This window comes from Notolepis coatsorum (assembly GCF_963971535.1).
Source record: "Notolepis coatsorum genome assembly, chromosome: 1".
NCBI classification, from domain to species: domain Eukaryota; kingdom Metazoa; phylum Chordata; class Actinopteri; order Aulopiformes; family Paralepididae; genus Notolepis; species Notolepis coatsorum.
Genome location: NC_140165.1, coordinates 321268979 through 321341067, shown reverse-complemented (window position 1 = coordinate 321341067; position 72089 = coordinate 321268979). Strand labels below are relative to the sequence as shown.

Here is a 72089-nt window from a genome sequence, read left to right as displayed (position 1 = left end):
GATGATCATGAACGTATGTTTTAGGAAAGGCACTTTGTAAAGCTTGGGGGGGGGGTGTGAGGATTCGGAGTTTCGGAGAGGTGTAGGATTAAATCGCAGGACAATATGGAGTGAGAGAGACGAGGCAACGAGTTGATGTTCCGATAATAATAAGCTTTACTGAGCATAGTCAACAAGGGTTTTCACGAGGGGAACACAAGGTAGGCAGAACAGCACGGGAAGGTACTGACACAGGAGATAACACACAGCACGGAAGGGTACTGACGGGATAACCAAACAACAAACAATGATGCGACACTGGAAGACAGGAGGCGGCATGAATATATACAGAACTAATTATAATAGACAAGGAACAGCTGGGGGCTGACAGGCTAGGACACATGAATATAAGGTAAGGAGACTAGACACTAAACTAACAGGCAGGAATAAACATTGTAACATAACAACACAGGGAAGACTAGGACATCTGAACATACTGGGAAGAACACAGGACCGCTAGCAAATGTACAGGGAATACAATAGACAACAGATTGGACAGAATATGTACATACAGACCCATACAATGGACGGGGGCCTGTAGCACCGCGAACAGACCGCCCGGGGGCGGCAGAGGACTGTCCAGAAAGTTCAGATCATGACAGTACCCCCCCCCCCCCAAAGGGGAGGCTCCCAGACGACCCACAAGATTGACCAGGAACAGGCAGGGCGAAGGGCCGAGACCCCGGAAGAAACTGGGGACGAGGACACGGAAAACAGAAGCCGGGGGGGGGCGGAGAAAAGAACCCAGGAGGGGCACAGTAGTAGGGGGGCCGGGGAACAGGACCAGAGGGGAGCCCGAAGAAGGTAGAGGCTACATATGCAATCTGGAGTAAGCTAGCAGGGGTTAAGCTAAGTGCAGGAGCAGTACTAGCTGCAGAGAGTGCTAGCAGTGGGGGATGTGCTAGCTGTAGAGGGTATACTAGCAGGAAGAGCTAATACGCCAGCTACAGAGGCTACATGGGTGATCTGGAGTAAGCTAGCAGGGGCTAAGCTAGGTGCAGAGGCCTTGCTATCTGCTAAGGGTCTGACAGGGTTAGCAGCTTGGCAGTCGGCTGGGGAGTTGGGGTCCTGGAAGAGCACCCTAAACATGTTCCCGGCCAGTACCTGGAGTTCGCATGCTCTTTCAGGACTCCACTTCATCATGGAGAACACCAGGCGATAAGCGTTCTTTCGCTCCTCCAGACTGCAGGCCGGAGAATAATTGCCCATGAATCCTTGTAGAAGGGAATGTGCCTTATGAAACCTGTCCCAGAGGGGGGCTACGGGACCAGTAGGGGACGCTATACTAGCAGAGAGGGCTATGGTGCTAGCTGTAGATGCTACACTAGCAGGAAGGACTAAGGTGCTAGCTGTAGATGCTACGCTAGCGGGAGGGACTAAGGTGCTAGCAGTAGGAGTTACCCTGACAGGAAGGACTATGCTAGTCTTCTTAGCTTTGCTAGCCTTCTGAGACTTGCTAGCAGTGCGTGCTACGCTAGCAGGTGGGGCTCCAGCGGACTGGACTGAGGCAGTAGCTACCAAGGGCATAGGGCCTGTGCACGCGAGGGCAGCTAGGTAGGTAGCTACTGCAGAGGCTGCTCTATCACCAAAGGTTCTGCCAATTGCAGAAGCCTCGCTAGCAGTAGCAGGAGGGAGTAAGTAGTAGTGGTAGTGAACGAGCCTACACTGAGCCTCCTAACAGAAGGAACCCTTGACTTAGCTGTGGGGGCAGAGAGAGCTAAGGGGATAGCTGCCGAAGCTACAATGGCTACAGGGGCTGTACTAGCTACTGGGCTTGTGCTAGCTGCCTGTGTAGTGAGGGCCGCGGGGCCTATGCTAACTGCCACAGGGGCAGTACTAGCTACTGGGCTTGTGCTAGCTGCCTGGGCAGTGAGGTCCGCGGGGCCTGTGCTAACTGCTACAGGGGCAGTACTAGCTACTGGGCTTGTGCTAGCTGCCTGGGCAGTGAGGGCCGCGGGGCCTATGCTAACTGCTACAGGGGCAGGACTAGCTACTGGGCTTGTGCTAGCTGCCTGGGCAGTGAGGACCGCGGAGCCTATGCTAACTGCTACAGGGGCAATACTAGCTACTGGGCTCGTGCTAGCTGCCTGGGCAGTGAGGGCCGCAGGGCCTACGCTAACTGCTAGAGGGGCAGTGTTAGCTAAGAGAGCTAAGGGGGTAGCTGCCGAAGCTACATTGGCTACAGGAGCTAAGCTACCCACAGGGGCCTTGCCGGCCGACGGAGCGGTCCCAGCATTAGAGGCTCTGGTTGCTATAGGGCCTGAGCTGGCTACCTGGACAGTGAGGCCTGCGGAGCCTATGCTAACCGCTATAGGGGTAATACTAGCGGTGGCGGTTATGCTAGTAGGACTAGCTGAGGTGCTAACCACCGGTAGTCTAGCAGGTGAGGCTAAGCTAGCCTTTCTAGCACTACTAGCTCTCCGAGACCTACGCGCAGTGCGAGCTACGCTGGCAGTACTAGCTGTGGAAGCTACAGGGTTCGTACGGGTGCTGGAATTCCTTGAAAATGCTTGTATTTCAATGTGCTGTTTTCAAGGTTTTAAATGTGCTTGAATTGTGTATAAAGTGCTGGAAAGTTACTGAAATTGTAATTGCACTTTATACTTTAATAATAAATCGCTATCTGACTGAATAGTTTGGTTTGTTTGGACAAAGAAATAAAATAAGTCGGAGCGATTCGAGTGAGCTTATTTTGCAATCGCCTTTCACGCAAAATGAAATGTGGCTCGCCTCGACCCGTAGTGTTTTTAGCTGTGCCATCTGAGAACAGCGCGCGCGTGTGTGTGGTCAAAAATGCCGGGAGGCTGTCGTTTCAATGAGCTCTGGCTCGAAAATATCAAATATAAGTCATGGTTGAAAAGAGGAGAACATGCTCGAGTAGCCGTCTGCAAAATATGCAGAAAGGACTTGAAGATTTTTATGATGGGGGAGAGTGCACTTTCGAGTCACATGCAAGGTGAGCTAATGGATCATAATATTAACGTGTCTCAGCCTGGCTCGACACTACAAGTGCTCCACCGGTCTCCGTAAATGTTAGTTTTAAAAATACCACTTCAATAATCGAAATAGTCAAGTAACAGCCCAGGCAGAATACACTATTGGAATTACAAACTTGTGTTTACCGGACTCTGTTTTCACCACAGTGTTTTGAAATACGCACCATGTAAGTTAGCAAAGCGTTAACGTTAGGCGAATCAACGTTAGCTAATTTCCTTTCACTTGTTGTGTATTGAAATGGTATTTTATTTTTATAACGGAACATTTACGGAGACTGGTGTGGAGCAGTTGTTGGTTGGAACGCAGTAACGTACTGTATATGTGTATGTCATAAATGTTATGATGAATTGAAAATGGGGGACCCTGATGTAAACAAGACTAAAGTATTGCTCTGGTCTGCATCCCCTTAACAATTGTGTGTATTGAGCTGTACTGTACTGTACCCATTCTGCAATCTGTTAATAACGTTTTCAATCAAACGTGACGAGCCAGGCCAATTTTAGCATGTTTATTTATGGAATATGCAATCTAACAGCTAACGTGAACTTTACAGTTAATTACATGGATAATAATGTAGTTAGTTCATTCCAGGCCACCATTAGGCTCTAAAATTCATAGGCAGTAGCCTATAAATGAAAATTAAATATAAATGCATAATATCATAATGATCCATTTAGATTAGATGTCAACATTAAACAATAAACACTCTTAAAATTAAGTGCAACCAGTGAGATTAAATTAAAACACTTTGTTTTATTTATAACATGATGTTGCTCCTTTTTATTTAGGCAAGAAGCATCAAATTCTGATGAAAGCACGACTAAATCCAGGTCCTGCATTAGTGGATTATTTCCAGCAGACAAGCAATGCATCAAGCAGCACAGCTACATCCACACCAACAAGCAGCAGTGTAGTGAGAGCCAGTACAGTAGAAGCAGCCAGTGGAGTAGCTTGCAGTGGAGTTGCCCCTCTACCATCCACAGGCTCATCCAAGAACCAGTCAACTAGCAACACCACAGGCACCATTAAATCATTTGTTACCTCTAACCAACACTTCAAGCTGAAATATGCTGGGCAACAAAAGCTGTAACCAGCCACTATTCCTACCATTCATGTAATGACACGGGGGCCATGTTTCAAACAATGTTTCCTGACAGTGAGATAGCAAAACAATTTACTTGTGGGGAGAATAAAGTGGCATACCTCACCACATTTGGGATAGCTCCTCATTTCTCTTCCCTGATGAAGGCCAAAGCCAAGAAAGAATCTGGATATGTACTTCTGTTTGATGAAAGTCTAAATCGGGAAATGAAGAAATGCCAGCTTGACATGCACATGAGATTCTGGGATGATAATCGAGTAAACTCAAGGTATCTGACATCTTTTTTCATGGGCCATCACACCGCAAAACAAATACATGAGAAGGTTGAGGCAGTGTGTTCGGATATCGGCTTCCAAAACCTGATTCAGCTGTCTATGGATGGCCCAAATGTTAACTGGAAGCTATTCTCCCTGGCCCAGCAAAACATAGAAGAACAAACAGGCAAGACGATGCTAAATGTAGGAAGCTGTGGTTTGCATATACTACACAATTCCTTCAGAGGAGGGTGTGCATCCACAGACTGGGAGCTAGGAAATGCTCTGTCGAGCCTTAAATGGCTATTCAAAGATGTTCCAGCTCGTAGGGAGGACTATACAGCAGTCCCTCTTGACTTCTGTAGTCATCGATGGCTGGAAAATGTGGAGGTGGCTGAGCGTGCACTAGAGATTTTGCCTTCTCTGAAAATGTACATTAATGCAGCCAAAACAAAAATAGTAACGGAACCATCTACTAAGTCTTTCAAGACTGCTCAGATGATTGTTCAAGATGACCTCTTCCCAGCAAAGCTCAACTTCTTTCTAATGGTGGCTAGGGAAATAACACCATTTTTGAAGTTATACCAGACCGACAAACCCATGCTGCCGTTTATGAGTGTGGATCTCACCAATATGCTGAGGAGTCTAATGGAGAAGTTCATCAAGCCCAGTGTCATGAAGGACGCAACTACCACAGTGAAGCTTCTCCAAGTTGATTATGCTGACCCAGTCAACCACATGGATGTCACCAAACTGAGTGTGGGATTTGTCACAGAGCGAGCTCTGCAAGAGCACATGAAGAAGAACTCAAATGCTGAGAGGCTGAATCTGGAGTTCAGGCAGAACTGTAAGGTGTTTTTGCTGAAGATGGTCTCCAAGCTTTTTGAAAAGGCTCCACTCAAGTATCCTCTTGTTAGAAGCATCTCTGTCCTGGATCCTAGGGAGCTCATCAAGAGCAAAGAGAGAAGCACCCGGAAACTCACCACTTGTCTGCGGCTCCTTGTTGAAACTGGCCGCATTGAAGAGAAATCATGTGATGAGATTCTGAGGGAGTTTGGTCACTTCTATGACTACAGCTTGATGTCAGTGTCGGATCCCTTTAGGAACTTCAACCCAGAAAGTGGAAGGTTGGATGAATTCTATCATGAATGTTTATCCAACAAAGCAGAGTGGCGCCATCTATGGGGAGTAATAAAACTCCTCCTGATCCTTTCACATGGTCAAGCCACTGTCGAGAGAGGGTTTTCGGTCAACAAAGAAGTGATGGTGGAGAACCTCAAAGAGCATTCATTGATTGCCCAGCGGGTTATTCATGACCATGTGCAGAGTGTTGGAGGGCTGCTCAACATAGCCTACACAAAGGAGCTACTCCTCTCTGCAGCTGCTGCCAGGCAGAAGTATCACATGTATCTTGATGACCAAAAACGTCTAAAGCAAGATAAGCAGAAGGCACAGAAGAGGAAAGGACTAATGGAGGAGATAACCGAGATAAAGGCCAAAAAAAAGAGAATGGAGGAGGATATAAGGGTCCTCCTGAAGTCTGCTGATGCCAATGCAGAAAAAGCTGAGTCTATAGGGAAATTGAGCTTCATCTCAAAGTCCAATGGCCTTCGAAGAGCTGCAAAAGAAAAAGAAATAAGTCTAGAGACTGTGGAGAAACAGCTAACCGACAAACTCAAGGAACTGAAGGACACTCCCTAATAGGCCCTGCCCTATTTGGTCTAACTAGGCCAATTATATTTTTTGCACTATTTTGTGTTCGATGCAGTGTTTTTCTCAAGGAGATGTTTTTCTTTTGCACAATACAAAGTGTTTGATTTTGTATACATTTAAGGCTCAAGGAGCTGATTGACTGCCTACCTCAAAGACTTATTATTTAGCACTTGTTTTGAGTAAATATTTAATTAATGTTCGCACTATTTTGTGTTGTTCGATGCAGTTTTTTCTCAAGGAGATATGTTTTGCTTTTAAAGTGTTTAATTTTTTAAGGCTCAAGGAGCTAATTGACTGCCTACCTCAAAGACTTCTTATTTTGCACATTTTGAGTAAATATTTAATTTACCACAGCCTGTTTGCACTATTTTGTGTTCGATGCAGTTTTTTCTCAGGGAGATATGTTTTGCTTTTAAAGTAAAAGTGTTTGATTTTGTATACATTTTGTATACATTACATACATACATAAGGCTCCAGGAGCTGATTGACTGCCTACCTCAAAGTCTGTTCTCTTATTTTGCAAATTTTCATTAAATATTTGATTGAAATTGAAGTTTTATCTGGTGATTATTTGAGTGATTGTTTACCTACAGGAATGAACTAACTACCTTAACATTATTATCCATGTAATTTACTGTAAAGTTCACGTTAGCTGTTAGATTGCATATTCCATAAATTAACATGCTAAAATTGGCCTGGCTCGTCACGTTTGATTGATTGATTGAAAACATTATTAACAGATTGCAGAATGGGTACAATACAGTACGGCTCAATACACACAATTGTTAAGGGGATGCAGACCAGAGCAATACTTTCGTCTTGTTTACATCAGGGTCCCCCATTTTCAATTCATCATGACATTTATGACATACACGACATACAGATATACAGTAAGGTTACTGCATAACACATGGGCTCAGCCAGGTTATATATGATGCCAAGTCTACATAATTTTGGTTGTTTATAACTTTATAGCACAATAACATCTGATTTAATGTGATGGAAGAAGTGAAATAATCATTGAGTAAATATTTAATTTACCACAGCCGCATAAGATGCTGGAAAATCTTGAAAATGCACCTTGAAAATGCTTGAAAAGTGCTTGCATTTTGCCTTGGAAAAGGTGTACAGACCCTGAAGCTAGGCTAACGGCTATGCTAGTAGCATGGACTGTGTTAACGGAGCCGGGGTTAGCAGTACTAGCTGGGGAAGCAAGGCTAACGGCTATGCTAGTAGTCTGGACAGTGTTAACAGAGCAGGGACTAGCATTACTGGCTCTGGAAGCTAGGCTAATGGCTGGGCTAACAGCCTGGGCAGTGAAGGCCGCGGGACCAACGCTAACTGCTGCGGTGGCAGTAGAGGCCTTACTTGTGGAGGAGGGCGTGCTGGTAGCCGTGGCTTCGCTGGGAGCAGGGGACCAGAGCGCCCGGATAATCAGTCCCAGCTGCCGTTCATGTTCCGCAAGCAGTGGAGCCTGCTCCGAGCTGCAAGTCCCACTTGCGCAGGTGAGCAGCGCGTGCAGCCGCATCCTTTCGAACGAGGATGAAGCGTGGAAATCTCCCTCGAAGAAACGCTGCATGGTCAGCAGCAAGTCGCTCGCTTGGTCTCTCCCGTTGTCCGCTGAATCCTGGTTTGTTTGCGTCATACTGTGAGGATTCTGAGTTTCGGAGAGGTGTAGGATTCAATCGCAGGACAATGTGGAGTGAGAGAGACGAGGCAACGAATCGACGTTCCGATAATAATAAGCTTTACTGAGCATAGTCAACAAAGGTTTTCACGAGGGGAACACAAGGTAGGCAGAACAGCACGGGAAGGTACTGACACAGGAGATAACACACAGCACGGAAGCGTACTGACGGGATAACCAAACAACAAACAATGACGCAACACTGGAAGACAGGAGGCGGCATGAATATATACAGAACTAATTATAATAGACAAGGAACAGCTGGGGGCTGACAGGCTAGGAATATAAGGGAAGGAGACTAGACACTAAACTAACAGGCAGGAATAAACATTGTAACATAACAACACAGGGAAGACTAGGACATCTGAACATACTGGGAAGAACACAGGACCGCTAGCAAATGTACAGGGAATACATTAGACAACAGATGTACATACAGACCCATACAATGGGCGGCGACCTGTAGCACCGCGAACAGACCGCCCGGGGGCGGCAGAGGACTGTCCAGAAAGTTCAGATCATGACAGGGAGAATGTTTTGTTTGTGTGAAATGGAATTTAATTACATTTTTAATGACACTCTAATAGAAATTGTAATCAATGAATGAATGATTCAATCAACCAATGCATCAATCCAATCAAATAGCAACAGATAACAGAACTAAAGAGTGAGAGATAGATGCATACAAAGACAAATAAATAAAGACAAGTGACATCACAATAGAAACCCAGAATAAGCCTCCCTGTGAACCCACTCGGCAGGACCTCTGGAACAGCTCAAGGAGCAAATCAGAAATAAGTGATTATTTCTATTGTTTCATCCATGTTGATAATAACATGCTGTGACTGATATTTTGTGTCTCTAGTTTCTCCAGTGGCTGTTCTACTTCCACCAGAGCCCGGGATGAGAGACTACTTTTTACAACGTGAGTTCCACCATAACCTCTTTCCATCACTTGTGTTGTCGTGTGTCGGCTGACGGACAGACTGACATAATAGAGGTTGTGTGTTTAATTTGCTCTGATTTGATGTCCTGTATTTTTCTCCCAGACGCCTGTCCCCTCTCACTGGACCCAAACACAATGAACTACTACCTGTCCCTGTCAGTGGAGAACAGGAAGGTGACTGGTTCACGAAACAACCACGGCTACACTGACCATCCTGAGAGATTCACTCAGTGCCCTCAGGTGTTGTGCAGAGAGGGTCAGTCTGCACGCTGTTACTGGGAAGTAAAGTGGAGCGGCGCCTATCTTCTGACAGCAGTCTCTTACAAAGACATCAGAAGAGAAGCTGCTGTTGCTGTGTCACAGTTTACAGGCAATACCAAGTCCTGGAGTTTATTGAGCCACCGTGGAGGCTACATGTTCTATCACAATAATGTTCAGACTAGAGTCTCAGGCCCTTGGTCCTCCAGGATAGGAGTGTACCTGGATCACAAGGCAGGTACTCTGTCCTTCTACAGTGTCTCTGACACCATGACCCTCCTCCATAGAGTTAGGACCACGTTCACACAGGCCCTCTATCCAGGGATATATGTTAGCTATAATGCAACAGCAGAATTAATGAAGATATGGTAGATACAGCGGTTCCCAAACGTTTTTGGCCATGCACCCCTGTCACCTCCCGACCTAGCTGACGCGCACCCCCCAATGCCCAACATAAAAAAGACAACACAGTCTATTCATAGGCGCACTAAAGGCATCAGGTTTAATCCAATAAGAACACATACCAAAGTATGACAAACAAAATAAAATACTTCACCACACGAAAGAACAAAATGAGAATTACATGCATAGACTCAGAAACAGATTCGCCAAAAAACAAAAAAATTGGTTGAATCCACGTCTGAGATGCATCCATAGGTGGTAAATATGTCCGTAGCTGCTCAGCGAGTTGGTTGAGGTGTTCTGTTATTAGGCGTTTTACAGGTTCACCCATGACAACTTAGTTTCCCTCCAAGAACACATGAAGTGTAGGGAAACACATGAGCATAATACGCTGCCACAATAATAGCGCACCAGTCCCAGTCGCGCGCCTATGGCATTTTGGCAGGAAGTAAAGTGCATTTTGGATACATCTTTTTTTTATTATTATTATTAAAACGTACGTTTTTAATTTAAAAGTTTAGTAAATTTCATGATTTACAATGTGAAAATCCCCATTTGAAATAATGTATATTAGTTATATTTATTAGTAAAATAACACCATAGCACAGCCATTAGCCTTTTCATGTCACACACCCCCAAGAGGGCTGTGGTCCGCGCACCACAGTTTGGGAACCACTGTGGTAGAACATGAGACCATCGTATCTATTTTTAAATATAATTCATACCAATTAGAGATGATATTATCGGCTGATATTGGCATTAAAATGTTATATCGGATTTTTTTTTTAACCTTTATTTACCCAGGCAACCAAGTAAGAACAAATTATTATATACAAAAGCAGCCTGACCAAAAAGCAAAAGCCTTGAGGGAAGGGGGGGGGGTTGCAACAAAAACAAGGTTATGTGTGTACATGCATACAAGTAAGTAAAATACAAAATTACAGTAGCAATAGTATACAAGGAAAATTACAATAAATAAGGGAGAGAGAAGGAAAGAGAGAGAGGGAAAAAGAGAAAGTGAGAGTGAGAACCAGAGGGAGAGAGAGAAGAAAAGGGGAGAAGCACAGATAATGTTTACATTTAGAATGCCTTGTTGATGCATCCAGTGAAATTAACACATCAATGCATACTTTATTGTCAAAATTGGGGGGGCATATATCGTTATCGGTTGATATCGGTATCGGGCCAGGCAACCCCCTCTAACACTCTTCTCGCAAATTATTATTATTATTATTATTATTATTATTATTATTATTATTATTATTATTATTATTATTATCATAAAACGGGTGTGAAATATTACTCCATGTTATTTGGCCATATGCTACTTACTACCCTCTAGTGGCGAGCTGTGGTAACTGCAGAGTCTGCTCTGGCTTCAGTGTTGGATATCTACTTACTACCCTCTAGTGGCAAGCTGTGGTAACTGCAGAGTCGCTCCTCTGGCTTCAGTGTTGGATATCTACTTACTACCCTCTAGTGGCGAGCTGTGGTAACTGCAGAATCTCTGTTCTGGCTTCAGTGTTGGATATCTATTAGACACTGCTTTTTTTTGTTCCTTCAGGATGTTCCTATTTCTGTCATATTACTCTTCTCTCTCCCTATGGACAATAAACATGGCGTTTGACAAACAATCTTACCCTTAGCTCCCAGAGTTGTTCCCTTCCTGCTGACTTGTTGTACAGGATTTCTAAGTTGCTTTGGGTAAAAGCGTGAGCTAAATGACTAAATCTAAATGTAAGTGATCACTGCACTGACAGGCAGGTTCACTTGAACTACCGTCAAATTCAACTCGTAAATTATGACAAAGCTTTGTCAGGACAGTCGTGTGAACTTTGAGGGTGCAGAAAGGGTGCACACTAAAGTAACTATAGTTTGCAGGTTGGAAATGCTCATAATATACTGTACCTGTGTGCCATGTGTTTATGATGAGACCATTAAAAGTCTTGATAGCCAGTGGATTGGAATGGAGTCAGACGATACTCGTCTAGTAGCACTCGTCTTGTGACGATGTTTATTGGGGACTGGAGATTGCCACCACGTGATCCTGAAACCACTGTCCACCTATCTAAGTGTTTTCTAAATTGTAAGTTCGACTTGTAGTGGCCAATGTTTGTTTTATTGTATGAGGGGGGAAAGGGGCGAGATGTGATTGGCTGTAATTGTAATAATAATACATCGGATTTATATAGCGCTTTTCCAAATGCTCAAAGACACTTTAACAAAACAATACAATACATTACAGATTTAGTAGAGAAATAAATTGTGTTGTTTATGTTGTTGGGGTCAAAAAGTTCATGTGTTGAAAGCAAGGGTAAAAAGGTGGGTTTTGAGGGCTTGTTTGAACGATGAAAGAGTGTCTGCATGACGGTTATGGTTTGGAAGGGTGTTCCAGAGGGTGGGGGCAGCTGCAGAGAAGGCCCTGTCGCCCCCCAGGTCCGGAGCTTAGTCCTGATGGGTTGGAGGAGGTTAGTGTCTGTGGACCTGAGGCGGCCGGTACGTGTGGTGGAGGAGGAGGTCAGAGAGGTGGGAGGGGGCCAGGTTGTTGAGGGTAGGCGTGTGGTGGAGGAGGAGGTCAGGGAGGTGGGAGGGGGCCAGGTTGTTGAGGGTAGGCGTGTGGGGGAGGAGGAGGTCAGGGAGGTGGGAGGGGGCCAGGTTGTTGAGGGCTTTGAAGGTGATGAGCAATGTTTTTAACTGAATCCTGTACATGATGGGGACCCAGTGGATTGTAAAACTCTTCCCTATGATTTAATAAAGTATATTATAAAACAATCTACCATGATTGCTTTTTATTCTTTATCTCAAAGATATAGATTCGATGGAATGAAACTTTATTCAACAACTTTACAAACCAACAACTAATTCAAAACATATGACGACAGATTTATTTGAAAGCAGTAGAGGCATTGTTTTTTAGTCTGTCCGTTTGACTTGTGTTATATATAAATGGTAAATGGCTGCATTTATAAATATAAGTCTTTTATCCAAAGCGCTTCACAATCTGTTCCTCACATTTTAACCGTTCACTCACACATTCACACACCGGCAGCGGAGGCGACCATGCAAGGTGCCAACCTGCTCATCGGGAGCAGTTAGGGGTTAAGTGTCTTGCTCAAGGACACTTCGACACACTGCCCGGGAGGAGCGGGAATCGAACCACGGGAACCTCTGGATTACCAGACGACTGCTCTACCTACCGAACCACTGTCGCCCCATATAGAGCACCTCTTGTCAAACAGTTAGGTTAGGCCCACCTATCATCCCCACCCACGTGATGTCACATCATCACATCCATGTCCTCGCTTTTGATAACATACAATACATTTTTGTTTGTGGATATACACAACATATAATAATATCTTAAAACTGATGCATTTTCTGAATAAATATCTCAGAAAAAGTGTGATTGTACTGCCTATAATGATGTATTGGTATAAAACTTGTTCTGCTCCAATTATCCAACAATGGGAATTTAACCTATTTTTAAAGAGTCAACTCTTTCAAACAATGGATGTTTGGAATGTATGATTCTTAATGTTACAAAGGGTCAGATTAAACCGAATATATATATTTATTGCCTGAGATCCCATGTATAATATTTGTATATCGTTTGTTCACGCCTTGGGCGCAAACTGTGTTTTTAATATAGATGATTTAATTTCAATGTTTGACTCGACCTGCAAAAATATTTTAGACTCTGTTGCACCTCTCAGGTCCAAACGCAGCAAAACACTCCAAACACCATGGCTAAATGACTCCACGCGTGCTCTCAGACGCACATGTAGGCGTGCAGAGAGAAAGTGGAACAAGGATAAGCTCCACGTCTCCCTCAAAATCCTACGTGACTGCCTATCTGCATATCAAAATGCTGTCAAAACTGCTAAATGCAAATACATCTCCAATTTGATCTCTACAAATTGCCACAAGCCCCAGATTCTTTTTAAAATTCTTAACTCCCTCATTAACCCCCGTGATGTCTCCCCAGTTGTGCCATCATCTGCTCTCTGTGAACGTTTTTTAAAGTTTTTTATTGATAAAATCTCTGCTCTCAGACCAGTTCTCATTACAGCCTTCCCAGCCCCCCCCCCCCTTCTCCCCTACACTCCCTGCCTGCTGTTTTTGAGCAGTTCCAGCCCGTCTCTCCCTCCTCTCTCTCTGACATAATTAAACACTTACGGCCCACAAACTGCCCCTCAGATAGCCTTCCCTCTCGCCTTCTAAAAGAAGTGCTTGATTCAGTCTTGCCCACTATTCTGTTGATGGTAAATTCCTCTCTCAGCTCTGGCTGTGTCCCAACTGCCTTTAAGCACGCTGTGGTTCAACCCCTGATAAAAAAGAAAAACCTTGATCCCTCTATTTTATCTAATTTCAGGCCTATTTCCCAATTACCCTTCCTGTCAAAAGTCCTGGAGCGAGCAGTTTACCTCCAGTTAAAACTGTTTTTAGATGTTCATCAAATCCATGAAAAGTTTCAGTCTGGCTTTAAACCGCGCCATAGCACTGAAACAGCCCTCCTGAGAGTCCAAAACGATCTAATTTTAGCTGCAGATTCTGGAAATCCCGCCATTCTCGTGCTTTTAGACCTTACAGCCGCCTTCGACACTATAGACCACACTGTCCTACTGTCGCGCCTGGAAAAACATGTTGGCATCACAGGCGTCGCCCTAAGCTGGTTCAAGTCCTACCTGACTGACCGGAGCTTCTCAGTCCAGCTTGGAGAATTCTTCTCCTCAGCGGCCCCACTTACCTGTGGGGTGCCCCAGGGGTCGATACTGGGCCCCATCCTCTTTTTATTATATATGTTGCCCTTAGGCTCAATCATTGCAAGGCACAACATGTCCTTCCATTGTTTTGCCGATGATGTGCAGATATATCTACCCTTACAAGCAAAAGGCAAGGTCACATTACAACCACTGCTAGATTGCCTGGCTGATATTAAATTATGGATGAGTTCAAACTTTCTCAACTTAAATGAGCGCAAAACAGAGATAATTTTATTTAGTAATGATTCACCTGACCCTACAGCCATTGCTCTAGGCCCCCTGGGCTCAAATATCCGCTCCTCTGTCAGAAACCTTGGAGTAATCTTCGACAGAAATTTTAAATTTGATAAGCAGGTTAGTTCGGTGGTCCAAACTAGCTTTTTCCACCTCAGACTCCTAGCCAAAACCAAACCATACCTCTCCCAGAAGGATCTGGAGAGGGTGATCCATGCCTTTATCTCGACCCGGCTGGATTACTGCAATGCGTTGTATATCGGCATTGACCAGTTGCTGCTTCGTCGCCTGCAACTGGTACAAAATGCGGCTGCCCGCCTGCTTTCCGGTACCAGGAAACGTGACCACATTACACCAGTTCTGGCTTCTCTCCACTGGCTCCCCGTCCGTTTCCGTATTGATTTTAAACTTTTACTGACTGTTTTTAAAGCACTACACGGGCTGGCTCCACCGTACCTAGCTGAGCTCCTACATCACCCCACCCCATCCAGAGCCTTAAGGTCTGCTGACCAGCTGCTGCTGGAGGTGCCTAGGACCAGGCTAAAAACCAGGGGAGATAGAGCCTTTGCTGCTGCTGCCCCCAGACTCTGGAACAGCCTCCCCCTCCACATAAGATCTGCCCAGAGCCTGGAGGTTTTTAAATCCTTGCTCAAAACACATCTCTTCTCCCTGGCCTTTGACCAGAGCTAGCCCAGCATCTATACATGACGTCAGCTGTCACTCTGCATTTTTATCAAATTTTCTTGTCTCTTTTATTGCACTTTGCACTTTGCACTTTGCACTGTACTGTACTCTACCTCTTTTCTAGTGTATTTTATTGCATTGTATGTGTTCTTTATCATGTTGTGAAGCACTTTGGTTTGGCTGTTAGTCATTTGTAAACGTGCTATACAAATAAAACTGACTTGACTTGACTTGACTTGATATCCCTTGTATATTCTTTGTACATATACACGGAATATCCCTTTACCTGGTACAGGACAGACCATAATATTCGTTCTCCTATTGGACAGCGATCCCCTAGGCGCCACGGCCATACCCCCCAATGTCTAGTTCAAAGTCACCGCTGAGACATGCCTGGACATGCCCGGTTCTGCGCAAGAATACGAGACAGAAATAAGGCTGGTACTAGATTATTCACCTTACGTATAAATACGGTGCAGGTGGATACAGCAGTGTGTTAACCAATAAGTTGAAGCCTCACACCACGATACAACGTGCTGTGAAGTGGGCCCGTTTTGCCCCGAAATAGAGCCTTGAGACCGCGTGCGAATTGATAGCTGAAGTGTCAGAGTTTAACGCTGTATCGTCGAGTTCGACCTATTCTATTATTAAGTAATAGTCTATTATGTATAGTGTATCGTGCGGCTACCGTTCTACAGTGACCAGCATTACCAACGTTTCATCGTACCGAGCTAGTGTGCTTATCCAGGCTGGGCGGCTTAACCTGGTGCCGTCATCCGAGGAGCCCTAGACGAGAACCGTGTGGATATGTACACTGGATAACCTACCCGACGACTACAGAGCCCTTTTCGGCTGGATTATATTTGCTTTGGTCCTGTAGCTGTTGGAGCGGAGAATCGTCTACACCCACTGTTGTGTGGGATCTACCCTGTGAGGAGCACCGTCGAGCCCGCCTCTAGTACTCTGAGGCTGGCTAGCTTTCCTCCATGCGGCACTGCATACCGGAGAATAGCTGTTGTTCGTCTACGGATCAAGGGATTATTGCACTGTCTCCTGTACCTGGAGTCTCCTTATTCCTCGTTGACCCAGACTTTCTGCTACCGACAAATCCTCTCCCCTGCTGGCTTACAACCGGAGGGACCCCTTTAGTATCTCCAGCTGATCTACTAGTGTACCATATATAATTCTTATGATACAGGTGGTATTAATTATCTCCTGCGTAATATGCTCATGGACTTACGCTCTTGACCTATTCATGCACATTCTTCGCCTTACAAGCGCAACTCTCAATCTTGATAAGTAATGTAAGATAATCTTCGTGCTGCTAATAAATATTCTTCTAAACAGTATTTCTTGTGAAGCCGTGTTATTGTGGGTGTGTTCATCTCATATACCGGTGTACTGTATGGCCAGTAGTAATGTACATAACGCAGTAGTGGTTTAATGATACCATACTTATTCAATACAGTCAGGGAATTGTACCCCTCAGTTACACTTAATGTTTTTTTCTTTCCTTTTCTTCATTTTTCTCCTGTATTCAGAAACTGGCCTTTAAACAAATCTTTTGAACCTCCGTCTTTATGTGATGTCACACGAAAAAGCTCGTTGCAATGCGCGTCCTCGACTCGTGTGGAAAATGCCGCCCGTTCCACTCCCGCCTCACAGTCCATCACATCTCCCAGATAGCAGAACTGCTTCACCTCCTCCAGCACCTCCCTCCCACCACCAGACCACCATCTCCAACCACCTCCTCCTCTTCCCTCTCACACGTGGGGCATCTCAAATCCATCACTCCCCTCAGATTTTCCAAACCTGAACATCTTTGGTGACACCATTTGTCACATTCTCTACACGGCACAGAGTTGACTCCCACTCCTCTTCCACAGACTCCACCTGGGTATCTTCCTGACTGAATCCTCTCTCCTTCACTCCCTGTTATCATCACCTTCGTCTTGTCAATATTTATCTTCATTCCCCTCTTCTTCATTACATTAGTTTATCCGAGGAAAGCAACAGTTGTGATGGAGGATCAAGAAGACGGATACAGTATGTCAATTAACCTCTTGATGGAAGGGAAAAGGAAAAAAAACATGGTCTGGGTGAATACTCTTTTCTGAATGGCCGGCAGGTGTGCATTAAAACTGTTTATTGTTTGGTCTTTTGCTGTTTTGTGAAGCAGTCTCAGGAGGGTCACACAGAACCAAAGCATTTCACTCTAATGTACCGTATTTGTGACAAATACAACTTGAAACTGGCAGTAGAGTGTCCAAGACACAGCGGCACCCTGGGTCCCTTTAAATGTGACCTCTGACCTCTCAAATGTTTCTTGCGTGGAATCTTGACTTTTTCAACGTCCTTTTCTTACACCGACACAACACCAGGACAAATATAAAGGATATGATGAACACACTTATGAAATATTTACAGTGCAAGGCCTACTTATGTAATACATTCTATGAAATATAACAGAATCAACAGACGAATATCTATGTGATGATAAAATACAAGACTTTGAATGCAATATCGACCCAGAAAGACATGTGTTTAATTCCATTGAAGCCAATTGTAATTATTATACTGAGGAACAATTTAGTGAATGTATAGTATTAGATAACAAATTTTTGTTAATACATTTCAACTGTAGAAGCCTCTACAAAAACTTTGATAAGATTGATGATTATTTGAATGCTCTTAAAGGCAAGTTTAAGCTGATAGCCTTATCGGAGACATGGTTGGAGGATGAAAGAGGTGTTGATTTCCACATTGACAGGGTATGAACTATATCATATAAACAGAACAAGTAAGAAGGCAGGAGGTGTGGCACTTTTTGTGGATGGATATTTTAAATGTAAACCAGTTGGATATATGACAATGGCAATGTTGGAATGTTTTTTTTTTTTTTTTTTTTTATCCACTTTTTCTCCCATTTTTCTATTTTTCTCCCATCCCAATTTACATATCGTCCAATTCAACCCTCCCCTGTCTTCGAACGTTGTTTCTTGCCTCCCACAAGCCGGCTGCAATGTGGACTAAGTCATACATAGCACGAGTCCCCTCCGATACTCGAGGTAACAGCCGTCGCATCTTTTCACCTGCGCGGCTCGATCTTTCAGCGTCGGGGGTCTGGGCTTTGGAGGGGCCCCGCCCCCGTCGCTTCTTGTTTCTACTGCGCAGGCGCACCAACCGACCTGTAGGAGTCGCTGTCCACAACGCCCGATCCCCACCCTTCAGTTTCCCTCCCCGTAATACGGCCAATGTGTATTACTGTGGACGACCAGCTAAACTGAAAGCAATGTGGAGAGCGGGGCTCGAACAGGAGGCATCCTGTTCGAGCCTAGTCTCCAGCATTCGTTGCAAGCGCCTTGCCCACTGCGCCACGTAGCCGCCCTGCAATGTTGGAATGTTTAACGGTGGAAATCGAAATGGAAAAAAATAAGCAATATAATTGTTACTTGTATATACAGGAGACCTGGGTCAATGATAGAAACATTTACAGATACATTGGATGATTTGTTGAGTAGGGTAAACGGAAATAAGACATTTATTATTTGTGGAGATTATAATATTGACCTACTAAAGGTTTCTAAGCATAAGGCTTCAGCAGATTTTCTTGAATTATTGTATGGAAGAGGGTTGTATCCACTGATCAACAAGCCAAGTAGAATAACTTTATTAATAGCTTTAAGGATAACATCATAAGTGGATTAGTCATAAATGATATAAGTGACCACTTACCTGTTTTTGTTACTTTTGATTGTCAATTGAAGAGAACAAAGGAGGATAATGGGTACAGATATAAAAGGTTAAGAAAGGAAGATGCTAGGGCGGTTAGGTGGCCGAGCGGAGATTGCGTTCGTCACCAACCCCGGAGCTGTGAGCTGGATTCGCCTGTTCGAAACCCCGGAGCTGTCAGCTGGATTCGCCTGTTCGAATCCAGCTCACAGCTCCGGGGTTGTCACCAGCTTGGCTGGCCGTCTGCACTAATACAATTGGCTGTATTAGAGGGTGGGAGAAGCTGGCGGGGTGGGTCCGGGTCGTTGTAAACAGCGACTCCTACAGTTCGGTCGGGGCGCCTGCTAAACGCGGATAGGACTTGAGGGGGATAGTGTGATCCTCCCACACGCTACGCCCTCTCGATGAGAATCCGCGCTGCCAGGTGAAAAGAAGCGGTGATTGGCTGGACGTGTGTCGGAAGAAGCACGTGGTAGCCTCCACTCTCCCAGATGATCTGACTGTGGGGGGTAAGTGCGCAGCGACCAGGAAGGGACTGGGAATTGGCATACGACTAACATTGGGATGGGAGAAAATCGGAGGAAAATGGAGGGGGAAAAAGATATATACAAAAAAAAAAAAAGGAAGATGCTGTAAACATGTTAAGAAATGATCTTTTGAATGAATGGAATGGGGTCTATGTAGAAGATGTCAATGCTGCTTACAATACTTTTTTGAATACTGTTGAGAGTCACAGCCAGCGTGACCCAGCATTTGCCATCCCGTTCCCCCTCACAGACGTTATTAGGACAGTGACCTCTGTGCCTACTTTCTTTCACCGTTGATGATATGATTAAAGAACATGTAGTATCTTGTATATCACAGCAGTGCAATTGTTCCGTTCTCTGTTACTGCTGTGTGCTCCAGGATTCCCTCCCCCGGACACGGCACATTCCAAATGGCAGAATGAGGAGCTCTTACAAGGACAGTTTCACTGTGTGTATAAACGTATAACTAAAATGATCAGTATATTGATTGCACATGTTAAATAAACTAGAAAGTATAATGTCCCCGACTAAGGATTTGGATGGTCGACTAGGATTGGCCAAAATTTGCCGTTAGTTGACTATTGGTCGACTTAAAAAAAAAAGTATAATATTTAAAAAAGAAAAAGAAAATTATCATTCCATTTGGGCTGTGGGGGGGGGGTGCTTAATGTCTGAAGGAGTCGACTGAAGGCTTCTTGTCCTCTGCAAAAGCATGCAATTGGTCCACTGATGGATACATCTTGATATTTGTCTAGTCTAGTGTGTTCATTAGATGGGTTAAATCCTCTTTCAGTGCCTCTGTGCCTGTTTTCGTCGGCAGTTAGCCTCTGGTATGCGTGCCATTAGCGTTAGCCACGCTTCTAGGCCTCTTTTCTTTTGGAAAAAATTATTAAAAAAAAATATATATATACATTTTTTATTTTATTTTTTTATATTCGACTAAGAGGTTGGCCAGTCGACTACGGCTCCTTTCGACCGATTAGTCGACTAATCGATTAATAGGGGTCAGCCCTAGTATACTTACATACTATATACATACTGCCAAGCAGGAAGGCTTGCATCAGTATTATCTTTCCCTCCGGTCGGCGCCCCAGGACGAATAAACTGCTGTGTGCTGATTGGTCGCTATGACCTTATCTCGGAAGAAGATTTGTTGCTGTCTCACTTTACAAACAGTTCGACCTCCGGTCGTGTCCAAGAATCCTAAAATGCAGCTAGCTGATTGGTGCAACAGATGCTTAACCCTTTACTATCACACTACCGATGGTCACTGCACGATGCTGTACGTGTTTAAAACACAACGGGTGATGATTAAGCTTAACCATGATTAAGTATATGTTTATTGTATATGCCTGTATAGTACCTGTATATATATATCTGTATATATCTGTATATATCTATAGCTTACAGGCTATCCCTCCTAAGACCAGTCTCCCTCACTAGCATGCTGATAAGGCCGGGGACCAGTGCGAAAGCACATGACATTGATGAGAGGGATCCTAGGGGAATTCCGAAGTACAGTAATCCGTTTCAGTTAAACTGTTACTTTTACTTTTACAAGTTACTAACCATTGGAGTAGCGATAAGCCAATGGCAAGACACAGTTGAAAGAAGGAGTGTTTATCTTTGCTTGCAATATGACGCTACGGAACTGTGTATAAAAAGTAATGTTTGCGCATGAAAAGCTCTTCGGCTTTTTTCGTGACTTTTTGTATCTCCATTTCAATGTCGAGCGGTGTATTGGGACTTGAATATGGATGTTTTAAATGCAAGCTTTTCCCTATGATGGCGAGCACTTTCTTGTCTGTTTAGATTTGAAGAGCTGTGCTTGGCTCTTAGCTCACTTTTTGTGATGATTCTTAAACCATAGAGGTTTTATTGTTCTTCAGGCGAAAGATGCTGATTTCGTCTTTGATGAGTTTTTATATTCGTGCTGTATTATTTTCCTGGATTGGATATTTCCAAGACAGTATTATTGTAACAACTTTTTCTAATTAAACCAAACTTTGTTAAATACTTTTATTCAACTCTTGGACCGCATTCTTTTACGAGCTCCATCATGATCTTTCAAAACGCTGGCCACGCCTTGCTTTCATCTGAGGTAAGCGGGATGGAATTGATTGGAATCAATATGTCCTGGTAGCCTGATTACAGATTCAATCAATTGCTAGTACTGCTTCTAGCTAAAGTTATACCAATGACTATTCAGTGTTCTTACGTCTGTATCCAGGTTGGAGTCAAAAGTAGGGCTCTGATGTGGATACCCTTGTATTGAGAGAGAGAGAGAACCTGAATGCATTCGAGTGCATTGTATTGGTCTTATGGAAATAATTATTAATATTATACACTAATATTACACTATTTTTTCTTTTTTTTATTGATCTTTTTCCCCCTCCATTTTTCCTCCGATTTTCTCCCATCCCAATGTTAGTCGTATGCCAATTCCCAATCCCCTTCCTGGTCGCTGCGCACTTACCCCCCACAGTCAGATCATCTGGGAGAGTGGAGGCTATCACGTGCTTCCTCCGACACACGTCCAGCCAATCAACCGCTTCTTTTCACCTGGCAGGGCGGATCCTCCCCGAGAGGGCGTAGCGTGTGGAAGGATCACACTATCCCACTCAGGTCCTATCCGCGCTTAGCAGGCGCCCCGACCGAACTGTAGGAGTCGCTGTTTACAATGACCCGGACCCACCCCGCCAGCTTCTCCCACCCTCTAATACAGCCAATTGTATTAGTGCAGACGGCCAGCCAAGCTGGTGACAACCCCGGAGCTGACGAACGCAATCTCCGCTACGCCACCTAACTGCCAATATTACACTATTATTAATAGTACTACCTATTAAATAGTATTGCTGTGAATATGACTATTCAATGAAAGGAGTTTTCCCAAGCAGACATTCTGTTTATTACAAACAATGAAGAGGTTAACAACTCTTCTAAGTTTATATTTCATATGAAATGGATAAAACGAACCAGTGACTATGAAATGAGAATTAAATAAAATACAGACTTGGCGACTTCCATGAAGAATTAAGCAAATCTCCTGGAAGGGATTCCAAGCAAGCACCAGAGACTCTGTGTCAGCCAGTTTATGAGATTTATCCGCGGCCTTGAGACTCTTCACCACAGGACGCTGTGCTGAGGGGTACCAAGGCTAGTGGTCCATGGACTTGTTGAACTAATCAGAGGTTCTGGGGCTTAATACATGGCGTGATTAGGATTGAGAATTGACTCGAGAACTTAGCGAGTTTAGCACCTCGCTGAGGGATATCGAGCGGCGACAGGGTTTTATCTCAAAAAGTCTTGAGATAGACAAGAGACCCCTGTAGCTCTTAACAAATACCTATCGGACACTTTACGATAAGCACTGCCGAATGGTTCAACATAAACAAAAAAGTAATGACAATAGAAAACCATGGATGACAAAGGGATTAGAGAATGCATGTAAAAAGAAAAACAAACTTTATAGAGATTTTATCAAATGTAGAACAAAGGCTGCTGAAACTAAATACAAAGTGTATAAAAATAAGTTAGTATTAATTATGAGACGGGCTAAGAAAGATTATTACAATAAATTGTTAGGCGAAAATAAAAATAATATTAACACTTTGGATGCCACGCCTCCCCGTCTCAAAACATGGTTGAATGCCACCACCCAGGCACGTGCACACATAGAGGCCAAGGGGTGCTTGAGCACCTGCCTTTTTGAGCCTCATCAAAAAAGTGCCCTTTTTGAATTTTTTATATATATATATATATTATTTTTTACCGTTACGCATATAGACTCCCCTTCCAACTGAAAAATGTCAGGATAGAATCAAAATATTAGCTAAAGAGAGAGAGATGCCCCATATTCCATTGCAGTTTGCACGGCCTCCTCAGCGTGCCTCTCTGCGGACCTATATATTTTATGCATAGCGTGGGTGGTGATGATGATGATGATGATGATAGAAACCGCTGTGGCGCATACAGTTGAATGCTGGTATTACACTCACTGAGGGACACGAAGAAGTCACGTCCGATAGGATTTGGGAATCTCAAATACAAATCGGGATTGGAATAAAAAATGCATTTATATTAAACAATACAGAATATACAGCACTTCTTGGGGTCTGTAGGGTAAGCACTTATTCCCTCCCCCCTGAACATTTATGGGGATGTATGGGCCTTTTAAGTCAGTGATAAAAGTGTCTTTCAAGGATAAGTGAGCTCCTGCACTGATTATTATAGTTCAATATTCAATATTTGATCACCAAAACCCACCAAAAAGCATAAAAAGGGGGCCCCCCGCCCGAAAAGGGCCCTTAATAATTGCGCGCTACGCGTGCTCGGTTATTATATACACACAACTGTTGTGCCCTTTTCCGCCTTTGAGCACCTGCCCCTCTAAAGTCCTGTGCACGTCCCTGCCGCGTCTATATTAATCCCAGCCGAAGAGTGCAAGAGCGCTTCCGCATTCTTCGCCATACGCCAGTACGGTAATGCGCATTTCCTTTTCCTTCGCCCAGGTGCTCGCTGCGCATGCGCATGAGGTCGCCGCTTGGTTCGACGCGGTTCAGACCCCCATTCAACACTAATCACAGATGCCAGAACGCAAAGCCTTTGGTTCATATTAACGCGCCATATTAAAGCCATATTAGCACACATTAACGCTGGTCAATCACATTAATACTATATGCTATTGCTATATATTGCTATTGCTATATGCTATTAATACAAATACGGTATATATATACACGCGATGAACGCAGCAGGCGATCACTGCTACTGTTATTCAGCCATGCCAGCCGCCGCGCCGCAAGCCGTGCAAGAGGTACATGATTGATTGATTGATTGTGTAGTGACTGTACATAATTCACACAGAACTGTTGTTGGGAATAGTAGTTCCCCCCGGACGATATTGTGTGTAGCACTTCCTGCCTCGAGCATTCATTCTACCTATCGATTCGACTACGTTGACATTGTTGTTATGCTGCTGTTGAATAAAGGAATTAGGTTCAACTTCGATACATCATTCTACCTATCGATTCGACTACGTTGACATTGTTGTTATGCTGCTGTTGAATAAAGGAATTAGGTTCAACTTCGATACACCGCCTCCGACTCCTTTATCCCAGCGCTGCAATTGATTGATTGATAACTGGGGGACCCTGATGGAAACAAGACAAACGACTTTTTCAGGTCTGCATCCCCTTAACAATTGTATGTATTGAGCCGTACTGTATTGTACCATTCTGCAATCTGTTAAATAAAGTTTTCATTCATTCATTCATTCAACTACTGAGCTAACATGAAGCTAACTACTGAGCTAACATGAAGCTAACTGCTGAGCTAACTGAGCTAACTACTAAGCTAACATGGAGCTAACATGAAGCTAACTACTGAGCTAACATGAGCTAACTGCTGAGCTAACATGAGCTAACTGCTGAGCTAACTGAGCTAACATGCAGCTAACTAAGAGGTACGCGATTGATTGACATGTATTCCATAATATGTAAAGTACATGTGGTCCTCGTTTGGATAATATGTAAAGTACAGTTGACAGCTGCGTTGTGTTAACGTTGCAATGTACAGGGAAAACGTTATGGCGTTGCGAGTGAATCGCGTCGCGATAATATACATGTATTCCATTTCGGCGTCTGAGCGGGGAAAAAGAAAATCGGTTCATTTCCGTTTTATACCATTTTGAAAAACCCTCATTTTCTTGAAAGTTTCATGAACATATAAAGATTCTGTGATAAACGCCCTTTACTGGAATATTCTGGAATACACAAAAAACATTGTCATTTTTCGGCCTATTTATGAATCGTTTTCAAATAAACGCTAGATTATCGATAGTATATGTGTACTTATGCACGCTATATAAGCGGGCTGAAAATCGATTCTCTCATTTCCTGATCAGCACACACACACACACACACACACACACACATATGGCACACGCTGATATCGCTGTGAAAAAAGGTCTGATTATCCTAAGACTGGTCAAATAGATTCCCTATATTTTTATGCAAAGCGACTTACAAGTTATGTACGACAAGTCAGCAGGAAGGATGAATGAATGAAAACTTTATTTAACAGATTGCAGAATGGGTACAATACAGTACGGCTCAATACACACAATTGTTAAGGGGATGCAGACCAGAGAAAGACTTTCGTCTTGTTTACATCAGGGTCCCCCATTTTCAATTCATAGTGACATTTATGACATACACAACATACATGACATCATGACATTTATGGCATAGGGACATACATGACAAACAGGTATATAGTAGGCCTACTGTTACATTTGTGACATATACAATATGCAAATATACAGTACTGTTACCCAGAGATCCTACCAGAAAATATATACATACGGTGGGGAGGAGACTGTACATTAGGAGGGGGTGGGGGGTTTGGACCTTTACGGTTGCCAGTAAAGGGTACAACTCTATCATCTGAGTAACAATGTTCATCAAACAGTGTTGAAACGTGATGCTGCAGTGATGAGTGCAGAGTAGTAAAGAAAGACATTAGTATAGTAGGAAGAGAGCATGATAGTATAAGAATGTTAGTGTAGTGGCCGCTTGTCATTCCCTATAATTTTGACAAGGCGCCACGATGCACCTACTTAGATGTTTCTCTACTCGGGTAACAAAAGTTGTGGATGTTGACAAGAGTTGAATGTCCAGGTTTTTTTTTATGTAGTTTGTAGGGTTTAGAAAAATCTATTGCTCCGTGGCTAAAATGTTTCTCTCAGCAGGTGCATAACATTGCTCTAATTACAGAGCCTCTAGTAATTAAGAGGTGGTGTAGTGCCCCCTAGTGTTCGAAACATGAATACAACACCATTGGCTGATTGATTGATTGATTGATTGAAAAGTTTATTAACAGATTGCAGAATGGGTACAGTACAGTACAGCTCAATACATACAATTGTTAAGGGGATGCAGACCAGAGAAAGACTTTCGTCTTGTTTACATCAGGGTCCCCCATTTTCAATTCATCATAACATATATGACATTGGGTTGGGTGGGTGGGTGGGGGCTGTACATTGGAGGTGGGGGGGGGGGGTTGGGTAGGGGGGGACGGACACTGTACATTGGAATACTGACAAAGCCATACTTGGTCATTTACTGTACAACTGGGTTAGGACATTTGTAGGGGCCAGTTTCGAATTGCAGTCTCCTGTAGGTGTTTTTTGAGAGTGTTTTTGAAAGTGGGTAGTGATTCACATTCCTTTACAGCTTTGGGTAGGGCGTTCCACATTGATGTGGCATAATTGCGAAGCGTGTTTAGTCCCTTGTTTGAGCCGAATCTGGGTTTAACATGATTTGTGGAGCTCCCTCTGGTGTTGTGATCGTGGTATTCACTGACCTTTGGGAAGTATTTTGACATGTACATGGGTACCTTGGTCGCGTAGTGTATCTTGTAGACCAGGCCCATTGCAAGTTGCTGTACTCTGTCGTCTACTCTAAGCCATCCTAGGTTGTCAAAGTGGGCAGGGGTGAGGTGGGTTCTAGGAGTCAGGTCAAGCAGTAGTCTGACTAGCTTGTTTTGAGATGTTTGTAATTTGTTTTTTAGTGCCTTTGAGGTGCTTTGGTACCATGAGGTGCAAGCATAGTCGTAGTACCCTTGAATGAGTGCTCCTGCCAGAGTCTTCAGGGTATTCTTGTTTACCAGAGAGGAGATCCGGTACAAGAATCGAGTTCGTTGGTTGACTTTTTTTATTACATTGGATGCCATTTTGTCACAGGAAAGATTAGCCTCTAGGATGGAACCCAGGTAGGTAATTTCATCTTTCCTTGTGACAATATTGTCACCCACTGTAACCGAGAAGCCGTCGGTCTTGCTGAGTTTGTTATTTGAACCGAAGAGAATGCACTCTGTTTTGCCCATGTGTAATAATTGTTATCAGCGAGCCATATGCAGATTTTGCCTAGTTCCGAGCTGAGGGTTTTTTCAACCTGCAACTTGTTCTTGTCAGAGACCAGCAGGGCTGAGTCGTCCGCAAACAGGAACAAGTTGCAGTCACAGGCTGACGACATGTCATTTGCATAAATTAGGAAGAGTAGCGGTCCTAGTATGCTTCCTTGTGGAACACCACAGCTCACTGTGGGGGGGGGGGATAGGGTACCGTTTACCTCTACCATCTGTTCTCTCCCCTCCAGGTAGGATTGCATCCAGCTCACTGATAAACTATCAAAACCAATTGCTTTTAGCTTGTCAATCAGAATGGAGTGATTGACAGTGTCGAAGGCCTTTTGTAGGTCCAGCATGACCATGCCGCAGTACAGACCAGGCTGCAGAAACAAATTAGTGGGGGGGCATAAAATGTTCTCGGGGGGCACAATGGTTTTTCAACACAGGTTCCCTTTTATACATTTCAGCTGGGACAGCGGCGCTGTGGCTTGCTTGGCGCTGCCCACGGTGCTGAACTAAACAGCAGAGAGGCAATTGAAAAATCTAATTTCTCTCTATCTTAAGAACATTTACTTATACAAAAACAGACTGAACGGATATATATAACAGACCTGCTGGGGCAGTGGACTGAGAGCAGGGGACACAAACAGGCTGGATAAGATGGTCAGGAAGGCCAGTAGCGTGGTTGGGGTTAAGCTGGACTCTAGCGAGGGTGGCGGAGAGGAGGAGCCTTGCTAAGCTCCAGGCCATCAGGGAAAACCCCTCCCACCCACTATACACAGACTTGGCTGACAGGAGGAGCATGTTATAGGCTCACACTGCCTAAATGCAGCACTGAACGGCACAGGAAGTCCTTCATTCCGACAGCCATCAGACTTTACAATGCATCACTGTGCCTCACTGCATCACTGAGCACAGAGTGACAGTTACCATCTTCCTGGACTCTTACTTTTTAAACAGCACTGTGCAATATTACACTTACTGTAGACTTCAGTATATTTTTACTGTATATTTTATTCAATTTTTATTCTATTTAATTTTATTCTATTCTTAGGCCATTTGTTTTGTTATTCTTATTTGTGACTTGTTCTGTCTAAATGTTTAATGTTGAGTGATTTGCAGTGTCAAATTTCCCTCAGGATAATACATTTCTATTCTATTCTATTCTATATCTTTGAAAAGTCTCCATTTATTCAACACTTCTGAATTCACTGAAAACTGAACTGAACTGACAAAAATAAGGTGCATAAAAAAGCAAACAGAAATTCCTCCACAGGCTACTCACCATCATTAGTAGAGCGGCAAGCGGCGTTTGGGGACAGAGTGAAATCTTCTTAAAACACTGCCCCTCCACTCATTCCTGAACTTTTTTGTTAAGTCCTTCTCAAATGCCAACTGAATTAAATTGGCCTTGCGTCGATGAAGCATACTAAGGCGATGTTCTGTAAAGACATTCTTGAGGATAGAAAACTAATTCTCACAGAGTGCCGTGCTAGCTTCAGTAGTGTTGTTGTTGACATCAGTGCCCACTAGGGCTGTCCCCGACTAAGGATTTGGATAGTTGACTTTGATTGACAAAAAAAAAAAAAAGCTGACTCTGTGGGCGGGCCCGGCCCCCTAATGCCCGCCCATGGCGCCGGGTCTGCCGCAGTATTTGCCCACGTCCACCTCTTGTTTGATGTGGTCGTTCAAATAGAGGAGGCATGTGTCAGTGGAGTGGGACGTTCTGAAGCCAGATTGGAATTCGTAGATTAGATTTTTTTCCGCCAGGTACTTTTCGACCTGTTCGTAGATAATTTTCTCCATGACTTTCGAGATGGAAGTAAGAATAGAAACAGGACGGTAGTTGCCTGGGTCTAATTTGCTGCCCTTTTTGTGCAGAGGGGTCACTCTCGCAATTTTGAAGTCCTTGGGGACGTGTCACTGTTTTATGGAGAGGTTTATTATGTGTGTGATGACTGGGGTGATGGCGGCTGCTAAGTCTCTGAGGAATTTGGAGGGGATGTTGTCATGGCCAGTGGCCTTGTTAGGTTGGAGGGTGCTAATTTTTTTTAGTACCTCATCGGAACACAGTAACCAGGGGGCCCTAGTGAGAGGAACACAGTAACCAGGGGACCGCGGGTTGGGCACCGAAAACCGGTTCTAATAGGAACCGGTTCCTAACTTCCGGTTCTGGAACCGGAAGTAACATATTTGAATTTCGATTCTAAATTTCGATTTTTTTTTTTTTTTTTACTTTTTTTTTTTTTTACTTTTTTTTTTACTTAGTTAATTAATACCCTAGTTACAGTACAGCATCCAAATTAAACTGTATCAAGTCAACTGAAAATGTGAATAGTATGATTTTCTTTTTGAAAAAAAAAAAAAAAAAATATCTCCTTCGAAATAAGCTGTGACCTGTTTTGACCTGCACCTCAAAGAATCGGAATCGAGAATCGTTTAGAACAGGAATCGATATGGAGAATCGGAATCGGAACCGGAATCGTTCAAATCCAAACGATGCCCAACCCTAGGGACCGGTTCCCTAGTGAGAGGAACACAGGTCTGCAAGGCATCAGGGGTGTAAAAAGTACCCAGAAATGATACTTAAGTAAAAGTATGGGTACCGTCTCAAAATCGTTCTCAAGTAAAAGTCAGAGTATCTGGCTAAAAACACACTTGAGTAAAAGTCAAAAAAGTTTCTACTTTTAAATGTACTTGAGTACTAAAAAGTAAAAGTACAAACTTTTTTTCTGACTGTCTATTCTTCTGATAGCAGGTGTTTAATCAAAGATCCCCGCTTTCTAGTCTTGCACAAGGACCAATCAGCATGGGTATGGGCGGGTTCATTTACCATTGATGGGGATTTGATTGGCTGTTTTTAAATAAAGCGCGGCCGCAGGATTAATAACGTTAGTTCGGCCGGAGAAACAAATATACTAATTAAAATGGTTGGACCTGCAAGATTTGTACTTTGTAGGTCTGCATTTTAAATGTAAGGAGTAAAAAGTATGTTTTTTTTCTCTGAAATGTAATTGAGTAAAAGTACAAGTATACAAACCTAATAATACTCAAGTAAAGTACAAATCCCCCAAAAACAGTGCTTAAGTATTGTAACGAAGTACAATTACTCAAGTACTTTACACCCCTGCAAGGCACGCAGCCCACACGGTTTTTGACCGCAGCAAGCGCTAAATAGGAAATTGTAAACAAGAACAGCGTGCAACGTGAACGAGCCAGCACACCTCCACGTCGTACGGTAAGAAGCACACCTCCACGTCGTACGGTAAGAAGCACACCTCCACGTCGTACGGTAAGAAGCACACCTCCACGTCGTACGGTAAGAAGCACACCTCCACGTCGTACGGTAAGAAGCACACCTCCACGTCGTACGGTAAGAAGAACACCTCCATGTCGTACGGTAAGAAGCACACCTCCACGTCGTACGGTAAGAAGCACACCTCCACGTCGTACGGTAAGAAGAACACCTCCACGTCGTACGGTAAGAAGAACACCTCCACGTCGTACGGTAAGAAGAACACCTCCACGTCGTACGGTAAGAAGCACACCTCCACGTCGTACGGTAAGAAGCACACCTCCACGTCGTACGGTAAGAAGCACACCGCCACGCTAAAACAAGCTTCAAGTCACAACGCAATAAATACCTTTTTGATAACCCAAACCAACTCCACTCCGCTGTTTGCATAAGGAAAAGCGCTTGAGCGCGTCAACCAAGGCTGTACTGAATAAGGACTTTACACGGGCTCTTCTAAATTCTGGAGAATAGTCCAGAACAAGACCACGAGGCACTGGCCTCAGATTGGGCAGCCTTCGTGCTCCGGCCTCAGATTGGGCAGCCTTCGTGCTCCGGCCTCAGATTGGGCAGCCTTCGTGCGCCGGCCTCAGATTGGGCAGCCTTCGTGCGCCGGCCTCAGATTGGGCAGCCTTCGTGCGCCGGCCTCAGATTGGGCAGCCTTCGTGCGCCGGCCTCAGATTGGGCAGCCTTCGTGCGCCGGCCTCAGATTGGGCAGCCCGGTCACGATACCAGACGTCTGCCTAGAATGCGGGGCGTCATCGGCACCGATGGAAAACAAACACACAGCCTCCTCGACCACCAAGGATCCGCTCGGCAGCAAGACGGCGTGTAAGAAAAGCACAGATACCACAGAGCAGACATGTTGGAAGATGTACTGAAGACATGCAGTAATCACTCTTAGTGACGGGGACTTACCAACAACATACAACACATAGCCTTCACTCCCAGGCCTATCTATAGTGTGTATAATCTTAACACAGCCTTCATAGTATTATACTCTTAACTCAGCCTTCATAGTATTATACTCTTAACTCAGCCTTCATAGTATTATACTCTTAACTCAGCCTTCATAGTATTATACTCTTAACTCAGCCTTCATAGTATTATACTCTTAACTCAGCCTTCATAGTATTATACTCTTAACACAGCCTTCATAGTATTATACTCTTAACTCAGCCTTCATAGTATTATAATCTTAACTCAGCCTTCATAGTATTATACTCTTAACTCAGCCTTCATAGTATTATACTCTTAACTCAGCCTTCATAGTATTATACTCTTAACTCAGCCTTCATAGTATTATACTCTTAACTCAGCCTTCATAGTATTATACTCTTAACTCAGCCTTCATAGTATATACTCTTAACTCAGCCTTCTCATAGTACTCCACATGGCTAAACTAGCCGTTGCTACGACTACACATGATCACTTTCAAGTCATGCTTTGACGTGTTGAAATAAACAAACGGCGCTGATAAACCCAGCTTTATTCCGGTGAGGCTGGAACATTAGCCTGGTTGCCACAGCTGATACATTTGTGCGTTGAAATCGAATGCAAAATGAACATAAAAAACAAAAACTTGGGGAGACTCAACATAAAAGCCAAACACCCAAACAATTAACTGACTTGTAAAGCTTTTGAGACATTTAATGCGCGAGCGTCGTGAGGGGAGACCATCCAGGGCTCTCATGAAGTGGACCCGTGTTCAGGGCAGACCATCCAGGGCTCATGAAGTGGACCCGTGTTCATGACGACCGTCGACACTCGGCAGTACAAAAATAAAGCTCTTTTTTGCCATTTGAACAAGTACATGCAGGCAACCTGTGTGTGGAACCTTTCAGCGATGAGAAAATACTAGGAAGCTAGATATCGACTGATATTAACCCTGTGAATGAATTACAGCCAACAAAGCCCTGAATAGAGCATTGCATCAGATAGATATTATAGACTAGTATAGTGCACACGGACAATATAGATATTAATAGACTAGTATAGTGCGCACATACAATATAGACAGTGTTTCCCCTATATGCATTAGGACCGCCGCTGCTATGAACTAGACTATTAGAAAAAAAAGATTAAAAAAATAAAAAAATAAAAAAAAATTATATATATATATATATATATATATATATATTTTTTTTTTTTATCATATCATTTGGGCTGTGGGGGGGGGGTGCTTAATGTAAAAGACTGACCTGAGGAAAAGGCTGCAGGGAGAAAGCACTGCAGTCTAGTCGATTTTGTGTTTTGAGCACAAAGTTCATCATAGATCTAGCCTCTTTATTTTGCTCTCAAAGATTGATGCATTTAACTTTAAAATGTAAAAAAAAAAAAAAAAAAAAAAAAAAAGTAGTAGTGCCCCCTAGAGGCACAGCACCGCGGCTGACTTCTTTTTTCAGGGGAAACACTGATAGAGATATACATTGTTACGCTGACGAGGACTTGACTGTCAAAATGTATTTGCCATTCATGAAGGAAGCATACAATAGTACGGGGCCAGATGAGCGAGAGTTTGCTTAACCCTTTCACTGCCACACGACAGAAGGTTAACCCTTTCACTATCGCACAACCGACGGTGATGCTCCATCGTTAGCATCGCCGTCGGTTGTGTGATAGTACAGGGCTAACCTTCTGTATTGTCACAGTGAAAGGGTTAACCGGCTGTCGTGTGGCAGTGAAAGGGTTAACATCAGTGGCACAGATGGCCATATTACATCATTGCTCGTGTCGTGCTCAGGCTGGGATCCCTTTCCACCCTGCTCCCAACCAGAGTGTGACGGCCGCCGTGTCAAGTGGCACAAAAGGTGGAGAACGTCTTTGAATTTACAAACGGGACGTTACATCCGTCCTGTTGCACCCCACCTTTAAAACAAACACACCGTGACCAGTACGGCTGATGCCTTCATGGATATTAACCCTTTCACTGCCACACGACAGCGGGTTGACCCTCTCACTGCGACAATACGGAAGGTTAAGCCTTTACTATATCATACTACAGATGGTTAACCGTCTAGTGTGATAGTAAAGGGTTAACCTTCTGTAGTGTGGCAGTGAAATGGTTAATAAAGGAAGAGACAAGTCAAATGAATGAATGAGCCAATGACGTTGCCAGCGGTCAAAACACATTTGCTCCCGTCAATCACACTGGAGGAACAGGAGGTCACGCCGAGGTCACGCCGGGGTCGGAGTGGTGCCCTTTGGAGCTGCGGCCAATCACGTCTGAGTGTTTTTAGTGGACCTTTTGAATTGGGCTATTATTATTATTATAATATTATATAATTCTTGATTTCCCACTTTAACTCCCAGATTCCCAGGACTGAGACAATGCAAAACACTTTAAACACACGTCACTCCCCTCCAACCCTCTGGTGGGTTCGAGGCACACGCCTGTATTTACACACCGTGACAGGAAACAAAACATGCATCTCATCAAGTCGTCCACCGAGAACATCCAACATGAGACCAAATAAATTAAAATGTCATACAAGAGTATAGACTACAGCACATGCTGATCCCGTGTTAAAAATAACTTCATAGATTACACAATAAGATCGCTTGCCAGGATACCTCTGTTTATAGAATTGGCGGTAAGATATTGGGTGGTGGGGGGGGGGGGTCAGCGTGTCGGGCCATCGCTCTGAATTAGTGATGCACCGATGCGAAAATTGTGGCGGATACCGATAACTGATATTAATATTGTTGTTCTGGCCGATACCGATATTTACCGATATCTCTGTATAGAAAACACTTTATGATAATCAAATAAAGAGCTATTTTCCAAAACGCTTTTTTTTTTTTAGCTTATTTTCAGAAATGACTAGACCAAAAACAAACAAACAAAATATATATATGTTTTTTTTAATATCGGCCCTATCTTGATATCGGACCGATACCGATGTGTACAAAAATTACTATATCGGCGGCCGATATATCGTGCATCACTACTCTGAATGGAAAGCAGACGACCCAACACGCCCACCGGTCCGGCCTCTCTCCGCGACTCATCGGGCAGAAAAAGGATCCGTCTCCCCAAAATAAACAAAAAGCAAAAGCTGGAAATTATCAACATTTAATTACAACACTTCACTGTAATAATATTTGTCCCAAAAAAAATTATATATTTATAAGAATTTACATAGAATCCCATGAATGTTTACAATCAGGATCAGCTTCAGAACCAGGACACGCCCCCCCGTCCCAAGCCCCAGGACCCGCCCCCCCGTCCCAAGCCCCAGGACCCGCCCCCCCGTCCCAAGCCCCAGGACCCGCCCCCCCCTGTCCCAAGCCTCCCGGCCCGCAAAGTCTCTGTTTCACTTGCTCCACAGGAGGGCGATGGCTTGGCAGAGGCCCACGTCGTGGTAGTTGAAGTAGCAGAGGCCGGCGAAGGTCACGGTGGACATGAGGAAGAGGCCGGCGTTGGCGTACTTCACCTTGGGCTCGCCGTGGACATAGTCCGTCAGCAGCTGGCCGAGGCCCCTGAGGAGACGAGGAGACAAGGAGACGAGGATCAGACACAAGAAATGGAAGAGTTACAGAGAGCAGGGTGTCACATCACCTCCAGGTTACAGAGAGCAGGGTGTCACATCACCTCCAGGTTACAGAGAGCAGGGTGTCACATCACCTCCAGGTTACAGAGAGCAGGGTGTCACATCACCTCCAGGTTACAGAGAGCAGGGTGTCACATCACCTCCAGGTTACAGAGAGCAGGGTCATCATGGATGAACAACTTTTCAATGCGAATGGTTGATTTGAATTTCAGGGACTTTTTAAGCACCTTGTTAAAAATGGGCTGTTTAAGGAATTCCAGGCAATTTTTTTCCCTCAAATCAAGCACTTTAAGCACTTCAAGGACCTTGTGCGAACCCTAGGGGCGACAGTGGCTCGGGGAGGTAGAGCAGTCGTCTGGCGATCCGGAGGTTCCCGGTTCGATTCCCGCTCCTCCCGGGCAGCGTGTCGATGTGCCCTTGAGCAAGACACTTAACCCCTAACTGCTCCCGATGAGCAGGTTGGCACCTTGCATGGTCGCCTCCGCCGTCAGTGTGTGAATGTGTGAGTGAACGGGTAAAATGTGAGGAACAAATTGTAAAGCGCTTTGGATAGCCGCTGATGGACAGATTATGTTACACCACGGCCAAAATCAAATGCTTTAAAGAGGACGGTTGTTTATCGTGCCATCAATCATTGGAATAACTGCCCACTGAACATAAGTAAATTGAATAGCAAAGTGTCTTTCAAGTACCAGTACCACCTAAGAATACACTACTTAAATATGTGAGCAAATACTGTTCACGTTTGAGAGTGGAAATACCTACTGTAGGAATGTAATAATGAAATATTTACTCATGAATGTAATAACCTTTTCTGAAAATATTCTGATGTTTATAAAGATGTCTACAATGTTTTACTGTTTTTAGATTATCACTGCCACACTACAGAAGGTTAACCCTTTACTATCACACTACCGACGGTTAACCTGCTGTTGTGTGGCAGTGAAAGGGTTAACCTTCTGTGTATTGTTGCAGTGAAAGGGTTAATTAAGTGAATTGTGATTGTCATAATGTATCTCGTGTATCGTTATGTTTTGTGTTGTCTTTCTGTGTGGAGCCCAGGAAGACTAGCTAATGGGGATCCTTTTAAACAATAAACAATAAAAGCGCTATATAAAAAAAAGCAGCCATTTACCATTTAGGTGTGATCATCACCTCCATGTTACAGAGACAGGTGTGATCAGGAATTCAGATCCATCTTGAGACACTCAAACCACTTTCACCGATGGGAAGATGCCGTGAGAGAGTCAGAGAGTCAGAGATTTTATTTGCCAGGTATGGACGACTCCACATTGGAATACAGGTACAGAGCAAACACTGTGCGTCTACAACTAATCCAATACAGGAGCAGAGTAGAAACGGTACATGTTTGAACTGTAATCTCAGTGTTTATCCCATTTAGACCTAAAACACCTGCTAATAATGCATTACATAGCCTGTATATAGTATACACACAAATGTGTTTCCCGGTTTCAATGGGTTAATAGGACACAGAGTTAAGGGGACACCTAATGTCAAGTCAGTGACTTAAAATAAATAGCTTACATTGGGTGAAGGGCAATTTCACCAAGAAAAAAAATAAAGGTAAACAAGGTAAAACATACAGGCACAATAAAACACATTTGTTTTACCTGCCCAATAGTAACAGTGCCAGTTGATCGTTGTGAATTAAGACGCGCAGAAATGACCGGCCACTGAACCGCAGAGCTTCACAGACATCCTACACAGGCTACAGGCTATTCAACCGATCCAGGTCAAACATTCCTTTCTGCCATGGAGTTATCCAGAGGAATGAGCCCTTCGCACATTCTCCAGCATCAACCCCATGATCGTGGCAGCAACACCAGACGACACCTGGGCATTAGTGTCGCCGGGTCTGCTTAAAAAAGAGGATATCCAAGAGCCCCAAAGAACACTACTTAGAGGACTTACTCCCACCCTCATGACTGGGCTTTGTGGCCCGCCGCGGCCCAGCCGTCCAGTCGGGTCTCTTGACGGATGGCAGAACACTGCGCCGCGACGCTGAGCTGAAGCCGCCCCCCTCAGTCTGCAAACAGAGCCTGGCAGGCTGGATATTTAGGTGCTGATAGCTAAACTAAAAACGACTGAGTTTCCCCATAAACCCCCCCCCCCGCCCCCCCCACCCGTGGCACTAAGATCACCTTAAGCCCTTTCTGGGTCACCGGGCAGATATATAATCCTACTCTCTCTCTGGTGCCGGTGGGAGCTTTTGGGTTTGTAACGGATTCCAAGAACATTCATTCATACGCCCAACTTCCCAAGAGTCCTCTCTCTCTCCCAGCTTCCCAAGAGGACTCCTCTCTCTCTCCCAGCTTCCCAAGAGGACTCCTCTCTCTCTCCCAGCTTCCCAAGAGTCCTCTCTCTCTCCCAGCTTCCCAAGAGGAGTCCCCTCTCTCTCCCAGCTTCCCAAGAGGACTCCTCTCTCTCTCTCTCCCAGCTTCCCAAGAGGACTCCTCTCTCTCTCTCTCCCAGCTTCCCAAGAGTCCTCTCTCTCTCCCAGCTTCCCAAGAGTCCTCTCTCTCTCCCAGCTTCCCAAGAGTCCTCTCTCTCTCTCTCTCCCAGCTTCCCAAGAGGAGTCCTCTCTCTCTCTCCCAGCTTCCCAAGAGTCCTCTCTCTCTCCCAGCTTCCCAAGAGGAGTCCTCTCTCTCTCTCCCAGCTTCCCAAGAGTCCTCTCTCTCTCCCAGCTTCCCAAGAGTCCTCTCTCTCTCTCTCCCAGCTTCCCAAGAGGAGTCCTCTCTCTCTCTCCCAGCTTCCCAAGAGTCCTCTCTCTCTCCCAGCTTCCCAAGAGTCCTCTCTCTCTCTCTCCCAGCTTCCCAAGAGTCCTCGCTCTCTCCCAGCTTCCCAAGAGGACTCCTCTCTCTCTCCCAGCTTCCCAAGAGGACTCCTCTCTCTCTCTCCCAGCTTCCCAAGAGTCCTCTCTCTCTCTCCCAGCTTCCCAAGAGGACTCCTCTCTCTCTCTCCCAGCTTCCCAAGAGGACTCCTCTCTCTCTCTCTCCCAGCTTCCCAAGAGGACTCCTCTCTCTCTCTCCCAGCTTCCCAAGAGGACTCGGACTCCTCTCTCTCTCTCCCAGCTTCCCAAGAGGACTCCTCTCTCTCTCTCCCAGCTTCCCAAGAGGACTCCTCTCTCTCTCTCTCTCCCAGCTTCCCAAGAGGACTCCTCTCCCTCTCTCCCAGCTTCCCAAGAGGACTCCTCTCTCTCTCCCAGCTTCCCAAGAGGACTCCTCTCTCTCTCCCAGCTTCCCAAGAGGACCAGGCCACGTGAGCGGATCGGCGCGGCCGAGAAATCCGCTCTTCGCTCTTTAAAGCTTGGTCCGCTCCGCTAATCGCTCATGTTGACCCCGCTCCCAAGTCGCTCTCCGCTCGCTCCCCACTCACCTTGAATCGAGCGCTCCCCGCTCCCCGCGCCAGATCGCTCGGCAGTTTTTCTTTTTCTTTTTTGGAGCATGGTGTAAATGAGCTCAAACTACAACAGTCTACACCCCCTGGGCCCCTTAACAATTGTTTGTATTGAGCCGCATTGTAATTGTAGCCATTCTGCAATGTTAAATAACGTTGTTTATCCATTCACTAGTTCTATTAAGCGATGATAGGCTAGCCGAGCCACAATGCTATGGTCGCTGCCATTAACGTTAGCATGTAAGCTAACGTCAACAACAATGGCGTCGATACTTTTTTTAACAGGAGTGAGTGTGGGCGTCATAGATATCTATGGTGGGCGTCTCTACAGTGACGAAGCCTGAACCCTTCTCATTGGTTGAAAATGGCCTTCATGTTTGTACATCGCCATCTGTTGCTTTGGCATTGTACTGCATGTATATATTACATCAACAGTGTTAAACCACTGTGAGCGGCCTGGAGTGGATTGGAGCGGAGGAGAACTCTCGCTCCGGACGTCGCGCCGACTCATTTTAAAACCCACTCCTCGCTCACGTCAAAACAGCCCGCTCCGCGCCCCGCTCACGCTCCGATCCGCTCACATGGCCTGAAGAGGACTCCTCTCTCTCTCCCAGCTTCCCAAGAGGACTCCTCTCTCTCCCAGCTTCCCAAGAGGAGTCCTCTCTCTCTCCCAGCTTCCCAAGAGTCCTCTCTCTCTCCCAGCTTCCCAAGAGGAGTCCTCTCTCTCTCCCAGCTTCCCAAGAGGACTCCTCTCTCTCCCAGCTTCCCAAGAGGACTCCTCTCTCTCTCCCAGCTTCCCAAGAGGAGTCCTCTCTCTCTCCCAGCTTCCCAAGAGTCCTCTCTCTCTCCCAGCTTCCCAAGAGGAGTCCTCTCTCTCTCCCAGCTTCCAAGAGGAGTCCTCTCTCTCTCCCAGCTTCCCAAGAGGAGTCCATGCAGAGCGCATTCTATGTTCAGTGGTCTTACCAGAGCGTAGTCTATGTTCAGTGGTCTTACCAGAGCGTAGTCTATGTTCAGTGGTCTTACCAGAGCGTAGTCTATGTTCAGTGGTCTTACCAGAGCGTAGTCTATGTTCAGTGGTCTTACCAGAGAGTAGTCTATGTTCAGTGGTCTTACCAGAGCGTAGTCTATGTTCAGTGGTCTTACCAGAGCGTAGTCTATGTTCAGTGGTCTTACCAGAGCGTAGTCTATGTTCAGTGGTCTTACCAGAGCGTAGTCTATGTTCAGTGGTCTTACCAGAGCGTAGTCTATGTTCAGTGGTCTTACCAGAGCGTAGTCTATGTTCAGTGGTCTTACCAGAGCGTAGTCTATGTTCAGTGGTCTTACCAGAGCGTAGTCTATGTTCAGTGGTCTTACCAGAGAGTAGTCTATGTTCAGTGGTCTTACCAGAGAGTAGTCTATGTTCAGTGGTCTTACCAGAGCGTAGTCCTATGTGCAGTGGTCTTACCAGAGCGTAGTCTATGTTCAGTGGTCTTACCAGAGCGTAGTCTATGTTCAGTGGTCTTACCAGAGCGTAGTCTATGTTCAGTGGTCTTACCAGAGAGTAGTCTATGTTCAGTGGTCTTACCAGAGCGTAGTCTATGTTCAGTGGTCTTACCAGAGCGTAGTCTATGTTCAGTGGTCTTACCAGAGAGTAGTCTATGTTCAGTGGTCTTACCAGAGCGTAGTCTATGTTCAGTGGTCTTACCAGAGCGTAGTCTATGTTCAGTGGTCTTACCAGAGCGTAGTCTATGTTCAGTGGTCTTACCAGAGCGTAGTCTATGTTCAGTGGTCTTACCAGAGCGTAGTCTATGTTCAGTGGTCTTACCAGAGCGTAGTCTATGTTCAGTGGTCTTACAGAGAGTAGTCTATGTTCAGTGGTCTTACCAGAGCGTAGTCTATGTTCAGTGGTCTTGACCAGAGAGTAGTCTATGTTCAGTGGTCTTACAGAGAGTAGTCTATGTTCAGTGGTCTTACCAGAGAGTAGTCTATGTTCAGTGGTCTTACCAGAGCGTAGTCTATGTTCAGTGGTCTTACCAGAGCGTAGTCTATGTTCAGTGGTCTTACCAGAGCGTAGTCTATGTTCAGTGGTCTTACCAGAGCGTAGTCTATGTTCAGTGGTCTTACCAGAGCGTAGTCTATGTTCAGTGGTCTTACCAGAGCGTAGTCTATGTTCAGTGGTCTTACCAGAGAGTAGTCTATGTTCAGTGGTCTTACCAGAGCGTAGTCTATGTTCAGTGGTCTTACCAGAGAGTAGTCTATGTTCAGTGGTCTTACCAGAGAGTAGTCTATGTTCAGTGGTCTTACCAGAGAGTAGTCTATGTTCAGTGGTCTTACCAGAGCGTAGTCTATGTTCAGTGGTCTTACCAGAGCGTAGTCTATGTTTAGTGGTCTTACCAGAGCGTAGTCTATGTTCAGTGGTCTTACCAGAGCGTAGTCTATGTTCAGTGGTCTTACCAGAGCGTAGTCTATGTTCAGTGGTCTTACCAGAGAGTAGTCTATGTTCAGTGGTCTTACCAGAGCGTAGTCTATGTTCAGTGGTCTTACCAGAGCGTAGTCTATGTTCAGTGGTCTTACCAAAGCGTAGTCTATGTTCAGTGGTCTTACCAGAGCGTAGTCTATGTTCAGTGGTCTTACCAGAGCGTAGTCTATGTTCAGTGGTCTTACCAGAGCGTAGTCTATGTTCAGTGGTCTTACCAGAGCGTAGTCTATGTTCAGTGGTCTTACCAGAGCGTAGTCTATGTTCAGTGGTCTTACCAGAGAGTAGTCTATGTTCAGTGGTCTTACCAGTGTCCGTGCAGAGTGAGGGCTGCAGCCAGAGAGTAGTCTATGGCAGGGCCGGGGTACAGGTAGGCCACAGGCCCCATGGCTAACAGCAGGACACTGACCACACGCTCCCCCGTCCAGTGGAGAGAGGCGGCATTGGAGCCGGAGCCGGCTGCACAGAGGAGGAGCACAACAAGGCATCATTAGTAGGGATGTCCGATATTATCGGCCGATATCGGCATTAAAATGTGATATCGGAAAATATCGGTATCGGTTTTCAAAAAAAATTTTTTTTTACTTTTTTACATTTCTATAACCTTTATTTACCCAGGCAAGCAAGTAAGAACAAATTCTGATTTTATTTATTGTCAAAAGTATGCATAATGTTGTGTTAATTCCACAACAAGAGATATGTAATGTTAATTACCTGAAATTATTCCATTTTTTGGGGGGGGGGGGAACCCTGCATATATCGGTATCGGTTGATATCGGTATCGGAAAATAAGAGTTGGACAATATCGGTATATCGGTATCGGTAAAAAAAACAATATCGAGCATCCCTAATCATTAGTCATCATCATTATCAAAATGCTACACGTCAATGATATACATTTAGTCGGGGTGTAATGGTACACGTATCCGTACCGAACCGTTTCAGTACTGGACCTTTGGTTCGGTGCACACCGTGTACTGAACGAATACAATGCTACTTAAACTAACGGAAAGCACGTGCAGAACTTTTTTTTACGTGCAGAATTGAATTCAAAACTCTTCCCAAAGTATAACTTGCGCAAAAGGGCCGGTGGAAGTCCGTTCAGCCCACGAACACCTCCGAGAGATGACCTGTAATATAGCGTAGCCTCATAGTGTGGTCCGTTCAGCCCACGAACACCTCCGAGAGATGACCTGTAATATAGCGTAGCCTCATAGTGTGGTCCGTTCAGCCCACGAACACCTCCGAGAGGTGACCTGTAATATAGCGTCGCCTCATAGTGTGGTGCGTTCAGCCCACGAACACCTCCGAGAGGTGACCTGTAATATAGCGTAGCCTCATAGTGTGGTCCGTTCAGCCCACGAACACCTCCGAGAGGTGACCTGTAATATAGCGTAGCCTCATAGTGTGGTGCGTTCAGCCCACGAACACCTCCGAGAGGTGACCTGTAATGTAGCGTAGCCTCATAGTGTGGTGCGTTCAGCCCACGAACACCTCCGAGAGGTGACCTGTAATATAGCGTAGCCTCAGTGTGGTGCGTTCAGCCCACGAACACCTCCGAGAGGTGACCTGTAATATAGCGTAGCCTCATAGTGTGGTGCGTTCAGCCCACGAACACCTCCGAGAGGTGACCTGTAATGTAGCGTAGCCTCATAGTGTGGTCTGTTCAGCCCACGAACACCTCCGAGAGGTGACCTGTAATATAGCGTAGCCTCAGTGTGGTGCGTTCAGCCCACGAACACCTCCGAGAGGTGACCTGTAATATAGCGTAGCCTCATAGTGTGGTCCGTTCAGCCCACGAACACCTCCGAGAGATGACCTGTAATGTAGCGTAGCCTCATAGTGTGGTCCGTTCAGCCCACGAACACCTCCGAGAGGTGACCTGTAATATAGCGTAGCCTCATAGTGTGGTCCGTTCAGCCCACGAACACCTCCGAGAGGTGACCTGTAATATAGCGTAGCCTCATAGTGTGGTCCGTTCAGCCCACGAACACCTCCGAGAGATGACCTGTAATATAGCGTAGCCTCATAGTGTGGTGCGTTCAGCCCACGAACACCTCCGAGAGGTGACCTGTAATGTAGCGTAGCCTCATAGTGTGGTGCGTTCAGCCCACGAACACCTCCGAGAGGTGACCTGTAATATAGCGTAGCCTCAGTGTGGTGCGTTCAGCCCACGAACACCTCCGAGAGATGACCTGTAATGTAGCGTCGCCTCATAGTGTGGTCCGTTCAGCCCACGAACACCTCCGAGAGATGACCTGTAATGTAGCGTAGCCTCATAGTGTGGTCCGTTCAGCCCACGAACACCTCCGAGAGAGCAGTATGAGACGATTATAAAAGTTCAGTCTGTAGTCCGCGCTGGCAGGTGAAAAGAAGTGGCTGGCTGACTCTGCATGTATCGGAGGGGACATGCGATCGATTCTTCAACCCTCCCTACGACCGACCAGTGGGGGGCACATGCGAGCAACGATCAAGACAGGGGAGGGGGGAATTGGCACGACTAAAAGAAATTTGGGATGTGAGAAAAACAAGGGGTCAAAGGGTTCCATGTTCCACTCAGGGGTGATGTAGTGTGCAGTAACTAATTGTACTTGTAGGGCTGTCAACGAATATTGAAATATTAATATGAAATTAATAATAGACTTGTAAAGAAAAGAAGAAAAAATGTATTTGTGGAAAAAAAACAGCCCCCGGTGGGCGGTCGTTAGTGGTTGACATACCGTTGTATTCATTCGGTACACAGCACAGCCGTCCGGTACGGTACGGTACACACTGAAACGGCTCGGTACGGATATGTGTACCTTTACACCCCTAGGCCTAACAAAAAAAATAGTTTGGTTCCGGTTGCCGACCGACCCTGCTGATTTATGTGAGACCCAAATATATTTTATGAGCTTATGAAAAGAATATTTGCACAGCTCTCTGATGTCGGGATATTTAGTGAGTAGTATTTAAGGGTGGCATTTTTAATACTACTACTACCTTTGTACATTGTACTTTTGCAGTACAGCGTCTTTGTATTTTAACCTTTAGTACATGTACATTCCGTATAAAAGCAACAATATATGGATATTAAACACGCTGGCAGATTACATGCATCCATGTTGTCGCGAAAAATCAAATCAAATAAAATGATTCCCTATCCATAGTCGCCGTGGGGAAAAATAAAATAAAATAAATTCCCTACCTACCCATGGCCTTAACTGACAACCAACAGGAACCAAACACTTTATTTGTGTTACACCCCTACTAACCGTTGAGAGACGATGATGCATGGATCCTGGCCGTTAGCAGGTAGGGCCTCTCCTGGTCTCTGTGTGGCGCGGCCAGAGGACGGGCGAGGAGGGCGCCTCGGTGGAACAGAGCTGAGGGCAGAAGATATACAGGAGGACTTAGAACAGAGCTGAGGGCAGAAGATATACAGGTCAGGAGGACTTAGAACAGAGCTGAGGGCAGAAGATATACAGGAGGACTTAGAACAGAGCTGAGGGCAGAAGATATACAGGAGGACTTAGAACAGAGCTGAGGGCAGAATATATACAGGAGGACTTAGAACAGAGCTGAGAGCGGAAGATATACAGGAGGACTTAGAACAGAGCTGAGGGCAGAAGATATACAGGAGGACTTAGAACAGAGCTGAGGGCAGAAGATATACAGGAGGACTTAGAACAGAGCTGAGAGTAGAAGATATACAGGAGGACTTAGAACAGAGCTGAGAGCGGAAGATATACAGGAGGACTTAGAACAGAGCTGAGGGCAGAAGATATACAGGAGGACTTAGAACAGAGCTGAGGGCAGAAGATATACAGGAGGACTTAGAACAGAGCTGAGAGTAGAAGATATACAGGAGGACTTAGAACAGAGCTGAGAGCGGAAGATATACAGGAGGACTTAGAACAGAGCTGAGAGCGGAAGATATACAGGAGGACTTAGAACAGAGCTGAGGGCAGAAGATATACAGGAGGACTTAGAACAGAGCTGAGGGCAGAAGATATACAGGAGGACTTAGAACAGAGCTGAGGGCAGAAGATATACAGGAGGACTTAGAACAGAGCTGAGGCCTAACAAAATTAATAGTTGGTTTCAGGTTGGTTGTCAGTTTGGCCATGGGTAGGTAGGGAATTTATTTTATTTTATTTTTTTATTTTATTCTTTCCCACGGCGACTATGGATAGGGAATTTCTTTATTTAATTAAAATGTTCACAACAACATGGATGCATGTACTCTGCCAGCATGTTTAATATCCATAATACTAAATGTTTGACTAAGATTTCTATGAAACTTTATTAAAATTTTTTTAAAAAAATGTATTTTTTTTATTTTTTTTATAATTTTTTCTAAAAACTCATAAAATATATTGGGTCGCACCTAAATCGGCAGGGTCGGTCGGCAACCTGAAACCAACTATTAATTTTGTTAGGCCTGAGGGGAGATTATAAAATATACAGGAGAATTTAGAACAGAGCTGAGAGTAGATTAGAAGATACAGGAGAATTTAGAACAGAGCTGAGAGTAGATTATAAAATACAGGAGAATTTAGAACAGAGCTGAGAGTAGATTATAAAATACAGGAGAATTTAGAACAGAGCTGAGAGTAGATTATAAAATACAGGAGAATTTAGAACAGAGCTGAGAGTAGATTATAAAATACAGGAGAATTTAGAACAGAGCTGAGAGTAGATTATAAAATACGGGAGAATTTAGAACAGAGCCGAGAGTAGATTATAAAATACAGGAGAATTTAGAACAGAGCTGAGAGTAGATTATAAAATACAGGAGAATTTAGAACAGAGCTGAGAGTAGATTAGAAGATACGGGAGAATTTAGAACAGAGCTGAGAGTAGATTATAAAATACAGGAGAATTTAGAACAGAGCTGAGAGTAGATTATAAAATACGGGAGAATTTAGAACAGAGCTGAGAGTAGATTATAAAATACAGGAGAATTTAGAACAGAGCTGAGAGTAGATTAGAAGATACAGGAGAATTTAGAACAGAGCTGAGAGTAGATTAGAAGATACAGGAGAATTTAGAACAGAGCTGAGAGTAGATTATAAAATACAGGAGAATTTAGAACAGAGCTGAGAGTAGATTAGAAGATACAGGAGAATTTAGAACAGAGCTGAGAGTAGATTAGAAGATACAGGAGAATTTAGAACAGAGCTGAGAGTAGATTATAAAATACAGGAGAATTTAGAACAGAGCTGAGAGTAGATTAGAAGATACGGGAGAATTTAGAACAGAGCTGAGAGTAGATTAGAAGATACAGGAGAATTTAGAACAGAGCTGAGAGTAGATTATAAAATACAGGAGAATTTAGAACAGAGCTGAGAGTAGATTATAAAATACAGGAGAATTTAGAACAGAGCTGAGAGTAGATTATAAAATACGGGAGAATTTAGAACAGAGCCGAGAGTAGATTATAAAATACAGGAGAATTTAGAACAGAGCTGAGAGTAGATTATAAAATACAGGAGAATTTAGAACAGAGCTGAGAGTAGATTAGAAGATACGGGAGAATTTAGAACAGAGCTGAGAGTAGATTATAAAATACAGGAGAATTTAGAACAGAGCTGAGAGTAGATTATAAAATACGGGAGAATTTAGAACAGAGCTGAGAGTAGATTATAAAATACAGGAGAATTTAGAACAGAGCTGAGAGTAGATTAGAAGATACAGGAGAATTTAGAACAGAGCTGAGAGTAGATTAGAAGATACAGGAGAATTTAGAACAGAGCTGAGAGTAGATTATAAAATACAGGAGAATTTAGAACAGAGCTGAGAGTAGATTAGAAGATACAGGAGAATTTAGAACAGAGCTGAGAGTAGATTAGAAGATACAGGAGAATTTAGAACAGAGCTGAGAGTAGATTATAAAATACAGGAGAATTTAGAACAGAGCTGAGAGTAGATTAGAAGATACGGGAGAATTTAGAACAGAGCTGAGAGTAGATTAGAAGATACAGGAGAATTTAGAACAGAGCTGAGAGTAGATTAGAAGATACAGGAGAATTTAGAACAGAGCTGAGAGTAGATTAGAAGATATAGGAGAATTTAGAACAGAGCTGAGAGTAGATTAGAAAATATAGGAGAATTTAGAACAGAGCTGAGAGTAGATTATAAAATACGGGAGAATTTAGAACAGAGCTGAGAGTAGATTATAAAATATGGGAGAATTTAGAACAGAGCTGAGAGTAGATTATAAAATACAGGAGAATTTAGAACAGAGCTGAGAGTAGATTATAAAATACGGGAGAATTTAGAACAGAGCTGAGAGTAGATTATAAAATACGGGAGAATTTAGAACAGAGCTGAGAGTAGATTATAAAATACGGGAGAATTTAGAACAGAGCTGAGAGTAGATTAGAAGATACGGGAGAACTATTGTTTCCTTTGTGTTTCGTTTAAAAAAAGGAGCCGATTATGTGAACTGGTCTGTAAACCATGAAATAATGACGTGATGGTAGAGAGAGATCAAGGCAGGTTAACCTATATTTATAGTTTTATACATACATTTATTTTTAATAAATCAAAAGAAGAAACTATGTCAATATTCAGAATTGCACCACAAATACAATAGGGAAAATACAATAGGCCAGGAAACAACTCGGGCGACTTGATGTAAAGAAGCGTCGAGCGTTTGTAAAGTGCAGTGTTTATAGTCCCAGCACTATACATGGCATTTCCTCAAACTGAATTACGCAATCTTTCGCCAAGTGACTTGCCCAAATAAGGCCCCCCCCCCCCCATTCTCCTACGATGAGTTGACCGACGGTCCAGGGGCTGTGGCCTAATAGATACAGCTCTGCGTAGGAGTGTGGGGTTTCCCTCATTTAAGTAATAATAAACTATTTATATAGCACCTTTCATACAAGAATTGCAGCTCAAAGTGCTTCACAGCAATTAAAATTAAATAAAAAAATAAATAAAAAGAGACGGGGGCAAAAAATGAGCACAAAATTGGCAGATTACGAGCAATGCATGAAGTGCAGACATAAAATAAGTATAAAACGAGCATTTTAACATTAAATCACATAGTTCTTCACATTAGGATCTAACATCCCAATGGGCCCCTTTGTTTACGGTTTGATCCATTTTAAAATACAGTAATAAGAGCAAAATAGAGCAATAGTGCAGTGCAATAAAATAAGTTACCTGCCAGATCACTTCTTTGGCAACTTGGCAAGTCAGACGCAAATGCAGTCATGCGTCAGCTTGGAAAAGCTGCGTGCAGACAGCGTTGGGATTATAAACATTGCACTTTACAAACGACCCACTGAATATTGAAACTTCACGCGAGCATTTGTTTTAATAATAATAATAATATCTTAGATTTATATAGCGCCTTTTCATGAGACCCAGGCTGCTTAACAGTGGCCTAGGGCATACTATCCTATCCTAACTCACACTGCACGGTTGAGCATAGTAGAGGTTGCGTTCCCAGCTAGCAGGCCAGGCACCGTGAAGGTCTGAAGGTCGTCTAATGGTAACAGTAGCTGGTAGACCCAACCTCTACTGTGCTCAACCACAGAGTATGAGGCTCGGTGAAAATACCATAGTGGTGCACAAAACAAACGTTTGCCAATTGGACACAACGTGATAAAAAAAAGACATGAAATGTATTTGTTGTCTTTGTTATTACACTACCTTGCCTTGGTCGTGCCGATGTTGCAACATTCTGTCGATTGTTTGTAAACGTGCAATGTTTATAATCCCAGGTTAACACCGATTTTCCTCAAACTGAGCTACACAATCTGACACGTGACTGCATGTACAGGTGGCGTGTAGCTTTATGCCAAGCAAGCAGTGCAAAAACTTACCGTAGTGGCATGCAGTAATGCGCCTTTCATTTTCCGCCGCCCAGCGCCCAGGTCGCGCGGAAATAGGCTGTCTATTGCCATTCTCTTTGACAAACTCTAACCTTAACCAGCTCCTTAACAACGCCTAAACTTAACCGTTCTAACCTTAACCAACTCCGAAACAATGCCTAACCTTAACCATAGAAATTATATTGCCATTCTCTTTGACAAACTCTAACCTTAACCAGCTCCTTAACAGCGCCTAAACTTAACCGTTCTAACCTTAACCAACTCCGAAACAATGCCTAACCTTAACCGGCGAAAGAATACACGTTAAAAAAAAATCACGTCAAAAAATATTTTCGATGGGATTCGAACTCGCCAGCAAACAAGCCATAGGATCCACAGCCATGTGTCCTTGCCAATTGAGCTAGTGCCAGATAGTGAATAAGAGGCGGTGACTTATATATATTGAGCTCCAACCAAGGCGGGATCTCATGCGCATGCGCGGGCACCTCGCGCGAGCACGCCGGCGCACGCACGCACCTGAGCGAGCACGCCGCCGCCGGTGCACGCACGGTAGCATTTGTCTGAAAAGAAGGGCGCTTTACCGCACTAGCGTGCGGTGACGAATGCGGAAGCATTTTTGCACTGCTTGCTTGGCATTAACGTACAGGCGTACAGGTGACTTGCCAGCCATACAAATATTAAGTGACCAGCAGGTAACTTCAATTAGGGGAAACCCATATTAGGAACCCTCACTTTGTCCTGGCAGGTTGCAATTATGCCACAATAATGTGGAACGCCCTACCCACAGCCGTAAAGGAATGTGATGTGAATCCCTACCCTCTTTCAAAACCGCTCTCAAAGAGCACCGACCCTACGGGTGGCTGCAATTAGAAACTGGCCCCGGTAAATGTCAAAATCCCATCCCCCCCACCCCCTACCGTACAGTTTCTTCCCTTTCGGACTTCTATATTTGTATGATGTTCTCTCTTTCTTACACGGTACTGTATATTTGTATGTCTTGAATGTCATAAATGTCTTGATGAATTGAAAATGGAGAACAGTTATCATAAGGGCCTGATGTAAACAAGACAAAAGTATTTTTCTGGTCTTCGTCCTCTTAGCAGTCGTTTGTATTGACCCGTACTGTATTGTACCCATTCTGCAATCTGTTAATAAAGTTTTCAATCACAATCAATCAAAGCCAAAGGTCACCTGGAAATACAACCACGTGTCAGATTGCGTAGCTCAGTTTGAGGAAAAGATTATAAACATTGCACTTTACAAACGATCGACTGAATATTGCAACTTCTACACAACCAAGGTAGTGTAATAATAGCAAAAGCCAACAAATTAATTTCATGTCTTTATATTAACACGTTGTGTTTTGTAGCCTATGGTATTTCCATCCAACCTCGTCCTATGGTGCTGTGCAGCACAGTAGAGGTTGTTATCATCAGCTAAGATAACAGCAGCTCTGAGGAAACCAGTCTACCAAGCAGTCTACGGGCAGATTAGACACAGCCATACATTTTAAGTTTAAGTTTCAAGTTGGTTTAATTTGAGATGTAGTTCATGCGTTTAGAGCGCCATCATTGAAGTGGGTGGTGGCATTCAACAGGGTAAGGCGCACCGCATTGCTGGTAATCAAAGTGTTAACAATTGTGTGTATTGAGCCGTACTGTATTGTACCCATTCTGCAATCTGTTGATAAAGTTTTCAATCAATCAATCAATTCTACAAGTAGGCTTGTCGGAGCCCCTGGTCATGACGTCACCGTGGCCCCCTCTCCGGTCCTTGGGATCTATCCGGTAACCGGCTCCGAGTAAATCACAACCCAAACCTATAACAACATGTATGTTAGATGTATAACATGTATGTTAGTTATATGTAACAGCGTTTTAACGAAGTGAGTAAGTCTCTGTGTTGTTGTCTGAACGTTGTGTTGAGAACGAGCTGATGAACTTGAAGAGTCGCTGCTCCGAGAAACGCTTCCCGTTCAGTTACTGTTCTGTTCCCGCGCGGCTCGAGAGATATTATTATCACCGTCTATATTATGAACCAAAACACATAAGACATAATAACGAGAGAGAAATGCACCTACGTTTCACTCCTCTGCGGCAGAGAGAACTTATCTTGACGATGGCCGCCATGACATCAACCAACCAAGGTCACGATGGATGAACCGGATGCAGTTACTACGTCACCCAGTACGTCACTCGCCGCAAAGCACTCTGGGTGTTGTAGTTGTGTCGCGAGCCTCGCTCTGTCTTTAGCCGCGTGGCTCGAGCACTGATTGATTGATTGAATGAATTAATGAAAACTTTATGAATTGATTGATTGAATTGATTGATTGGGGACATAGGGACATACATGACATACAGGTATATAGTACTGTTACATTTGTGACATATACGATATTCAAATATACAGACAGTACTGTTACCCATAGATCCTGATTCCTGACAGAGTATATGATGGGGAGGGGAATGAATGAATGAAAACTTTATTTAACAGATTGCAGAATGGGTACAATCCAGTACGGCTCAATACACACAATTGTTAAGGGGATGCAGACCTGAGAAAGACGTTTGTCTTGTTTACATCAGGGTCCCCCATTTTCAATTCATATTGACATTTAAGACATACTCAACATACATGACATTTATGGCATAGGGACATATAGGTATTTAGTACTGATACATTTGTGACATATACGGTATTCAAATATACAGTACTGTTACTCATAGATCCTGACAGAATATATACATGCAGTGGGGAGGAGACTGTCTATTAGGAGGTGGTGGGGGTTTGGACATTTACGGTGGCCAGTTTCGAATTGCAGCCTCCCGTAGGTGTTCTTTGAGAGTGGTTTTGATAGTGATTCACATTCCTTTACAGCTTTGGGTAGGGCGTTCCACATTGATGTGGCATAATTGCTAAACGTGTTTAGTCCCTTGTTTGAGCCGAATCTGGGTTTAACATGATTTGTTGAGCTCCCTCTGGTGTTGTGATCGTGGTATTCACTGACCTTTGGGAAGTATTTTGACATGTACATGGGTACCTTAGTCGTATAGTGTATCTTGTAGACCAGGCCCATTGCAAGTTGCTGTACTCTGTCGTCTACTCTAAGCCATCCTAGGTTGTCAAAGTGGGCAGGGGTGAGGTGGGTTGTAGGGGTAAGGTCAAGTAGAAGTCTGACCAGTGTTTTGAGATGTTTGTAGTCTTGTTTTAGTGCCTTTGAGGTGCTTTGGTACCATGAGGTGCAAGCATAGTCGTAGTACCCTTGAATGAGTGCTCCTGCCAGAGTATTCAGGGTATTCTTGTTTTCCAGAGAGGAGATCCGGTACAAGAATCTAGTTTGTTGGTTGACTTACCTTGGATGCCATTTTGTAGAGGGGGGTAGAGTACCGTTTACCTCCACCATCTGTTATTTCGAACATGTAGCCTAAATGAATACAAACAAAATAAATAACTAAACAAAATCAAAACATAACTCAAACTAAATAAATAACTAAACAAAATCAAAACATAACTCAAACAAAATAAATAACTAAACAAAATCAAAACATAACTCAAACTAAATAAATAACTAAACAAAATCAAAACATAACTCAAACAAAATAAATAACTAAAAAGCAAAACATAACTAAATTTACATGTTCGAAAAGGAGTAGGAAGAAGTATACACTTATTTAATCCTACCCCTTTTCCACTACTCAAATGAGTGTACTAATTTAAAACATTTCAAAACAAATATATATATATATATATGCAAAAAAAGAAAAAAAAACGATATATGTATTTTTATTTTTTTTATTTTTGCATATATATATATTTTTTGAATACTTTATGTATGTATGTTATAAATGTCATGATGAATTGAAAATGGGGGACCCTGATGTAAACAAGACGAAAGTCTCTGGGATCTGCATCCCCTTAACAATTGTGTGTACAGCTGTACTGTACTGTATTGTACCCATTCTGCAATCTGTTAAATAAAATGTTCAATCAATCAAACAGATATAAAAATTAGTGCTGTCAGGCGATTAAAAAAATTAATCTAATTAATTACAGGATTTGTAATTAATTAATCTAATTAATCGCATTTTAATCGCATAACCATTTTATGCCTGATATTCTATATTCTATAATCATATTTCAAATTGCATGTGTCCGGATGGCAGAATTCAGTACTGTATCTACAAAACCTTCTGTTTAATCATCTTCCATCTATTAATTTGCTTAGATGTTTCAGCTCTGGTCAATTTGAGCATGGTGTTATTCACAGTCAAAGATAAAAAAAATGTATTGATATTCTCATTTGGTTCATTACAATTTACTCAAAATAAAATGTTCATTCAATCAATCACCGCGCAGATTGATTGATTGAATGAAAATGTTATTAACAGATTGCAGAATGGGTACAATACAGTACGGCACACAATTGTTAAGGGGATGCAGACCAGAGAAAGACTTTCGTCTTGTTTACATCAGGGTCCCCCATTTTAATTCATAATGAATTGTAAGTAAGGGTGCAACTTGCACCGTGCAATCCATTCTTTGTGGATCTAGCCCACAGTATTTCTGACACTGGGAATACATTCCCTGAGATTCATGTCCCTATAATCAGATACCAAGAACATGCAAATGGACCATATTAAAAAAAAAAGAGAGAGAGAGTCTGTAAATGTGTATTCTACATTCTTATAGAATGAATGAGATACAAAAAAAAAATTATAAAAAAAAAAAAAAAAAAAAAAACTTTTTTTTTGTAATTAATTTTGAGTTAATTTTCATAACGCGATAATTTGCTGTGTAATTAATTAATCTAATTAACGCGATAAACTGACAGCCCTAATAAAAATATAATATAATCATCTAATCTAATCTAATCATGACATTTATGACATACAGATATAATTGATTGATTGGAATCTAACTCACCTAACCTGATTGAGAGCAATCTTTGTTGGATGCATTCAAATGAATAGGCCTCATATTATTTCAAACAGTGAATGAATGAATGAATGAAAACTTTATTTAACAGATTGCAGAATGGGTACAATACAGTACGGCTCAATACATACAATTGTTAAGGGGATGCAGACCAGAGAAAGACGTTTGTCTTGTTTCCATCAGGGTCCCCCATTTTCAATTCATATAGACATTTATCACATACACAACATACATGACATTTATGGCATAGGGACATATAGGTATTTAGTACTGATACATTTGTGACATAGGCGGTATTCAAATATACAGTACTGTTACCCCTAGATCCTGACAGAGTATATACATATGATGGGGAGGGGACTGTACATTAGGAGGGGGTGGGTGGGTGGGAGGGAAATATACATACGGCGGGGAGGGAATATATACATGCGGTGGGGAGGAGACTGTCTATTAGGAGGTGGTGGGGGTTTTGGGCATTTATGGTGGCCAGTTTCGAATTGCAGCCTCCCGTAGGTGCTCTTTAAGGGCGGTTTTGAATGTGGGCAGGGATTCACATTCCTTTACAGCTTTGGGTAGGGCGTTCCACATTGTTGTGGCATAATTGCGAAACGTGTTTAGTCCCTTGTTTGAGCCGAATCTGGGTTTAACATGATTTGTTGAGCTTCCTCTGGTGTAGTGGTTGTGGTATTCACTGACCTTTGGGAAGTATTTTGACATGTACATGGGCACCCCGGTCGTATAGTGTATCTTGTAGACCAGGCCCATTGCAAGTTGCTGTACTCTGTCGTCTACTCTAAGCCATCCTAGGTTGGCAAAGTGGGCAGGGGTGAGGTGGGTTCTGGGGTTCAGGTCAAGTAGTAGTCTGACCAGTTTGTTTTGTGATGTTTGTAATTTTGTTTTAAGCGCCTTTGAGGTGCTTTGGTACCATGAGGTGCACGCATAGTCATAGTACCCTTGAATGAGTGCTCCTGCCAGAGTCTTCAGGGTATTCTTGTTTACCAGAGAGGAGATCCGGTACAAGAATCTAGTTCGTTGGTTGACTTTTTTTATTACATTGGATGCCATTTTGTCACAGGAAAGATTTGCCTCTAGGATGGAACCCAGGTAGGTAATTTCGTCTTTCCTTGTGACAATATTGTCACCCACTGTAACTGAGAATCCGTCGGTCTTGCTGAGTTTGTTATTTGAACCGAAGAGAATGGACTCTGTTTTGCCCATGTGCACATTGAAATCGACTAGAACGTAACCGAATTAATGAAATGAATGAATGAATGAATGAAAACTTTATTTAACAGATTGCAGAATGGGTACAATACAGTACGGCTCAATACATACAATTGTTAAGGGGATGCAGACCTGAGAAAGACGTTTGTCTTGTTTCCATCAGGGTCCCCCTATGGGCGTGGGCTGGCATTTACACAATTTGACAGCAAACCACGATTATACATAATTATTATACATAATTATTATAATCTTTGTAGCCTTCAGAATATGCGCTACACACAGCGCATGTCGAACATAACTCTCAACCGGAAGTCACTCTCAGTCTGTAGTGTTTTGTAGATCAGCGTTTCTTCTGTAGTGTTTTGTAGATCAGCGTTTCTTCTGCGCATGCGCTGAACTCCAATTCACTCGTGCTGAAAACAGAAGGTCACTTCTTCACGTGTACTACACGCGTCTTCAATTCACAACTAATCTGAGACGAATATAATAATAATAATAATAATAATAATAACACACATTATTACCGCGATGGAAGGTTTTGATATGAATTCGTCGGAGAAGGCAGAAGCTTCAGAGCTGCAGCGCATGATCGCTATCGAGCAGCAGAAAGCGCAGTTCCAGGCCCAGGTCAGTGTGCAGCCGGCAGGCTTACTGTACTTACTGTATACACACACACACTGTACACACACTGCATATTACTGTATACACACACACACACACACACACACTGCATATTACTGTATACTGTTCCAGGCCCAGGTCAGTGTGCAGCCGGCAGGCTTACTGTATAATATTACATACTGTATACACACTGCATACACATTTACTGTATACACACTTACTGTACACACACTGCATGGCTTACTGTACACACACTGTATGAAGAACACACATTCATATTCTCAATTCATAGTTCAACTTGAAAGAAACTGTAACGACAGTGATCTGATGAATTGAAAATGGGGGACCCTGATGTAAACAAGACGAAAGTCTTTCTCTGGTCTGCATCCCCCTTAACAATTGTGTGTATTGAGTCGTACTGTACTGTACCCATTCTGCAATCTGTTAATAACATTTTCAATCAATCAATCAATATAAGAACATTAAACACGCATGCAAGTGCTTGATATTATAGGCCCACAGGTACAGTAGGCTACAACCCGAAACTCGAAACTGGCCCCTGTAAATGTCCGAACACAACCCCCTCCAATGTACAGTAAATTACCAAGTATGGTCTTGTCAATAATCCAATGTACAGTGTTGTTTGTACAGTTGTACAGTGTCCCCCACCCACCCCTCCTACCCAACCTCCCCCCCACTCCTACCCAACCCCCCCCCCCACCCACCCACCCAACCACCTCCAATGTACAGTCCCCCCCACCCCCACCTACCCAATCCAATGTACAGTTTCTACGTCTAATGTATATACTCTTTTCTTTCTGGACTCTTTTTGTATCACAAACAGTACTGTAATTGCAAATCTGGCATGTCATAAATGTATAGATGTAGCAGTACTGTCTACCTGTATGTCATGTATGTCATATATGTTATGATGAATTGAAAATGGGGGACCCTGATGTAAACAAGACGAAAGTCTTTCTCAGGTCTGCATCCCCTTAACAATTGTGTGTATTGAGCTGTACTGTATTGTACCCATTCTGCAATCTGTTAATAAAGTTTTCAATCAATCAAGCAATCAACCCTAGTCTGTAGGTTTGCTCACCTGAGTTGAATGACCACAACAATTGCCACATTTCCCCTCTGTATTGTTAACAAACATCACAGATACAATCAGGACCCAGGATCACCAGCTGACAGTTCATATCGTCATTCATTCTGTCTTCAGTCAGACATGTACATTTCATTGGTGTGAGGGGGGAGGGGCTACCTTTCATTCTGTCTTTAGTCAGACATGTACATTTCATTGGTGTGAGGGGGGAGGGGCTACCTTTCATTCTGTCTTTAGTCAGACATGTACATTTCATTGGTGTGAGGGGGGAGGGGCTACCTTTCATTCTGTCTTCAGTCAGACATGTACATTTCATTGGTGTGAGGGGGGAGGGGCTACCTTTCATTCTGTGTCTCCTCCCCCCCCCCCTCAATGTACAGTGTTACTTGTTTATACAGTGTTGATTGAAAACTTTATTAACAGATTGCAGAATGGGTACAATAGTAGTACGGCTCAATACAAACAACTGCTAAGAGGATGCAGACCAGAAAAAGACTTTCGTCTTGTTTACATCAGGGTCCCCCATTTTCAATTCATCGAGACATTTATGACATACAGATATACAGTACTGTGTAAGAAAGAGAGAACAGCATACATACAAAAAATAGAAGTCTGAAGGGGAAGAAACTGTACATTAGGTGGGGGGGGGTGGGATTTTGACATTTACTGTGGCCAGTTTCTAATTGCGGCCTCCCGTAGGTGCTCTTTGAGAGCGGTTTTGAAGGAGGGTAGGGATTCACATAGGGTTGGGCACCGAAAACCGGTTCTAATTAGGAACCGGTTCCTAACTTCCGGTTCTGGAACCGGAAGTAACATACCTGCATTTCGATTCTGTTTTTATTTTTTTTAACTTTGTTAATTAATACCCTAGTTACAGTTAGAGATGTTCCGATACCATTTTTTCCTTTCCGATCCGATTCCGATACCTAAGCTTTGGGTATCGGCCGATACCGATACTTATCCGATACCAGTGCATACATAAATAAAAAAATAAAAAATATTATATAAATTTTTTATAAATATAGTTTTTTTTTTTTTTAACAAATACTGTTTTATATATACTGTTTTTTAGTAATAACTAGAAAGTAATGGTATTTATTCAACAACAGGTGATTGTATAGATTTGTATTAGTATCATTAATCAATGAGTATGGGGCTTCAGCACTGCAGATATACCCTACTCCAATGATCCACACGGACATTATACGTTGCTGCACTCGCTACCCACTGGCTCTGCAGATATACCCTACTCAGTCTGTCTACAAGGCTCCGTTGAAGTAGCAGAGGATCTGTTGTGATTTTTGCACAATAAATATTCAACATTCTCTTTTGAGACTCCGCCTCAGACTCTTATCATTTGGCACTAAAAGCTAAACATTGTCGCCGATATGGCTGTCCGCAACATGTCATTAATTGTGTATGCGACGTGCAATTGTGCAATGACGACGTTACCGTTAGCTAGCATGAGCTACCGGTATATGGGAAGACCATAGAAGACTGTAACGTTACTGGTGACATTGTGATTTAACTTGGAATACTCCTTTGCCAACTTGCTGTACTTTGCTTGCAGGTCTGCAGCCATTATTGCTGGATTATATGAATAGCCCCAACTTTAGCCAAGGTAATGTTAAAGCTAGCTTTCGGTTAGCTGTTCAATGCTAATAACACCAGCCACCAAGCGAACCCATGAGCTCCCCGTCAACACCGCTCTGTCGGGACGATGACATTTAAGAAAGTATCTGCTGTTAAAATGACAAATGGCATTGACACTTTAATCGATTAAGCACACGTTTGTTTTATAATGCTTACTCAACAGACCACAGTGTTGTTGATAAATTACGTCATATGGTATCGGAGCGCAGCATTAGAGGGTACCTGCCGATACCGATACCAGCATTTTAGCCAGTATCGGCGGCTTTTCCGATACTGGTATCGGTATCGGAACAACTCTAGTTACAGTACAGCAACCAAATTAAACTGTATCAAGTCAACTGAAAATGTGAATAGTATGAATTTGTTTTTTAAATTTCAAAAAAAAAAAAATCTCCTGCGAATAAATAAGCTGTGACCTGCACCTCAAAGAATCGTGAATCGTTCAGAACAGGAATCGATATGGAGAATCGGAACCGGAACCGGAATCGTTCAAATCCAAACGATGCCCGACCATGAACCGTGTTTAGTCCCTTGTTTGAGCCGAATCTGGGTTGAACGTGATTTGTCTTCAATGTCTCGCTCAAGGACACTTTGACACTCCGTCTGTCATTTTTGTGTAAACTGTAACATATTTAATTTCAGGTGCATAACTTCACGGACGTCTGCTGGGACAAGTGCGTGGACAGTCCGGGCTCCAAGCTGGACACGAGGACGGAGGCGTGCCTGGTGAGCTGCGTGGACCGCTTCATCGACACCACCCTGGCCATCACCAACCGCTTCACGCAGATGGTGCAGAAGGGCGCTCACTAACTAACTATGTGGACACTACTGGTGATGATGCCAACAGGACTGTGAGGGAAGCCTCTGGGTAAAGGTGTCTGCCTGGCTGGCTCACACTACTGTAGCCGATGCCTCACCTCTCAAGTACATGTGATGTTGTTATTCAAGTTGATTATATAAATACAATGTAAGCTGCTTTATATGTATGGAGTGGGCGCTGAGAGAGTAAAATGGTGCATTTATATTTACGATTTTGTTCCTCGCATTCATTCATTCTCACACCGACGGCGGAGGCGACCGTGCGAGGAGCCGACCTGCTCATCCTGGGAGCAGTTAGGGGGTTAAGTGTCTTGCTCAAGGACTCTTTTTGACACGCTTCCCCGGGAGGAGCGGGAATCGAACCAGGAACCTTCAGATCACCAGACGATGGCGCTACCCTCCTGGGCCACCGAGACCTTGGTGACTTACTATACACACGGCGGTGCCGGCAGAGTTTGGTTCGGGCTTCACATGAGTCTTTTTGGTGTTTGTAGTAACTTGGTTCTTCCCGATTCAAATAATGGACAAGGTGCACGGAGCTGGTGACTTCCTGTTTTAGTTCATCATTATACCAGCTGGGTCACATTCCACACATGTTGGTAAACACTCTTCCTCAACCCTTTCACTGCCACACTACAGAAGGTTAACCCTTTCACTACCACACTACAGAAGGTTACCCCTTTCACTACCACACTACAGAAGGTTAACCCTTTCACTACCACACTACAGAAGGTTAACCTTTCACTACCACACTACAGAAGGTTAACCCTTTCACTACCACACTACAGAAGGTTAACCCTTTCACTACCACACTACAGAAGGTTAACCTTTCACTACCACACACTACAGAAGGTTAACTCTTTCACTACCACACTACAGAAGGTTAACCCTTTCACTACCACACTACAGACGGTTAACCCTTTCACTACCACACACTACAGAAGGTTAACCCTTTCACTACCACACTACAGAAAGTTAACCTTTCACTACCACACTACAGAAGGTTAACCCTTTCACTGCCACACTACAGAAGGTTAACCCTTTCACTACCACACTACAGAAGGTTAACCTTTCACTACCACACTACAGAAGGTTAACCCTTCACTACCACACACTACAGAAGGTTAACCCTTTCACTGCCACACTACAGAAGGTTAACCTTTCACTACCACACTACAGAAGGTTAACCCTTTCACTACCACACTACAGAAAGTTAACCTTTCACTACCACACTACAGAAGGTTAACCCTTTCACTGCCACACTACAGAAGGTTAACCCTTCACTACCACACACTACAGAAGGGTAACCCTTTCACTACCACACTACAGAAGGGCAACCCTTTACTATCACACTACAGACAGTTAACCGTTTGTAGTGAAAGGTTAACCGTCTGTAGTGTGATAGTGAAAGGGTTAACCCTTTGTAGTGTGGCAGTGAAAGGCTTAACCTTCTGTAGTGTGATAGTGAAAGGGTTAACCATTTGTAGTGTGGCAGTGAAAGGGTTAACAGACGACTGCAAATGCCTGCTCCTGCTCCACCCTGCTGGATGTAGTGTCGCGATACCAACATTTCGACTTTGATACTGATACCAGCCTTAAGTATCACAATACCGGTTCTAAAAACGATACCAGGAGCAAAAAACCGAACATGTTGAGACACTGTTGAAATTTATATAATCAAAATTATTCTGTTACAGCTGCTGAGCTAGAGAGAGAGAGGGGGGGGGGGGGGGGCGTGATACTAATAAAATTGAGTATTGGACCATTTTTAATGGCTGGGTATCGCGATACTTTTCTAGTATCGGTGTATCGTGGAACGCTCTCTGTTTTGCATCATCGTCGCCCTCCCAGCTGCTGTATCACAGTGAGCACGTCGACTGAATGAGCAGATTAAATACGATGTTTCTCACGTTGTCTCATCTCCAGTATTCCTATAATCACTTCCTGTATGCTAATGTCAGTTGGTTGTCACATAAATACAGTACGTTTAATTTTGTATCCAGTATGTCCGAACCATATTGATCAAAGTGGGCTATATATAGTAGCACACTGCATTCAAATATGAAATGTCTTTTGTTTTGTTTATGATTAATTCATCGTGAAACTAAGCGGTTTCATCTTGATGCATGAAGCAGTGGTGGACCAAGACGCTACCAGTTTTGAGTAAAACATCAAACATGTGTTTTTCTTTCAATTTTTTTTTTTTTTTTTTTTTTTGATCTTTTTCCCCCTCCATTTTTCCTCCGATTTTTCTCCCATCCCAATGTTAGTCGTTATGCCAATTCCCAATCCCCTTCCTGGTCGCTGTGCACTCTACCCCCTACAGTCGGTCTTGGAGAGTGGAGGCTATCACGTGCTTCCTCCGACACACGTCCAGCCAATCAACCGATTCTTTTCACCTGGCAGCGCGGATTCTCACTGAGAGGGCGTAGCGTGTGGAAGGATCACACGCTAAATAGTACTTACCAAGTGTTTAGAAGCAATGCTTTTATCGTAATAAAGTATTCAAATAAGAACAGTTTTTGTGCTACAATAATCTGCACTCAAGTAGCGGCTGGGTGGCGCAGCGGTCTAAGCGCTCGTCACCAACGCAAGAGACACCGGTCTCTAATCCGGCTTGTCAGCGTTGCCTCCGGCTTGGACCGGCCGTCATACTAACTCAATTGGCAGAGTCAGCGGGTGTGATGTCGATGGGTGGTAATCTGGACGTTGTAAACAGCGACTCCTACAGGTCGGTTGGGGGACGCCTGCACAGCAGAGACAGGAAAATGGCGGGGGCAGTGTGAGCCTCCCACACGTTACTCCTCGCCAAATGAGAGTCCGTGCTGGCAGGTGAAAAGATGCCACTGGCTGCCTCCACATGTATCGGAGGGGACATGTGATGCAAGGCTTCTATCCTCCCAACAACCGACCAGTGGGGGGCATATGCGAGCAACGATCAAGACAAGGGAGGGGAGAATTGGCATGGCTAAATTGGGATGGGAGAAAAAAGTGGATACAAAAAATTTGTATCTGCACTTGTGCGAGGACTGGGACCCCAATGAGCAGATGGCCTATAGACCTGACGCTGTATACAAACATACCGTGTTCGAGCCAATCAGCAATACCAACTGAATCACGTGACTTAAGTTGCCAAATCAGCACGGCTGTGAGTGTTGAGTCTTTCACCTTTTACATTATCTAGCGTTGGCATGGATTGATTGTTTAGAATTGCTAGCATGGCTAACAAATGCAAATATGTTGTAGTCTGACCCAGGATTACGTTCCTTGATGCACGTGCACACTTGAGTCTGACGTATATACAGCAAACGGGTCTATTGTACCGACGTCCACAAGACTCCCAGACACTAATACAACAATCACAGACCAAACACTGATGCAACATATCACAGACCACTAATTGATTGATTGATCGATTGATTGAAAATTGTATTAACAGATTGCAGAATGGGTACAGTACAGTACAGCTCAATACACACAATTGTTAAGGGGATGCAGACCAGAGAAAGACTTTCGTCTTGTTTACATCAGGGTCCCCCATTTTCAACTCATAATGAAATTTATGACATACCCAACATGCAGATATATATCATGACATTTATGACATACAGATATACAGTACTGCTACATTTATGACATACAAGATATACAAATATACAGTACTGTTTAACAGAGATCCTAACAGAAACTATATCCATTCGAGGGGGAGTCACAGACCAAACGCTGTTGGAATACAATAATACGGGTAGAAGTGACCTACAGTCATTGAAGACGTAATATCCTGAAAATGGCTGATAATACACACAGTAAATGTTTTAAGTCTGTAAACCAGGCCTTTGCACATACAGTAGACTGATTATTGTACCAGTATAGACTAGGGTTGTCGCATTATTTTCGAATTTAATTTCGAATTTACATAAAAACACGAGATTCGAACTTGAAGGGAGAAATTTGAATTTGAAAAAAACTATTATTATAATAATAATAATAATATTATTATTTAAAAAAGGTCATATAGGTGAGACTGCTGTAAAGAATGATACCAAACATACCATGGTAAAAAAAAGTTGCCAAAACTTTGAAAATAGCTTAGACCTTTTTTAGGTTTAGGTATTTATCTCTTACACTGAAATTCGAATTCGAACTCGTCTACAATTCTGCAACTAATTTCGAATGAGATTTTTTGTTAAAGTGACAGCCCTAGTATAGACCTCTTCAAACATGACAACATGGGCCCAAGTGTATCTCCTGTTGCAGTGTTTGCTGATATCAATAATACAATATCAATAAGGGCTTCGCTAAAAACCTAGTATCTACTGCAACATGGGCGGGTTTAAACACGGGACCCGTTATCAATAGCCAATAGGAAAGGGCCCAGACTGTTACCTAGCAACACAAAAATCCATTGAAAATAATAATAATAATAATAATAATAATACATTCAATATATATAATAATAATAATACAATCAATTTTGTATAGCGCTTTTCCGAATGCTCAAAGACAAAATAAACACTACAGTTTTAGTAGAAAGAATTATGAAAATAAAGACATTATATAAAAGTTGAGAGAGGAAGGAGTTCAAGGCTTGAAGGCGAGGGTAAAACGGTGGGTTTTGAGGGCTTTTTTAAATGATGAGAGGGTGTCTGCAGGGCGTTCCAGAGGGTGGGGGCAGCTGCAGAGAAGGCCCTGTCGCCCCCCCCAGGTCCAGAGCTCAGTCCTGATGGGTTGGAGGAGGTTAGTGTCTGCGGACCTGAGGCGGCCGGTAGGCGTGTGGGGGAGGTCAGAGGTCAGAGAGGTAGGAGGGGGCCAGGTTGTTGAGGGCTTTGAAGGTGATGAGTAGAATTTTGAACTGAATCCTGTATATGATGGGGAGCCATAGGAGATCATGGAGGATATATCGCTTTTACGGTGCTCAAAGACACCTCACAGTGTAAACGACAAAATAAAACCGTTAATGGTCGAAAGCAAGAGTGAAAAGGTGGGTTTTGAGGGCTGTTTTTTGAGAGGTGATGGAGGAGGAGGTCAGAGAGGTAGAGGTGATGGAGGAGGAGGTCAGAGAGGTGGAGGTGATGGAGGAGGAGGTCAGAGAGGTGGAGGTGATGGAGGAGGAGGTCAGAGAGGTAGAGGTGATGGAGGAGGAGGTCAGAGAGGTAGAGGTGATGGAGGAGGAGGTCAGGGAGGTAGAGGTGATGGAGGAGGAGGTCAGAGAGGTGGAGGTGATGGAGGAGGAGGTCAGAGAGGTAGAGGTGATGGAGGAGGAGGTCAGGGAGGTAGAGGTGATGGAGGAGGAGGAGGTCAGAGAGGTGGAGGTGATGGAGGAGGAGGTCAGAGAGGTAGAGGTGATGGAGGAGGAGGTCAGAGAGGTAGAGGTGATGGAGGAGGAGGTCAGAGAGGTAGAGGTGATGGAGGAGGAGGTCAGAGAGGTAGAGGTGATGGAGGAGGTCAGAGAGGTAGAGGTGATGGAGGAGGAGGACAGAGAGGTAGAGGTGATGGAGGAGGAGGAGGTCAGAGAGGTAGAGGTGATGGAGGAGGAGGAGGTCAGAGAGGTAGAGGTGATGGAGGAGGAGGTCAGAGAGGTAGAGGTGGTGGAGGAGGAGGAGGTCAGAGAGGTAGAGGTGATGGAGGAGGAGGTCAGAGAGGTGGAGGTGATGGAGGAGGAGGTCAGAGAGGTAGAGGTGATGGAGGAGGAGGAGGTCAGAGAGGTAGAGGTGATGGAGGAGGAGGAGGTCAGAGAGGTAGAGGTGATGGAGGAGGAGGTCAGAGAGGTGGAGGTGATGGAGGAGGAGGTCAGAGAGGTAGAGGTGATGGAGGAGGAGGTCAGAGAGGTAGAGGTGATGGTGGAGGAGGTCAGAGAGGTAGAGGTGGAGGAGGAGGACAGAGAGGTGATGGAGGAGGAGGAGGTCAGAGAGGTAGAGGTGATGGAGGAGGAGGTCAGAGAGGTAGAGGTGGAGGAGGAGGACAGAGAGGTGATGGAGGAGGAGGAGGTCAGAGAGGTAGAGGTGATGGAGGAGGAGGTCAGAGAGGTAGAGGTGATGGAGGAGGAGGTCAGAGAGGTAGAGGTGATGGAGGAGGAGGTCAGAGAGGTAGAGGTGATGGAGGAGGAGGTCAGAGAGGTGATGGAGGAGGAGGAGGTCAGAGAGGTAGAGGTGATGGAGGAGGAGGTCAGAGAGGTAGAGGTGATGGAGGAGGAGGTCAGAGAGGTGATGGAGGAGGAGGTCAGAGAGGTAGAGGTGATGGAGGAGGAGGTCAGAGAGGTAGAGGTGATGGAGGAGGTCAGAGAGGTAGAGGTGATGGAGGAGGAGGTCAGAGAGGTAGAGGTGATGGAGGAGGAGGTCAGAGAGGTGGAGGTGATGGAGGAGGAGGTCAGAGAGGTGATGGAGGAGGAGGTCAGAGAGGTAGAGGTGATGGAGGAGGAGGTCAGAGAGGTAGAGGTGATGGAGGAGGAGGAGGTCAGAGAGGTAGAGGTGATGGAGGAGGAGGAGGTCAGAGAGGTAGAGGTGATGGAGGAGGAGGTCAGAGAGGTAGAGGTGGAGGAGGAGGAGGTCAGGGAGGTGGAGGTGATGGAGGAGGAGGTCAGAGAAGTAGAGGTGGAGGAGGAGGAGGTCAGGGAGGTAGAGGTGATGGAGGAGGAGGAGGTCAGAGAGGTAGAGGTGATGGAGGAGGAGGTCAGAGAGGTAGAGGTGATGGAGGAGGAGGTCAGAGAGGTAGAGGTGATGGAGGAGGAGGAGGTCAGAGAGGTAGAGGTGATGGAGGAGGAGGTCAGAGAGGTAGAGGTGATGGAGGAGGAGGTCAGAGAGGTAGAGGTGATGGAGGAGGAGGTCAGAGAGGTAGAGGTGATGGAGGAGGAGGTCAGAGAGGTAGAGGTGATGGAGGAGGAGGAGGTCAGAGAGGTAGAGGTGATGGAGGAGGAGGTCAGAGAGGTAGAGGTGATGGAGGAGGTCAGAGAGGTAGAGGTGATGGAGGAGGAGGTCAGAGAGGTAGAGGTGATGGAGGAGGAGGTCAGAGAGGTAGAGGTGATGGAGGAGGAGGTCAGAGAGGTAGAGGTGATGGAGGAGGAGGTCAGAGAGGTAGAGGTGATGGAGGAGGAGGAGGAGGTCAGAGAGGTAGAGGTGATGGAGGAGGAGGTCAGAGAGGTGGAGGTGATGGAGGAGGAGGAGGTCAGAGAGGTAGAGGTGATGGAGGAGGAGGTCAGAGAGGTGGAGGTGATGGAGGAGGAGGAGGTCAGAGAGGTAGAGGTGGAGGAGGAGGTCAGAGAGGTAGAGGTGATGGAGGAGGAGGTCAGAGAGGTAGAGGTGATGGAGGAGGAGGTCAGAGAGGTAGAGGTGATGGAGGAGGAGGTCAGAGAGGTGGAGGTGATGGAGGAGGAGGAGGTCAGAGAGGTAGAGGTGATGGAGGAGGAGGTCAGAGAGGTAGAGGTGATGGAGGAGGAGGTCAGAGAGGTAGAGGTGATGGAGGAGGAGGTCAGAGAGGTAGAGGTGATGGAGGAGGAGGAGGTCAGAGAGGTAGAGGTGATGGAGGAGGAGGTCAGAGAGGTAGAGGTGATGGAGGAGGTCAGAGAGGTAGAGGTGATGGAGGAGGAGGAGGTCAGAGAGGTAGAGGTGATGGAGGAGGAGGAGGTCAGAGAGGTAGAGGTGATGGAGGAGGAGGAGGTCAGAGAGGTAGAGGTGATGGAGGAGGAGGTCAGAGAGGTGGAGGTGATGGAGGAGGAGGAGGTCAGAGAGGTGGAGGTGATGGAGGAGGAGGTCAGAGAGGTAGAGGTGATGGAGGAGGAGGTCAGAGAGGTAGAGGTGATGGAGGAGGAGGTCAGAGAGGTAGAGGTGATGGAGGAGGAGGTCAGAGAGGTAGAGGTGATGGAGGAGGAGGAGGTCAGAGAGGTAGAGGTGATGGAGGAGGAGGTCAGAGAGGTGGAGGTGATGGAGGAGGAGGTCAGAGAGGTAGAGGTGATGGAGGAGGAGGAGGTCAGAGAGGTAGAGGTGATGGAGGAGGTCAGAGAGGTAGAGGTGATGGAGGAGGAGGTCAGAGAGGTAGAGGTGATGGAGGAGGTCAGAGAGGTAGAGGTGATGGAGGAGGAGGTCAGAGAGGTAGAGGTGATGGAGGAGGAGGAGGTCAGAGAGGTAGAGGTGATGGAGGAGGAGGAGGTCAGAGAGGTGGAGGTGATGGAGGAGGTCAGAGAGGTAGAGGTGATGGAGGAGGAGGTCAGAGAGGTAGAGGTGATGGAGGAGGAGGTCAGAGAGGTAGAGGTGATGGAGGAGGTCAGAGAGGTAGAGGTGATGGAGGAGGAGGTCAGAGAGGTAGAGGTGATGGAGGAGGAGGTCAGAGAGGTAGAGGTGATGGAGGAGGTCAGAGAGGTAGAGGTGATGGAGGAGGAGGTCAGAGAGGTAGAGGTGATGGAGGAGGAGGAGGTCAGAGAGGTAGAGGTGATGGAGGAGGAGGAGGTCAGAGAGGTGGAGGTGATGGAGGAGGAGGTCAGAGAGGTGGAGGTGATGGAGGAGGAGGTCAGAGAGGTAGAGGTGATGGAGGAGGAGGAGGTCAGAGAGGTGGAGGTGATGGAGGAGGAGGTCAGAGAGGTAGAGGTGATGGAGGAGGAGGTCAGAGAGGTAGAGGTGATGGAGGAGGAGGTCAGAGAGGTAGAGGTGATGGAGGAGGAGGAGGTCAGAGAGGTGGAGGTGATGGAGGAGGAGGTCAGAGAGGTAGAGGTGATGGAGGAGGAGGTCAGAGAGGTAGAGGTGATGGAGGAGGAGGTCAGAGAGGTAGAGGTGATGGAGGAGGAGGAGGTCAGAGAGGTAGAGGTGATGGAGGAGGAGGTCAGAGAGGTAGAGGTGATGGAGGAGGAGGTCAGAGAGGTAGAGGTGATGGAGGAGGAGGTCAGAGAGGTAGAGGTGATGGAGGAGGAGGTCAGAGAGGTGGAGGTGGTGGAGGAGGAGGTCAGAGAGGTAGAGGTGATGGAGGAGGAGGAGGTCAGAGAGGTAGAGGTGATGGAGGAGGAGGTCAGAGAGGTAGAGGTGATGGAGGAGGAGGTCAGAGAGGTGGAGGTGATGGAGGAGGAGGAGGTCAGAGAGGTAGAGGTGATGGAGGAGGAGGTCAGAGAGGTAGAGGTGATGGAGGAGGAGGTCAGAGAGGTGGAGGTGATGGAGGAGGAGGAGGTCAGAGAGGTAGAGGTGATGGAGGAGGAGGAGGTCAGAGAGGTGGAGGTGATGGAGGAGGAGGTCAGAGAGGTGGAGGTGATGGAGGAGGAGGAGGTCAGAGAGGTAGAGGTGGTGGAGGAGGAGGTCAGAGAGGTAGAGGTGATGGAGGAGGAGGAGGTCAGAGAGGTGGAGGTGATGGAGGAGGAGGAGGTCAGAGAGGTGGAGGTGATGGAGGAGGAGGAGGTCAGAGAGGTAGAGGTGATGGAGGAGGAGGTCAGAGAGGTAGAGGTGATGGAGGAGGAGGAGGGCAGAGAGGTAGAGGTGATGGAGGAGGAGGTCAGAGAGGTGGAGGTGATGGAGGAGGAGGTCAGAGAGGTGGAGGTGATGGAGGAGGAGGTCAGAGAGGTAGAGGTGATGGAGGAGGAGGTCAGAGAGGTAGAGGTGATGGAGGAGGAGGTCAGAGAGGTAGAGGTGATGGAGGAGGAGGTCAGAGAGGTAGAGGTGATGGAGGAGGAGGTCAGAGAGGTAGAGGTGATGGAGGAGGAGGTCAGAGAGGTAGAGGTGATGGAGGAGGAGGTCAGAGAGGTAGAGGTGATGGAGGAGGAGGTCAGAGAGGTAGAGGTGATGGAGGAGGAGGAGGTCAGAGAGGTAGAGGTGATGGAGGAGGTCAGAGAGGTAGAGGTGATGGAGGAGGAGGAGGTCAGAGAGGTGGAGGTGATGGAGGAGGAGGTCAGAGAGGTAGAGGTGATGGAGGAGGAGGTCAGAGAGGTAGAGGTGATGGAGGAGGAGGTCAGAGAGGTAGAGGTGATGGAGGAGGAGGTCAGAGAGGTAGAGGTGATGGAGGAGGAGGTCAGAGAGGTAGAGGTGATGGAGGAGGAGGTCAGAGAGGTAGAGGTGATGGAGGAGGAGGTCAGAGAGGTAGAGGTGATGGAGGAGGAGGTCAGAGAGGTGGAGGTGATGGAGGAGGAGGTCAGAGAGGTAGAGGTGATGGAGGAGGAGGTCAGAGAGGTAGAGGTGGAGGAGGAGGAGGTCAGAGAGGTAGAGGTGATGGAGGAGGAGGTCAGAGAGGTAGAGGTGATGGAGGAGGAGGTCAGAGAGGTAGAGGTGATGGAGGAGGAGGTCAGAGAGGTAGAGGTGGAGGAGGAGGAGGTCAGAGAGGTAGAGGTGATGGAGGAGGAGGTCAGAGAGGTAGAGGTGATGGAGGAGGAGGTCAGAGAGGTAGAGGTGATGGAGGAGGTCAGAGAGGTGGAGGTGATGGAGGAGGAGGTCAGAGAGGTAGAGGTGATGGAGGAGGAGGTCAGAGAGGTAGAGGTGATGGAGGAGGAGGTCAGAGAGGTAGAGGTGATGGTGGAGGAGGAGGTCAGAGAGGTAGAGGTGATGGAGGAGGAGGTCAGAGAGGTGGAGGTGATGGAGGAGGAGGTCAGAGAGGTAGAGGTGATGGAGGAGGAGGTCAGAGAGGTAGAGGTGGAGGAGGAGGAGGTCAGAGAGGTAGAGGTGATGGAGGAGGAGGTCAGAGAGGTAGAGGTGATGGAGGAGGAGGTCAGAGAGGTAGAGGTGGAGGAGGAGGAGGTCAGAGAGGTGGAGGTGATGGAGGAGGAGGTCAGAGAGGTAGGAGGTGATGGAGGAGGAGGTCAGAGAGGTAGAGGTGATGGAGGAGGAGGTCAGAGAGGTGAGGTGAGGAGGAGGAGGTCAGAGAGGTAGAGGTGATGGAGGAGGAGGTCAGAGAGGTGGAGGTGATGGAGGAGGAGGTCAGAGAGGTAGAGGTGATGGAGGAGGAGGTCAGGAGAGGTAGAGGTGATGGAGGAGGAGGTCAGAGAGGTAGAGGTGATGGAGGAGGAGGTCAGAGAGGTAGAGGTGATGGAGGAGGAGGTCAGAGAGGTAGAGGTGATGGAGGAGGAGGTCAGAGAGGTAGAGGTGATGGAGGAGGAGGAGGTCAGAGAGGTAGAGGTGATGGAGGAGGAGGAGGTCAGAGAGGTAGAGGTGATGGAGGAGGTCAGAGAGGTGGAGGTGATGGAGGAGGAGGTCAGAGAGGTGGAGGTGATGGAGGAGGAGGAGGTCAGAGAGGTAGAGGTGATGGAGGAGGAGGGTCAGAGAGGTAGAGGTGATGGAGGAGGAGGTCAGAGAGGTAGAGGTGATGGAGGAGGAGGTCAGAGAGGTGGAGGTGATGGAGGAGGAGGAGGTCAGAGAGGTAGAGGTGATGGAGGAGGAGGTCAGAGAGGTAGAGGTGATGGAGGAGGTCAGAGAGGTAGAGGTGATGGAGGAGGAGGTCAGAGAGGTGATGGAGGAGGAGGAGGTCAGAGAGGTAGAGGTGATGGAGGAGGTCAGAGAGGTAGAGGTGATGGAGGAGGAGGTCAGAGAGGTAGAGGTGATGGAGGAGGAGGTCAGAGAGGTAGAGGTGATGGAGGAGGAGGTCAGAGAGGTAGAGGTGATGGAGGAGGAGGTCAGAGAGGTAGAGGTGATGGAGGAGGAGGAGGTCAGAGAGGTAGAGGTGATGGAGGAGGTCAGAGAGGTAGAGGTGATGGAGGAGGAGGTCAGAGAGGTAGAGGTGATGGAGGAGGAGGTCAGAGAGGTAGAGGTGATGGAGGAGGTCAGAGAGGTAGAGGTGATGGAGGAGGAGGAGGTCAGAGAGGTAGAGGTGATGGAGGAGGAGGTCAGAGAGGTAGAGGTGATGGAGGAGGAGGAGGTCAGAGAGGTAGAGGTGATGGAGGAGGAGGTCAGAGAGGTGATGGAGGAGGAGGAGGTCAGAGAGGTAGAGGTGATGGAGGAGGAGGTCAGAGAGGTAGAGGTGATGGAGGAGGAGGTCAGAGAGGTAGAGGTGATGGAGGAGGAGGTCAGAGAGGTAGAGGTAATGGAGGAGGAGGTCAGAGAGGTAGAGGTGATGGAGGAGGAGGTCAGAGAGGTAGAGGTGATGGAGGAGGAGGTCAGGGAGGTAGAGGTGATGGAGGAGGAGGTCAGAGAGGTAGAGGTGATGGAGGAGGAGGTCAGAGAGGTAGAGGTGATGGAGGAGGTCAGAGAGGTAGAGGTGATGGAGGAGGAGGAGGTCAGAGAGGTAGAGGTGATGGAGGAGGAGGTCAGAGAGGTAGAGGTGATGGAGGAGGAGGTCAGAGAGGTAGAGGTGATGGAGGAGGAGGTCAGAGAGGTGGAGGTGATGGAGGAGGAGGTCAGAGAGGTAGAGGTGATGGAGGAGGAGGTCAGAGAGGTAGAGGTGATGGAGGAGGAGGTCAGAGAGGTAGAGGTGATGGAGGAGGAGGTCAGAGAGGTAGAGGTGATGGAGGAGGAGGTCAGAGAGGTGGAGGTGATGGAGGAGGAGGTCAGAGAGGTAGAGGTGATGGAGGAGGAGGTCAGAGAGGTAGAGGTGATGGAGGAGGAGGTCAGAGAGGTGGAGGTGATGGAGGAGGAGGAGGTCAGAGAGGTGGAGGTGATGGAGGAGGAGGAGGTCAGAGAGGTAGAGGTGATGGAGGAGGAGGAGGTCAGAGAGGTAGAGGTGATGGAGGAGGAGGAGGTCAGAGAGGTAGAGGTGATGGAGGAGGAGGAGGTCAGAGAGGTGGAGGTGATGGAGGAGGTCAGAGAGGTAGAGGTGATGGAGGAGGAGGTCAGAGAGGTGGAGGTGATGGAGGAGGAGGAGGTCAGAGAGGTGGAGGTGATGGAGGAGGAGGAGGTCAGAGAGGTAGAGGTGATGGAGGAGGAGGAGGTCAGAGAGGTAGAGGTGATGGAGGAGGAGGAGGTCAGAGAGGTAGAGGTGATGGAGGAGGAGGAGGTCAGAGAGGTGGAGGTGATGGAGGAGGTCAGAGAGGTAGAGGTGATGG

The 72089-nt window shown here is 45.2% G+C and overlaps 2 protein-coding genes across 2 annotated transcripts; one reads left to right on the top strand and one right to left on the bottom strand.

Annotated features, from left to right (window-relative positions):
* Nucleotides 1–34826: 34826 nt before the first annotated feature.
* On the bottom strand, nt 34827–50966 carry sdhdb (succinate dehydrogenase complex, subunit D, integral membrane protein b). Its single transcript, XM_084321460.1, has 4 exons — nt 50876–50966; nt 44221–44331; nt 41275–41425; nt 34827–35023 (listed from the first exon to the last, which is right to left on the bottom strand). Exons 1-4 carry the CDS (start codon nt 50922–50924, stop codon nt 34858–34860), a joined length of 477 nt encoding a protein of 158 aa, XP_084177586.1. The 5' UTR covers nt 50925–50966; the 3' UTR covers nt 34827–34857.
* Nucleotides 50967–55357: 4391 nt separating this feature from the next.
* On the top strand, nt 55358–59364 carry timm8b (translocase of inner mitochondrial membrane 8 homolog B (yeast)). Its single transcript, XM_084326835.1, has 2 exons — nt 55358–55581; nt 58979–59364. Exons 1-2 carry the CDS (start codon nt 55483–55485, stop codon nt 59144–59146), a joined length of 267 nt encoding a protein of 88 aa, XP_084182961.1. The 5' UTR covers nt 55358–55482; the 3' UTR covers nt 59147–59364.
* The last annotated feature ends 12725 nt before the right edge of the window (nt 59365–72089 follow it).

Excerpts from the sequence above, each read along its gene's own strand:
- sdhdb (XM_084321460.1), bottom strand. The coding sequence starts at position 50,924 with ATGGCGGCCATCGTCAAGATAAGTTCTCTCTGCCGCAGAGGAGTGAAA. Across the intron at positions 44,332-50,875 it reads CTGCCGCAGAGGAGTGAAAC|CTCTGTTCCACCGAGGCGCC; the intron begins GTAGGTGCATTT and ends TTCTGCCCTCAG. Across the intron at positions 41,426-44,220 it reads TGCATCATCGTCTCTCAACG|CCGGCTCCGGCTCCAATGCC; the intron begins GTTAGTAGGGGT and ends TCCTCTGTGCAG.
- timm8b (XM_084326835.1), top strand. The coding sequence starts at position 55,483 with ATGGAAGGTTTTGATATGAATTCGTCGGAGAAGGCAGAAGCTTCAGAG. Across the intron at positions 55,582-58,978 it reads AAGCGCAGTTCCAGGCCCAG|GTGCATAACTTCACGGACGT; the intron begins GTCAGTGTGCAG and ends ATTTAATTTCAG.